General features: G+C 53.6%; 1 protein-coding gene across 1 annotated transcript; it reads left to right on the plus strand.

Moving 5' to 3' along the window:
- Positions 1-9,381: 9,381 nt before the first annotated feature.
- Positions 9,382-47,349, plus strand: SLC7A5 (solute carrier family 7 member 5). Its single transcript, XM_036345077.1, has 10 exons — positions 9,382-10,016; positions 25,442-25,567; positions 36,283-36,388; positions 37,155-37,199; positions 37,646-37,769; positions 38,772-38,875; positions 39,512-39,608; positions 40,876-41,025; positions 43,053-43,230; positions 44,663-47,349. The coding sequence occupies exons 1-10, from the start codon at positions 9,464-9,466 to the stop codon at positions 44,716-44,718; spliced, it is 1,539 nt and encodes a 512-aa protein (XP_036200970.1). The 5' UTR covers positions 9,382-9,463; the 3' UTR covers positions 44,719-47,349.
- Positions 47,350-70,270: the final 22,921 nt, after the last annotated feature.

Below are 70,270 nucleotides of genomic sequence, written 5' to 3' on the forward strand. Positions count from 1 at the left end.
GACGTTGCAGAGTGGCACTGAACTCTTGTTTCGTTACCATGCCGAGACTGAAGATTGCTTTTTCCTATCCGTAATCTCCAAAGCGTGGGAAGAAGAACTGGATGCTGGAAAGAACTCGGAGCTGTGAGTGTGTCTCTGAAAGGCTTTTGCAAAATGTCCAACAGGTGCTTTTGGACGTTCTCCTGATTCAACTTGTACCAACGCACTTTAGGAGGAAAGCCCTCCGTCATCACTCCTAGAAACCCTTGGATGTCAGTTTCTCATGGAACCGTTTCATGCTCATTTGCAGGAGGGCCTGGCAGAGGGTCTGGCCATCTGTTTCCCCTCTGAGGGGTGTTCTCCAGTGGTCCTCTGGCCTGTCTGATAATTATTGTGTAATCATGGGCTGCAAGTACCCCCCTTAGCAGCCAATCGAGACCCCTGTCGTGGCCTTATGAGTAGCTATTAATCTTTCTAATTCCTCTCTGAATTTTGTCAGATCTTCTGAGAGAGAAGTTAAGAGGATTTAAAAGATGGGCTGCCATCGAGGGCACATGTCTTCTTGGTGGTGGGGGCGGGGGTGCAGGATACATCCTCAAGGGACATTGCATATGAATAGCTGAAGCTGGTAAAGCCTGTTTATGAAGTCCTGGGAAACAGGAGAAATCAGAGGGGACAGCAGAGTGAGCCCTCTGCCCTTCCTGACTTTCAGCAATTATACAAATTACCAGGCCACCCATCAGCCTGGAGGTCAGGCCCGAGTGCCCTTTGTAAGTCTTGTAAAGAAAGGGAAGATAAAACAGGCAACTGGGCACTTAAGGGGTCTCATGGGGAAGGTAGGGGCTATTTAGGATGGAAGGACTGGGGAGCTGGAGTAAGGTGTGGAGGCGCATTTAGGCCAGAAGATCTTCTGGACCGCCAGGGACAAGGAGTTGTGGATAAAGGGGAGTACAGGAGGGAGGAAGAGAATGCACATGAGATTTGGTTTTTAATTTTTGCGCTGAATCTAACTTCTGCTCTTTTATTAAGGGACCTTTTAAGCCAGGTGTCATGCTTCTGTGTGTTCTCCTGTCACTCTGACTTTCCCGGAAGTACCAGCAAGGCAGCTGCTGGTTATGAGAATTTTCTGAAATTTGTTTTAAATATAGAAGTTTCTCCAATTCAAAATCTGCCCATTGATGAATAGGATCCTCATCAGTATATTTATTCCAATAGCGACTCATTTCAATAATCTTGTAATAGAAAGGCCCAGGGTTAACTTCCCAGGCTTAGGGTAAGTTTTATCAGGGACACTAAAGGCGCCCCGGAGTGGCTCATAGTGTAGCCTCCATGATCCGAAAATTCACTCCCAAAGAAAGTCAGAGAGAGCACAGGCCTTCGTTACATAGGCGGCAAGGGTGTGTAGTGGATAAGGTATCTCGGGTCACCCACAAAATGTGAGAAGCCTCTGGCCACAAACTGCTAATTTGTGGCACTGGGCAGGCTCTACTAAAATGAGATTTTTCCAGCACTAACAATTAACAAAGGTTTAGACAACACAGGCCCCTATGGCCTGGGATCCCTTATGACAAACTCCCCTGAGAGCTGGCACAGCTGGACAAAGAGACCTAGTCCACAGCCACCAGGTGCACCCTGTAAGTAGACCTTCTGGATGGTGAGACCAGAGAAAATATATTCACTGGTCACTAAGCCAAGGTCTTAGGACATAGAACAAAATGAAAGGAAAATCTCATTGGTTTTTATATTGGGACCCACAGCAAAGGTTGTCTGAAAGGCACCTGTCTGGAGAGAACTGCTTAACGCCCCGGCCTGCGAGGCCGGCTCGAACGACAGCTGACAGGGAGTCTCTGCCTGTGTTCTATTCCCATCGTAGTTCCTTCTGATGCCAAACAACCCAGACCCAGGGGAGACCATCTCTCGGAGTAAAGAATCAATAAAGAAAACCTTCATAAATATTTCCTGCCAATCTAAGTTTAGAAGAGAGAAAAAGGACTCTCCCCACTTCTAACTTCTATGGAACCCTGCAGAAAAAGACCAGAGGGGGTGACCAGGCAAACGAAAGCGACGCTCCCCTCCGCGGCAGACTTCCATGACCGCTCAGGATCAGCAGGCCCCGGAGCCAGCCAGGCTCGGCCCATTGCCGCGGCTGAGGAAACGTTCCTTTAGTTCTGCTGGCTGGTTGAATGAGTCAAACAACATACAGCAGATTAACAGGAGAAAATCAAGTTTTAATACGTGCACACAGGGAATTCACATAAGCATGAAAATTCCAAAGACAGTGAGGCAACATTGGGCATATACGAAATTTTGGACAATGGAGAAAAGGGAGGAAAGTGGTCTTAGATTTTAAGAGTGAGAATGGGCAGTTGACAGCTACTTGAGGAAGAGCTGAACACACATGGCAGGTAAACTTTCGCTAGGCAACTTGGAACCTTGGAGGTTTCCTGACTAACGCTAGGGTGAAAACGCCTAGGGCGACTGACTAGGTTCCCCTCCCGAAGCAGGTTTTCCTATCTGAATGGCTTTAAGAAAAGGGGGAGGTAAAAAACATTCTGCTTCAGTGTGTTGGGCTTTAACTGCTTTCAGTTTGAAATAATTCGCATGCCACGGTGGCACATTCTGGGAACACTTGCTCCCGACCCTCAACTATGCACCAACATCTGCTGGGAAACAGAACCTAATTTAGGATATTGCTAAGGGCGGTCCCACCTTTTCAAGCATGCAGACAGGAAAAACGAACAGCTGAGCACAATAAAAGCATGGCTTTTAAAAACAAATTTCCAGAAGAAAAAAAAGACACTTGCTACGTGAAAGGAACACAAACATTTCTCCCACATGGCTGAGAACAAACCTAGCAGGGCAGCCACACAATGGGGACAAGGGGGACAGGCTTCCACTTCAATGATTTATCAGGTACATACTTTCTGGGGAAAAGAATGAGTTCAAAGACCTAATAGGGCTATAAATACTCAGGCCATCACTCTTGAATTCTGCAGGGGGGTTAAAACCACAACCTTGAGCATCAAGAAAACTAATTCTGCAACAGCAAAGAATTGTCTACTCTCCTCCCTTTTCAACTCTCTACCACCTTGCTGCTCTATTGTGGGTGCTTACAAGGAGACAGAACAATGACACAGGTTAACCCAGTCGGAGAGGGCAAGCTGTGAACCTCTCTGTTCTGGTGCTCTGTGAGGTACTGTATCAGCCTTATCTCATTTAAACCTCAAGCAAGTACTATTACTTCCCATTGCACAGATGTGGAAGCTGAAGCACAGGTTGACACACCATCCACTGCTCAAGCTTCCTTCTAAAGCCAGGCCACTCGCCGTTCTGCACGCATTTAAGTAAGTGCAATTCTGAGTTAGCTGCAAAAGCAGGGTTACTGAGGAGTATGTGAAAGAAAATAAAGAAAAACCTCACTGCAAGCGGAGACCCCTGAACGGGGAGCTCTTACACAGGTACCACCCATCGCAACTAACTTTACAAACTGGGACAAGAAGCTTACTTCACATAAACAGGCTGGAGGAAGGAAGATTTTCTTCTTGCCCAGCAACAGCCCAGCCAATGAGAAACCACCGTACTCAGCTAATGAGAAGCAACCACCACCACCCTGAACTCTTGGTTTTCTCCAATGGACTTTTGCTCATACTCACCCCATCCAACTTCCTCCTTTTCCTCTATTAAAAAATGTTCCCCTTCTTTGTTCGGTGGGCTTGCCTGTGTTTTGCCATAGTTCGCATGTCCTGAATTGCATTCGTTATTCCCGAGTAAACTTGTTTTTGCTGGTAAAATAACTAGCTATTTTATTTTCAAGGTTGACCAGTGTAACATGGGGTGGGAGGCAAGGCTTTTAGTCTGTGTGAGAAAAAGTGATCCCACTGTCTATCAGAGCAAAGGGTCTGGCTGCAAGGCAGAAAATCACTCTAAACGTGTTTTGTAACTTTTATTTACCTACAGAAACAACGGGCTTGCTTTCAGTGAAACACACCTGGAGATGGCTTTTGTTTGGAATATTTGTGAAACTCAATCCACTTCTGCTGATTAAAGATTTCTAGGACTATTCAGCATCCCTTGGGCAAGGGGGCCAAACTTTTTTCTTTCCCAAGGCCAAAAACATCAGAGTTTGCCCCCACCCCCAAATAGCAGGCAGAGACGAAGCCAGATGACCAGGAGGGAGATTTTCCGTGGAGTCCTACTCTCCCTAAGGAAGAGTTGCAGACCAACGTGGAAATAATGTGCAGCTCGAATGGAAGGGGAGACAGACCATGAGGCTGCTCTTGTGTTCTGTGGGTAAATTTCCTTTCAGATTAACAATGTAAAGGGCGTATATACTCATAGAAATTTTATAAACAATAGGGAACTGTAAAAAGAAAAACATCTTACAATTAAGTCCTCACTTATCATCATCGTCAAAAGGTTCTGTGACTTGAAGCAAACCCAGTTTTATCTGAGGCTAGTTGATATAAACAAGACTTAAGTTCCTTAACTCATCAGTGCTATAAGGAAACAAAGTTATTGGAGGACCAGCTGTACGTAACCTCCCCTCCACCTGAAGATGGCTGCTGTTACCATTTTGATACATATTTAATCAATTCTGTATCCATTTTATAGACACTACTAGAGGCCAGGTGCACAAATTCATGGTCTGGTGGGGTCCGGCCAGCCCACCCTGATGGGGGCTGATGGGGGCTGATCCAGGCCAGGCCGGCCAGGGGGAGGGGCTGTGGGAGGTTGGCTGGCCGGCCCCACCCCCGATCAGGTGGGTTGGCCGGCCACAGTGCGCGTCACTGTGACTGGTTGTTCCGGTTGTTCCCGTTGCTTGGCTTTTATATATATAGATTACTACCACTAGTGGCTACTATTCATTGAGTTCTTTTGTGACACATGCTGTTCTAACTGCTTTCACATACTAGTTCATTTATAGTAGGTGCTACTATTCCCATTCAAAACAAGCAAACCAGGGCCCAAAGACGGGTAGGATTTGCCCAAGTTCCTTCAGCTGGTGTGCAGTGGGACCCAGGTGAGAGCTCAGAAAACCTCTCTCCAAGCCCATGGTTTATACTGCTGCCATAAAACCCCTCCCCATTTCCTCTCCTCCCAGTTTTATTGAGATATAATTGACATATAAAATTGTATTCGTTTAGCCCAGCCAGTGTGGCTCAGCAGTTGAGCTTCGACCCAGGAACCAAGAGGTTGAAGGTTTGATTCCTGGTCAGGGCACATGCCCAGTTTGTGGGCTTGATCCCCAGGAGGAATGCGTGCAGGAGGCAGCTGATTGATGATGTTCCTTTCTCATCAATGTTTCTGTCTCTCTATCCCTTTCCTTTCCTCTCTCTCTCAAAACCAATAAAAACATTTTTAAAACATGGTATTAGTTTAAGGTGTACAACCTAATGATTTCATATTTGTTTATATTGCAAAATGATCATCACAATAAGTGTAGTTACCATCTATCACTTCACAGTTACCTTTTTTTTCTTGTAATGAGAACTTTTTTTTTAAAATATATTTTGATTTTTCACAGAGAGTAAGGGAAAGGGATAGAGAGTTAGAACATCGATGAGAGAGAGAAACATCGATCAGCTGCCTCCTGCACACTCCCTCCTGGGGATGTGCCCGCAACCAAGGTACATGCCCTCGACCGGAATCGAACCCGGGACCCTTCAGTCTGCAGGCCAACTCTCTATCCATTGAGCCAAACCAGTCAGGGCTTGTAATGAGAAATTTTAAGATATGAGAATTTTTAAGATATACCCTCTTTGCCGAAACCGGTTTGGCTCAGTGGATAGAGCGTCGGCCTGCGGACTGAAAGGTCCCAGGTTCGATTCCGGTCGAGGGCATGTACCTTGGTTGCGGGCACATCCCCAACAGGAGGTATGCAGGAGGCAGCTGATCGATGTTTCTCTCTCATCAATGTTTCTGGCTCTCTATCCCTCTTCCTTCCTCTCTGTAAAAAATCAATAAAATATATATTTTAAAAAAAAATGATATACCCTCTTAGCAACTTTCAACATACACTACAGTATTGCCAACAGTACAGTCACCACGCTGTACATTATATCCCAGCGCTTATTTATCTTGTAACTGGGAGTTTGTACCTTTTGACCACCTTCACCATTTTCCCCACTCCCCATTTTCTATAGCCCACGTTTTGCCATCAGGAAACTGAAGTTCCCTGAAGGTTTGGAGATAACAGTTGAGAGTTCAGCTCTAGCTGGTTTGGCTCAGTAGATAGAGCGTCGGCCTACCGACTGAAGGGTCATGGGTTCGATTCTGATTAAGGGCATGTACCTCGGTTGCAGGCTCAATCTGATCCCCAGCCCTGGTCGGGGCTCATGTGCGAGGCAACCAATCCATCTGTCTCTCTCACATCACTGTTTCTCTTTCTCTGTCTCTTCCTCTCCCTTCCACTGTCTCTAAAAATCAATGGAAAAATATGCCGGGGTGGAAATTGACAAAACAAACAAACAAATATATCAAATGATTTATTTTTAATAAATTTTTAAAAATTAAAAAAAAAAAGAGTTCAGAAAGTGGGCAGAAAAAGCTTGCAGGGCAGCTACTACATTGGCCTAACCTCCAACCTGTCTCCTGGCAAGTGGAGGGCCTGTGACAGGTTCTTTTCTCCTCAGGCGGCCCCAAAGCCTCTAAGACTCCAAACGGAGAGAGGCTTCCTCAGGGGGTTATAACCTACAGCAGATGCAGGTCTGCCTGACCGAGTGCCATGACGTTTTCCTCCAGGGCAGTTCAGCTTCTCCAAAACCAATCCTTCCTGTTCCAAGAGGAAACGTTCCTCCCCAGAAGGCCAAGTCACACCTGAGAAAGAGGAACGGCTTGCTCCTACAAAACGGCAGCTTCCCAGATCTCAGAAATGCACTGGGGGCCCCAGCTCAGCCAGAGCACCAAGTGGGGCCTTGGAGAGTTACACCCCATTGTTTCATTCATGATCTATCACGAACATAGTTTTCCAGCAAAGATGATTTTTAATGATCATACTGTATCTCACCATGCGGATATAGCAACACTTACCAAACCAAATCCGTTTGGCTTATATCCATTATTGACTATTTTAAAGTTGTAATAAGCAACCATGTGCATAGCCAAAACACAGAACACCCTTTATTTCCTTAGAGAAATTCCTAAAAGTGAAATTACTGGCTAGACAGGATACACGATTTTAAGGCTTTTGATGGAAACTCTCAAACTTCCCCCTACAGAGATGTTCAAGATATTTTCCCCTTTAGCCTCGGTGAGAATGAATGACATGATTTTCAATAAATTACTGACTAGTGTATGAACAAAAAGCTCCTCAATGATTCGTCCAGTAGATGGCACTTGTTGCTAAGATTTTAAGTCTCGGATTTCAGGCAAGGCTCTCAGTACTAGATTCAATTTGCATCAGTAAAATCAGATACATATTAAAGCAAATTTGCAGAAGGAAATCTAGGATGTTATATAAAAACCAATCAACAGTGGGATCTTGGGGTCCTGTGAGACCTTAAAAACACTCTGGAATGTTGTCACTCTTCCAGCTATTAAAATCTCCTGCAACTTCCCAAGAACCCCGCAGGGACCAACATTTAAGGTGCACATGCATTCTCTCCACTTTCCCTGTTAATTTTTACTCCAGGAAAGCAGGATTGGGCCATCCTGGTTCCTTCTGACCGGCTTTCTGGGCCCTTAGCTTACCACTTCCATGTGTGATTACTGATTGCTTCTCTCTGTTGCTGGAGGTGGCATTCACTGGAGCCCAGTGCAGTGGCCCCTGCAGGTGTCAGCCGCATGAAGCCAGGCAGAGGTCTTGGGACCTGGCCTTAGAGCTTTGCCAAATGGTGCCCTTCCTTTTGAAACCAAAATCCATCCTGAGATTTTCAAATCTTAGCTGCTATAAATGACAAAAATTTAACAATAGTCTGGAGGTGAATAAGTCACAGGAAGAAAGAAGGGTGGCAGAATGACTAAAAGTACACATAGAAGGATGGAGTTCCAGCTCACTTACTGGTCAAAATTAAATCACTCCACTAAGTCTGTTTCCTCATCTACAAAATAGCTGTAATGATAGCACCTACTCTATTAAGCAAGAATTTGCATTCCAAGGGCTCAGCACAGTGCCTGGTACCCAATAAGGACTCTAAGTTTGCTTGGCCATTGCAACCTCGCCTCCTGCCAAGCAGCACCCTCTGAAGGAACAGTGGAAAGAACAAGAATGAAGAGATTGTTTTTTTTATTATCCCAAGCCACCCATTTAGACAACATCTTGCAAGTTAATATTTGTGTTGTGTGACCCCCCCCCCCTCAATAGTTCACTCGGCTCTAACACTGCAGATGAATAACTGGCATGCTGGGGGGGGGGGGGGGCGGGGAAGGTCCAGAATGACATGCCTTGGCTAAACTCCCCCAGAAGGGACTCAAGTTCTTTTCCAGTTCACAGTCAATTTAATCAGCAAGTACTTCGTTTTTGCTCCCAGGCCTGGAGTGACCAGTCATCCTGCACTCCCTCTGACTTCTGACCTTGCTCTGGCTATCGGCAGCCCTTCTTACCTAAGATGCCTCTTGCGTTCTTCAAGAATAGCAGGATAAAGCCCCTTCACCTGCAGTCCGCCTTTAACTTCGTTGAATTTCCAACCGAGATTTGGGGTACAGTTTTCAGGGTGCTTCTTCGGGAATCCCCCATTTTGTTCATTTAACTGAGCTTATGCAAATATCAGGTTTCCCAAAACTTGTGTCACTGCTTTTCAAAATTGTATGCCCTGAACACTGTTCTTTGGCACGGAGATTCCTGTTGGGACAAAATGGGAATTTCTTCTGCTCACTCGGCCCAGTGATTCAGTACCCAGAAGCCCAGCTGGACCATGAGCTTCTCCCAGGAGGGGCCGTTTCGATCCTCTTCATACCCGGATGAGCAGACTGCGGGGACTCTATTTCCGCAGCCCATCGGGGACAGAAACCCGCGCCCCACCGGGCCTGGACGCTCTGCGGGAGCAGGCAGGCCTCCTCTGAGCCCCAGTGTCCCCCTAAAGCCCACCCTTCCTAGCTTTGGCCTCAGGCCCGCCCGACGACACCGCCTGCTTCCAGCCTGGGGCAAAGGTGGGTCGCCCGACCACCGAGTCGCGTTTGGGCCACGTGGGCGGCGGGGTCCAGGCCCGGACAAAGCGGGAACTCCCCCGGAGGGCGAGGGGCGGGGCCGGGCGAGGCGGACGGGACGGGAAGTGGTCGGCCGATTGCACCTGGGCGGAGGGGAAGGCGGGGCCTGGTGTGCGGGCTGCGGTGCTAGCGGCGCGGGGCGGTGCCGGCTTAAGGCAGGTATTAGAGGCGGTGCGGGCGGGGAGGGGGGCCGGAGGTGGGGCGGGGACGGTGGCGGGGCCAGGAGGCGGAGACAGGGCGGGGCCTGGCTTAGAAAGAGCGGCGGCGGAGGAGGAGGGCGGCTCTTCTCCGGTCCGCAGCGCGCACCTCGTGTCTGCCCGACCCGCGGCGCGGCAGCAGCATGGCGGGCGCGGGCCCCAAGCGGCGCTCGTCGTCGGCCCGTGCGGCGGCCGCCGAGGAGGAGGAGCTGCAGGCTCGCGAGCGGATGCTGGCGGCGAAGCGCGCGGAGGGCGCGGGGGGCGAGGGGGGCGACGGGGGCGAGGGTGTGGCCCTGCAGCGCAACATCACGCTGCTCAACGGCGTGGCCATCATCGTGGGCACCATCATCGGCTCGGGCATCTTCGTGACACCCACTGGTGTGCTCAAGGAGGCGGGCTCGCCCGGGCTGGCGCTGGTGATCTGGGCCGTTTGCGGCGTCTTCTCTATCGTGGGCGCGCTCTGTTACGCCGAACTGGGCACCACCATCTCCAAGTCGGGCGGGGACTATGCCTATATGCTCGAGGTCTACGGCTCGCTGCCCGCCTTCCTCAAGCTCTGGATCGAGCTGCTCATCATCCGACCCTCCTCGCAGTACATCGTGGCGCTGGTCTTCGCCACCTACCTTCTCAAACCGCTCTTCCCTACCTGCCCGGTGCCCGATGAGGCCGCCAAGCTCGTGGCCTGCCTCTGCGTGCGTGAGTATCACCGCGGGACCCGCCTGGGTGGGGTGGGGGGACCCCGGGCCATTTGGAATCCCCAGGCCATCGCTGCGGTTCTAGGCTAAGGTCTGGAACCCACGTGCGTCTCATTCATTCGTTTACACATCACCTTGGGAATTCCGCAGTGACAGACAGCGTGGTTCTTGCACCCTGCCGCTTGTGGGCGGCCCGCTTCCCCACCTGGTCCATTCAGATCCGGTGGAGCTGAGCAATATCCCCTTTCTCTGGGGAGGCACCCACGTGGAGGGAAACGAGAATTTCCTGCTTGCTGTTTGAGCTCCCCAGTGCTGTTTATGGAGACAAATTGTGGTTTAAAAAAAATTCACTCGTAGCTCCTTCCCAGACCAGCTTATTAGGAATCAGCAGAGGCTAACTCATACAAAAAACATAGTGATAAAATTCTGTGTAGGCAGCAGTGTCTGAATCCCCTGAAGATTACCATAAGTAGTACAAGAAGGGTGCTTGGCTGAAAATTAAATTTGGGTGCGGGGACTCCAAGTTGTGCTGACAGTCAATGGCCATAGTCCTAAGTTGGTGGGCACTTGGTGCTAGTATATTGGTAGACCTGGTCCTAGTATGTTGGGGGACACACTGTTAGTATATTGGTGAGCAAGGGCCAGGAGTGTCGGTTTTAAATTTGTTATACAAAATTTCCTGGGGACCAGAGACCAAAGAAAGGCTGACAACATCATTACATTGAGAACGTACATAGGAGGCACATCTTGGGCGTTGGCAAGACGACATAGCTATCATCTCCGCCATGTGGCAGGTGCTAAAGAATTACATAGGACAGGGCAGGGTGGAAAGGGGTACTGGGGTATGACCTGCCCTGATAAGGGGGAAACACCTTATTACATACTTGCCCAGGGCAGAGCAAGGGCCGGTTCCAGGAACCAGCACATTTGGAACATAGGGAAGGGATCCGAGGGTCTATGAGGGGATTTATTGGGAAGTAATCTCTGTTCTCCCCAGATCTAGCTGGATCTAGCATGAAGGTCCGGCATCAGTCAGGCCACGGTCCCCTTCATGGAATAGTCTCTCTTCCACACTATAGTGTTAGTATGTTGATGGGTATAGTCCTGGTAGGTTGGGAGGCATGTTCCTGGTATGTTCTTCACCTAAGAGTAAACCAGGCTGGAGAAAATTACTGCTTTACAAAAAACAGTTTTCTTACGGGATTTCCAAAAAAATTAATTTATACCAAATGTAATGTGATTTTTCTTAAAGGCCATTGGCAGTTTTTCCGCCTACCTATTGGCCAACCTCTAGGGAGGCTTGCAAATGGAAGTGTCCTGCTTTCAGAGTTGCCACCTTGAGCATTTGCCCAAATCTCAGTCGTGCATATAAGTACAGAGATGGCAGGGTACATTCCTGGTTTCAGATCCGAGCCGTGAAACTCAGGGACTGTGCTGTTACTTGAAGTGGCTTCTGCCTGGCCATGCCTGCTGGTCTTACTGGGCTTGTAGCGCCTGTGGACCGAGTTTCCTGCCGGTGTCACTGTGTCACGGGGGCAGGTATTTTAGAACTCTGAGACATGCTCCGGAACGTGGCGAGTCCTGAAGGCAGAGCTCAGTGCAGCTCTGTTTGGCTGCTGGGATCACCTGCTTTCCTGAGAACCTGAACAGGCAGGCAGTCACATGGAGGCGAAGGGACAGTATTTGCCTTATTAATGTAAAAAAAACCATTGAAACCTGTAAAGAATTTTGTGAGTTTATTTGAGCCAAACTGTCAACATATGCCAGGAAGCAGAACCTCAACGAATTGAGATAATGCTCTGGAGAATGGCGGGTTATATCTGTATTTACACATTGCAATCAAAGGAAAGGGATGTAGGTGGGTTACATGAAATTCATTGGTGATAGATTAAGGAGGTGGGATAAAGCAAAGCGGGGAAACCTCTGGGGTAGGGTCAAAAGTGAAAAGACGGACATGTGCTTCTTTTACACAGATGGATACAGGATAGTTTTACATAATTAACAGCTGACAATTAACTTGATACCAATAACAATGAGGGCATGTCCTGTGCCCTGAGGGGTCCGGAAAAAAGGGAAGTTACAAGCTACCAGTATGTTTCGAAGATATGTTATCTTAGAGGCAAAAAGACAAATGGGCTCAGTAAAGATCTAAGTTGATCTTTGTCAGGGAAAATACTGGCCTAGGACATGACAGCCCACTACAACCTGTTTGTAGTTAAATATTTAATTTTCAGACCATCTTTTGTGGTTACTTTAGGTCTCTGAGTTTGCAAGACTGCCATGCAGGCCTCCCCTGAGCTTGTCAGGTTACAGGGGTGGGCAAACTTTTTGACTCGAGGGCCACAATGGGTTCTTAAACTGGACCGGAGGGCCGGAACAAAAGCAAAGCATGGATGGAGTGTTTGTTTGAACTAATATAAATTCAAAGTAAACATCATTACATAAAAGGGTACGGTCTTTTTTTCCAATAGTTTTATTCATTTCAAATGGGCCGGATCCGGCCCGCGGGCCGTAGTTTGCCCATGGCTGGGTTAGCATGTGGCCCCTTTTGTTCACAGTCTTTTAGGAGCAGGGGGTCTCAATGATATGAATCTCAGCTTTAAAAACTTTGGTCTAAATCTAGGAATAGTCAGCAATAGTCTATGTGCCTGAGAACAGGAAAGCCTCTGGCTTCTGGTGGACTTTGAGATGAGGGTTTTATGGGGTGATGCATTGGACTGGCTAAGGAAAAGCCCCTCTAAAGCAGTGGTTCTCAACCTTCCTAATGCTGCAACCCTTTAATACAGTTCCTCATGTTGTGGTAACCCCCCAACCATAAAATTATTTTCGTTGCTACTTCATAACTGTAATTTTGCTACTGTTATGAATCGGAATGTAAATATCTGATATGCAGGATGTATTTTCATTGTTACAAATTGAACATAATTAAAGCATAGTGATTAATCACAAAAACAATATATAATTATATATGTGTTTTCCGATGGTCTTAGGCGACCCCTGTGAAAGGGTCGTTCGACCCCCAAAGGGGTCACGACCCACAGGTTAAGAACCGCTGCTCTAAAGGCAAGATAAGCCCTAGCTGGTTTGGCTCAGTGGAGAGTGTCATGGCCTATGGACTGAAGGGCCCGGGGTTTGATTCCCTTCAAGGGCTCGTGCCCGGATTGTGGGCTCGATCCCCAGTAGGGGGCGTGCAGGAGGCAGCCAATCAATGATTCTCTCTCATCGATGTTTCTATCTCTCTCTCCCTTCCTCTCAAATCAATAAAAATATATTGAAGGCAGGATGCCTTTGTTGGGTTGTTTGGTCATTAGGAGAAGTTTAATTGTCCAATTTTCATTGCTAGATACGATATGTTTGGGCCCAGGATGTACATAATGAAATAGATGGTATCGTTAAAGGGCCCCCTTTCTAGTCTTTAAAAATGGATCCCTTACTTTCTTAAACTTTTGGGTTTACATAGGTAAATCCTCAGATTCTAGTGGGCTGCCGTGGATACGCTCTGGCCAGTGCTCCAGCTCCCTTCTGTTCTGGCATTGCGGGCCTAGTGGAGTAGGTCGTGCCAGTAGCACCCCTTCCCCTAAGAGTGAGGGTGACCTTTCCATGTATTGATCAGCTTTCGTAGCCCTTTTTTTTGGAACCTCCTGTATGAATGTGATACGTGTGTGTGTGTGTGTGTGTGTGTGTGTGGCTTTTTCTGATGCAAAGAGGAGTTTCAGTGTCACAGAGGGATGTACTGCCTGCAAGAGCAAGGGCTAGTCTAGAGCCTTACTTGGCGGGGATAGGAACATGGCTTGTCCAAGGCTGACAGCCTACTGACGGGCCTGGCTGTTCTCACCTAGGACAGTTAAACAGCAGTTCCGGGACATCTCTGATCTGGAACAATGCTGTCACAGAAAGAATGTCTCCATTTTAGAAAAAGACTTCAGTTCTCAACCCAATGACCCTTTCGTGCTGATGTCAGCATAACAAAAAGTGTCTCTCAGGCCACAAATAAAGGAGGGGGGGCGAGTCTGTGCTGTGAATATTTTCTCCTTTTTTTTGTTGCTGGTAAAATGGATGTTTAGCACAATTTTAAAACATACAGAGGCCATCAAGTGTGCTGATGTTGCTAAGGGTGTGAAAGTGCTCATAAAACACCGATCACAGGAATTGAAGAGGTAGAAAAACTGTTGTTGGTTTGGATAAAGGAAAAGCAGTCAGCCAGTGGTGACCGCATTTCCGAGGCAGTGATAAGGGAAAAAGCAAGGATGCTGCACCCCTGGAATGAATGCTGGAAGTGATTAGTTCAAGGCTAGAAGGGTGTGGTCGATAAATTTAAGAAGTGTTTGTTTACAGATTAAACAGCACATTAGACATGTACTGTATATAAGAAAGGTTAAAACAGGGAATCATGGGTCTGGAACGAATTAACTCAATTTACATTATTTCTAATGGAAAGAAATGGTTCGGTTTTCGAACAAATTGCTTCTCAAACAGCCTTCCGGAGCGCATTAAGTTTGAGAACCGAGGTTCCACTATACAGTGAAAGGTCATGGTTGTTCAAGAAGGGGACTTCTGAGAAGGCAGTGAAAGTTCCCACAGGAAAGCCACAGAGTTCCTGAGTGCTCTTTAATTATTGCAGAAAAACTGGGTTCTAACTCTTTCTTGGTGACCATGTGGAATTTGATATAAGACTGGGTTTACGTGGGTTATTTACTGCTTAATGAAAACTTGTTAGTGGCTGCTGAAATCAGATGAGTCTGGGTTCTGTGTGTGTGACGGAGTCACTCAGGCTGGAGCTGAGTTCTTGCCAGCTGGGTTTGCTTGGGCAGTTTATCCTCCCTTCCTGGGCCACTGTCTTGTAAAACGTCTGGAGCGGCCTGGCTGGGGGCTCACGAGGGCCGGCCAAGGACAAGGACAGGGTCTTGTATGTGAGAGCAGCTGTGGTTCAGAGACACAGTGGTGGCCTCATTGGTCCTTTATCTCAGGGGAGGTGCTCTCAGAAGAAGGGATCTGAACAGGTCCCCTTCTTCGTATGCTGAATTATGAAAGAGACTTGGAGCCTATCTGAGTCTGGTCACTCCTACCCAGGACGTGTAGCTGTCAGGGACGTGGCCGCAGCAGACCACTGGTTGCCTACCCTCCTCTCTCCCTCTCCTAGTTGGGTGAGGGTAGGACCGTGCCCACTGGGACAGCCCCCACACTTGGACTTGCTGGTTACTTGCGGGACTTAGATTGGTCTACTGGTGGCTGAGAATGGGACTCTGGGTCACTGGGTCCCCTTCCTGCATGGTGGCCACTCTTGAGGTCTGAAGAGCACGTTCTGCCTTCTCATGGAGACAGACAATTGGCCAGGGCTCCCCTAGACTGAGTTAGGCCCCCACCATGACCCTGACTTGGGCAGACACACATGTGGGGGTGGGGCATGCTCAGCTGTGGGTCCTCTGGGACCTCTGGCCTGCAATATTTTCCACCTGGTGTCAGATAAAGAGCCTATGCTGTGCGTGTGGACAGACCTGGGTTCTGTTTTGAGGAATTCCCTGGGAACGCCAAGCCTCAATTTGCACATATGTGAAGTAGGGATTTGTCACAGCTCTGCCTGGGTGTTTTTGAGGACTCTAGGCCATGGTGTATTTAACGATGGCACATGGGGACCGGGTTACACTGTGGCTGTGACTTACTCTCCACACTGCCCTCTGTCACCTATAACATCTTGGACTGCCCTAGAACTTGCTCTTCTCTGGTTTAGGGAAAAGAAGGAAGAGAGAGGATGGCCCGGCTGGTGTGGTTCAGCGGTTGAGCGTCGACCTATGAACCAGGAGGTTACAGGCTCAATTCCTGGTCAGGGCACATGTCAGGATTTCAGGCTCAATTCCCAGTAGGGGGCATGCAAGAGGCAGCCAAGGAATAATTCTCTCTCGTCATTGATGTTTTTATCTCTCCCTCTCCCTCTCCCTCTGCAATCAATAAAAATATATTTTAAAAAAAGAAGAAGAAGAAGAGAAGGAGAGGGTGGAGAGAAGGAAAAAGCCCAGAGCTTGGCGGCAGCGGCGGCGGCGGTGGCGGCGGTGGTGGTGTCGGTGGTAAATGCTAACCTGCTGTCAGCTCCTCCAGGTCGGGGTGAAGGGCAAAGATGAAGTGTAGGTTTGGTATCTGTGGGGTGAGCCATGGCCAGCTGACTTGCAGGTAAGTTGGTCAGTTGGCGTGATGACCAGAGTGGGGAGGGCAGACCATAACAGCACCTTCCATCCCCCAGTCTTCTGGCTGCCTGGCTCGTTTCCATCAGTGCCTGCCGGACAGTGACCCTGCTTCTGGGGGTGTGGGAACCCCTACAATGTGTCTAATACTGTGTCCCTAGGACTCCAGCCAGGCCTGTCACAGTGAGGCCTGGTTCAGGGTGACTGGCCGCCTGCCAGTTGCCAGGGTTAAGCTCCTTGATGTGTGAAGCAAAGGCTTCTGGGTGTTTCAAAGGAGCTGGTGATCCTAGAATCGCAAGCTGTGAGCTCAGTGCAGACGACAGCCTAGTAATTAGCCCTGAAATCCGACCAGCCCGCCAGACATGAAAGTGGTCTGGCCACGGGAGCTAGTCTGGTCCAGTCAGGACTGGGGCCAAATTCTGTGTGGTCCTTCACAGAAGCATTGACCCCAGGGAGGTGGGAGATGCCAGCGAATATTTCTCACCCTTTTCCCTGGGTCACAGCCCCTTTGATAATCCCATGGAATGCGCAGGCTCTGCACAGAAATCGGTACCAGGCATGTTCACTGCAAACTGCGTGGCCCTAGGGCCGTGGTCGGCAAACTGCGGCTCGCGAGCCACATGTGGCTCTTTGGCCCCTTAAGTGTGGCTCTTCCACAAAATACCGACTTCTGCACATGGGCCACGAAGTTTCAATCACACTGTACATGCGCTCCCGCACGTGGTATTTTGTGGAAGAGCCACACTCAAGGGGCCAAAGAGCCGCATGTGGCTCGCGAGCTGCGGTTTGCCGACCACAGCCTTAGGGTGTTCAGGTCCCCTAAGGCCCTGGCCCAGGTTGGAAGCCACCCCTACCCCCGAGAGGGGCCCTGATCAGGGCAGAAACAGATCCGACATTTTCTAGCTGGTGCCCTTGGATTCCCTCTTCCCATATGCTCTGCACCTCAGCCTGTGTAATCAGTGTTGTCATTCCCATTTTTATGGCTGGGGAAACTGAGGCAGGGGTGGGCTGGGAATGCTGTGCACCCTCCTTCACATTGAACTGCCTTTTGTTCTCAGTGTGGGTGGTCACATGACTGAGTCTATGGCAGTGAGGGTGGCAGGCACCAGGGATCAGGAATGCTGTAAGATCCCACATCCAGGTATCTGGTTGGCCGGGGCAAGGACATGCGGATCTGAGGTTCCTTATATCCTGGATTCCTGGGAAGTGCTTTCTCCCCTGTCTATGGGGCACCACACATCTTAAATACTTCTCATCTTTCTATCAAAATCACCTTGTAAACGAGCTTCTAGGGCAGGGTGGGCCAATAGCCACCCTGTGGGTACCAGCTGCCCAGCAGCCATAAGTCCTGTCCTGTGGCCACAGATTGGCCTCCAGTTCCTGTCCCCTCCTTCCATGATTCACAGCACATGCTGGGGACTGTTGGGGTGGGGCATGTGATTCTACACCCCTAGTCGGTGTCACCTTCCAGGCTCTTGTCTGGATTATGGTCAGGGGAGTTGCCCAGAATGCACCTGTTCCCACCCCGGACTTTGCTTCATCCTGTCCCCACCAACAGGACTGCTGCCCAGTCCAGCAGCTTTTTGGCTCTGATGGTTGGGGTCCCATCTACGTCATGGCAGGAGGACCCCACCCAGCTCTGTTCTCCATCCAGGCAGGATGCTGGATTCTTGCTCTGGCTCTGGAGAGTGAGCTATGCCATGCAGGACATTTCTGGAGGTCGAGCCCGCCCCTCTCCCCAGTGGATTTTGCCCGCTATGTGAAGAATTAGCACTGACTTCCCATTTGGGCTCTGGGAGCATGATACACGCAACTTGATCTGTGCTCTGAGTCGCTCTGACCTTGGTTGCTGGCTGACATCTGTCGCTGCTGAGACCTGATCATCTGTAAGTCACTCAGAGTAGCCGATACCGAACTGAGGCCACTCCTCAGCAGACGTGAGCCCCGTGGCCCACTGTGACCCTGTGGCCAGCCCAGCCCTTTGTCCCCTCCATGTGAGTTGCCCAAGACCAGCACAGGATTCAGCCCCCAGCACTCACATGGGTGCGGGGCTGTCTTCATCTGCTTCCCTTCTGGGGCACCCTGTCAGCCTGATCAGCTGGAAGGCCAGGGCCTCTGCAGAAGGCCTAAATGGGGTCCTGGCTTTGTCCTCGAGGTAAATGGGAGCATTGTGAGTGTCCTGCAGTGGTTGAGGGAGGGGCTTCTCTGCAGTGAGCCCGACCCAGAACACGAGGGAGGCGGCTCTCGGTCTTCACTGTTATCTAGGATGTCAGTGCTCAGGAAGTCCAGTGCTGTCAGCTCCATATGAAGACCCTGTACTGGGGTGTTGGGCCGAGGTCTATGGAGCAGAATAGGGACTGGGCCCTGTCCTGGAGTGGCCTAGCCCAGTAAGAGGGAGACACATGGAAGCACATGTTCTATAGCTCATTCAGGCCCTGTATCTAAAAGGGCGTGCAGAGGGTGGGGGCTGGCCTGCAGCCCAGGATGCTTGGGGCAGGCACTCATGGGCACTTCTCTCTGCAAGTCCCACATAAACCCTCGGCCCAGAGAGCAGCAGACAGCTGTCCAAGGCCCTGTTCCCTAACAATAGCCTGGTTCAGACCTGTGGGACAGAGTTCCCCATCCACCCATCCCTTCCCCTTTGAGGGTGCCCAGTAGATGTGCATCTCAGGCATGCTCACTTTGGTTGGGGCCTGATGGGGGTGGCCTGCACCTTGGAATCACCTGATCAGGACTGATGCCCAGTCCCTCTGAGACCTAGTAGTGAAGCACAGCACAGGTCAGGGAGCTGTGCTGGAGCCTGTCAGGGGCAGCCAGGGTTGAAGATCCTGGGTGAGTGGCATAGCACAGGAGTGGGACTTAGGAGACCTGGGCGTACTCACCCTGCTCTGTGTCTGCTGTGTGACTTTCAACATGTTAAACAGCCTCTCTGAGCTCTCTACCCCAACTATCCCATGGGGGTTGAGTACTGCACATGTCGTCTCACCCCTCAAGTACAGTGCCTACAGAAGGTTTTCCCTCCTTTTTCTTTATTAGCACAACTGCTGGAGGAACCATTTGGGGAGGGTGGGATTCCCATCCACAGATGTATGCATGTATCTCTGCATTTAGCCAGTGGTGGAGATTTCTAACCACTGAGACCCCTGCACATACACGTTTGGCTATTCTCAGCAGATCTTTGCACTCAGCCATGACTAATCAAATTAACGCTAATTTTTGATGGGGTGCCAGACATCATGTTTGCATAGTTTACCCACAAAGCAGGCAGCAGGATGAGGATGAGGAACCAGGCTCAGACATGCTAAGTAACCTGCCCAGGGTCACACAGCATGGTCAGAACTCCCTCAGATTTTAGTTTCGGGGGCCCTTTGGGAACCTCCCTGTTCTCCAGGACTCTTGCTTCCAAAGAACCCAGTAAAGAGAGAAGTTGCTATTTGTGGGGTTTCCTGCTTAGCCCAGGACTCAGGGTGTCGGCAGATTCTAGAGGTGAGTAATCTGCCTTTTTGGTGTGTTTTGAGATGAATGTGTCAGCCTTTTCCAGATGCTCGCTGACACCTCCACCCTGGGCTGGGGTGAACTCTGTGGTTGGGCATAACCCAGCCCTAGTCAAAAATGGAAAAAATATGGAAACACGTGTTCTTGAGCTGGTCACAGGCAATTTGAAAATGTGATGCTGGCCTATTAGGAATATGTTTTTGCAGAAATTAGTGAGTAGAGCAGGGGAGGGGCTTGAGGACCAGTGTGCCCCCTGGGACTCCAGATTTCATGTCCTGCCTCTCCCTCAGGTGGCAGCCTCTTGAATTGGAGCACTTCCCTTTGCTCCTAGAGAGACTGGGTGTCCCTGCTCCTGCGAATGGCTTCATTTCCCCTCAGCGGCCAGCAGTAGGGATGAGGTCTGGAGCCACTACCAACCTGAGCTGCTCAGAATTGTAGTGCATCCTGGGAGTGAGGGCACATGGTTTGGGTTGTCTGGTCACGCACATTTGTTTTCTTGGGGCCCAGTAAAGGTGATTCATGCTCGGGAAGTTACCCCCTGGTTCTCTAACTGGGGTCCCCAGACAAGAGCCTTAGCATCCTTGGGCCAGAAAGGCAGATTCTCAGGCTCCCGGGGGACTGACACACCCTGGAGGGGAGACCCCCGTCTGTCATTAGGAGGGATGAGAGCGTTAAGGCAAGAAATGAAGACTAGGAGGGGGAGGAGGGGCCACCTGTGGGCAGGGGCTTGCACGGAGCAGAGGACATCTGGACTTCAAGGGTCTGGAGAGGAGGATTGATGACAAGCTACACGTCCAGTGAGCATCTGCCAAACCCTGGGTCTCTGTGTGTGCCAGGTAGATTTGGATGAATAATGCCAAGGCAGGACAGGAACCCACAGAGGGACTGGACACCACTTTAGTGGTCAGCCCTGTTGGTGGCAGCTCTCCCAATCACCTGGGTCACACTATCCCCTGTGCAGTCACTGTCATCCTAGGAGCCAGCCCAACTCTAGCCAGGGCTTAGGGTCCAGATGCCCAGTGAGTTCTGAGATGTCTGACAGGTCGGGGGCGGGGGGGGGGGCTGGCTCTAAGTTAGCAGGCTGGCTGTCGGCCTGAGCTCAGGTCTCAGACCAGCCTCAGCCACAGTGGTCAGCGGGCACTGCTCTCTGGCCTGGTGCCAGCTGCTGCCCTGGGTAAGCCCAGGAGACCAGGCTGGACCAGCTTCCTGGAACTGGCACAGCCTGCTGGCCACTTCCTTTTTATCTCAGGGCCCATGGGAGAGCTCTGGGTCAAATGATACTTGTTGGCCTGGCAACTCAGCCCCTCCCGGGCAGTTTCCGACAGCCGGACCCCACCTGTGTGAGGCAGCACTGCTCACAGGTCTCAGACTGCCTTTGCCCCAAGAATTGGCCCTTTTTATCAAGGACCCTAGAACCTGTGTAGAAAGCACCACCCAGATGGGGAAGCAGAGAGAGTGGAGTATCTCAAGTCAGACTGGTGGGTGGAGGCCCCCCAGAATACATCCTGCTCAGGGTCAGGGAGGGTTCCAGAGGCGTTCCCCAACAGTGTCCCGAGAACTAACAGATCGAGGGGAGGAGCCCCTGTGTCATCGAGCTTGTGCCCAGCCAGTGTCCTCGGCTCTTGTGGTCCTTGGGGGATGTGCTGCCCTGAGGTCTGCAGATGACTGATCAGAACCGAGCCACCCAAATAGGCCAGCACTGGAGTTGGACCTCGCCACTGAGGCCAGGGGGTGAGAGCAGGAGGCCCAGCCGAGGGGTCTTCCTTCACTGGGCAGCACTTCCAGTCTTTGAGGCATCCCCGACATGAGGATGGGGTAGGAGCAGAGCCACCACAGGAGGAGGAGGGCAGGAGCCCCTCAGCAGAGGGATGGTGACTACAGCACAGCCCTAGGATTCCGGCCCTTTGCTGAGCTGGAGCTGGGTGCCCCTGTGGCCCGCCAGGTGGGTTATGTTACAGCAGGACAGGAAGGGGCAAACCGGAGGAGGATTGGAATGAGCCAGCGCATACAGCCCAGAGCTGTCTTCTCGCCAAGGGGCCTTGGGCTTTATCTCCTTTGCCCCAGCTGTCAGGAGCCAGCCATGCTTATCTGGGGGTGCTGGCTCAGAGAGCCCTGGAGAGGGCTGGCTTCTAGCCAGAGTGCCCTCCTGATAGCCACCCACCTTTACTAGAATCGGGGGTTGGTGGCCTGTGCCCTGGTGTATCCTATTCTCTCCCTCACTGCAGCACAAGTACTTTCTCCTAATCCCCCTTCCTGGAGGGGCTGTGAGTTAGTATTCATGGTGACAACAGCAGCAAACCCTTCTTGCCGCTCTGCACACCCGGAACCTTCCAGTGTGCCCATGAGCCCCCATCCTGCAGGTGTGGAAACTAAGGCTCAGAGGAGTGAGGCATCTTGTCCAGGTGGTGGAGTTTAAAGCAGGGAAGCTGGGCTGCAATCCAGCCATCAACTCCTCCGGGGGCTACTTTTGTTAAAGACACTGAGTCCTGGTAGATTCGCCTATTTACCTAAGATTATATTTCATTTAGGAAATTTCACAAAGGAACACTATGAGAACAATAAAGTACTTGTTTACTCATCAGCCAAAGTCAATGAAAAGTAAAATTTCATCATGTGTTTTGGTTCTTTTTACAAAGAAACAAATATTATAAAGTTCCCTTTGTTCCGTGATCCGGTCCCTTCCCCTCCCAGACCGTGGTCGCCTGCTCACAATCTGGACATTTTTAATGTCCTGAGCTGGTACTGCATTTGTGGGGAGAGCCTCAGTGCAGAGGGGCTCTGACACCTGCTGGGCGGGGCTCAGCACATTTTGGCCGGGAACAGCTGGGTTGGATCTTGGAGTGGACTGGTGTGTGCCCTTTGGTACCAATGGAGGGGCTTTGGGGTGTCAGAGGAGGGACCTCTGTCCCACCCTAGTGACAACTAAGGCCCCCTCAGTGTCAGTGACCACCACAGTAGAACAGCCCACGGGCTGGGGGCTCAGGGGTAGCTTCAGAGTCCTCATCTGTGAAATGCAGAGCTGCCCCTGCTCACCACCGAGTGGAGAGACCCCAAATGGGGTGAGTCGAGCAGAGGTGACAGCCCAGCTGGCTGCACTTGGTGTGGCAGTGCTGCTCTGGTTTCTGGAACCAGGTCCAAGCGCCCGCTGGGAAGAGAGGAAGAGAGGACCAGCTTGTCTGAGGGCAGGCGGCAGCGGAAGAGCCACCTCAGGATGCAGAGGGCTTGGCCACACCTTCCCGGTCAGCCCCCGCTTCCTGCTTCCCTCAGCGTGAGTGGAAGAGTGATGCAATCTGCCAGCCTCTTGCTGCAGCCAGCGGGAAGGCTGTGTCCGCTTTGGGAGGGAGGAGCCTGAGGCACTTAGCACTTAGTTCAGGATTGTCTCTCACATAAGGAAATGGCAGGCTGTCTCAGGAAAGCCTTGCTCCGGGGGCAAGAAGGAACAGATTAGAACCTGGGCTTGCCCTCCAAGGCCCCTCCATCCTGGATCCCAGCCGCGGGGCAGGTTGGACCAGAGAGCACTAGACTGGAAGCCCAGAAAAAGGGAATTACCCTCCTCTCCCCACCCACACTGTCAGTCCTGTGGGCCCCAGAGACCCGGGTCTCAGTCCTGGGTCTCCCCATACCACCTTGGACAGGGGGGTTTCTATGAGCCTGTTTTCTCTTCTGTGCTTGGAATGGCAGTGCTGACATGCATGCTTAACACAGGACAGCTCTCTCCCCATTGGTCCTGAGGGCCAGGACTGAGCATGTGTCCACCCCAGAGCCACACAGTAAAGGCCACGGGTGCTGTTTGCCTCACGTACGCATCGGCCCTCTCCTCTGAGCCTTTCAGCTCCTGCTGCAAGAGGGGGCTTCGGCACTGTGTCATAGACACTTTGTCACGAGCCCCACATTGTCATGGCCTTATTTAAACTCCCACCACCCCAAGGCAGCTGATCGTACTATGAGCCTGACAGGTGGGGAACCACAACCCCGGAGCCAGGGGGCCCCACCAGGGTCCCCACCAGTAACGCCACACTGGGTCCAGGTGTCACAACTCTCGCTGTCATAATACCCGGTACAGGGGGACTTCTGAGTATTTCAGATTAGGAATAGCAGCCTAAAGCAAATACTTTTCAAAACATTTTTAGACTAAACATAACATACAGTCTCTGTCAGCCATTGCATCAGCCAGGGTTTAGAGCAGGGAAGGAAAAACAAGGGGGAGGGGTTGCTATTAAGCTCAGTTAATTTCCTAGAGAAAAGGCAGGCAGAGCAGTGAGGCCTTAATCCTATCCAGAGCACACTGGGAAGATGGCCTGTTTTCCTTCTACCTGAACTGGTGGGTCCCATCCAGTTAATTAGCGTGGATTTATCTCTTTGGGGCCTAATCCTCAAATAGTAAAGCGACCTGTAATTACTCTAGCTGGGGAAAGATGCCACCTGGGGTCCCCCGCCCCGGGTTAGTTCTGTCTGGAAAAGACAGGATGAGCAAAAGGCCTTTCAGCCTGTCTTACCTTACCGAAGCCTTCCGAGGAGGTGACGGCTATGCGGGGGAACGGGGGAGAGAGGCTCTTCCCATAGGCCCTGGCCACGCTGGTTAATGTTTAATGACCAGCCCTCCAAGGAGAAAAGGCCCCCGTCTGTGCCCCTGCCAGTGCCTAGTGTAGATGCTCCCCAGGTGGCTGGTTTCTAGCACTTGTGTGCGGGGACCTGGGATGAGAGCGTGACACGCTCACCTGAGAGTGTGGCACCTCAGCAGCATAGAGAGCGAAGAGCGTAGATGCGTTAGAAATGGGAAGGGATCCGTCTTGAGTGTTGTTTCCTTTGTTTTAAATTTGATAATTTTGATTCATTGTAAGTTTACGAAGTGGCTGTGCTAACAGCCAGCTCTCAAGATCCCTAAACACTTAGTGTCGGCTCCTGAGCTTGTGTATCATCTCAGCCTCCACCTCTCCTGCGGCCCAGGGCCGGGGTCTTACAGGCGCCCAGGCAGCCCCTGCTTCGGGCACAGTTCTTGAGCCTGGCTTAGCTGCTGCCCTGTCTCCTCTCTGCCCCCATCGAGGTCAGGGGAAGCCACCTGTGACTGGTGGCTTCCCCCCGACTTTCAGTTTCAAGGTACTCTGTTAAAACCACAGTAGAGCTGAAGCTCCTGTGTTGTTTCCTGTACTGGCTAGGCTGCTTGCTGACCCCAGGGCTGTGGCACCCCCATTTCAGGTGTCAGAATTGCCCTCATGGTCCACCATTTGGCTTGTCACATGGGATTTGTGTAATAGGATACCTCACCTGTTAACTCTGTGGAATTCTAGAAGATTTTCTCTGAAAAAAAGGGTTTCCCACCTTCAAGAAGTTTAGTAGACTGTGAGTGAACCTGATGAATTATGCTAAATGTTGAGTGGGTGGAGAAAAGTGAATGCAGTCCCCTTCCAAATGGCAGGTTTGCTATTTACCTGCATTCAAGATAGTGCCCAACTCAAGGGCTTGACTCAGGTGTATGGAGGGTGGGGGAGAGGAGGAAAGGTAGTTGCTTTGATTGTCAGTTCCTTAGGACATTGAAATTCATTCATTTTTTAAAATCCTTTGTGATAGCCCAGGGGCACCTGGGACCACAGCTCAAGAGCCTGTGGTTCTCAACCTTTGACCTTGAGCCTGGAGAGCTGTCCATCCAAACAAGTCCCAGAGGGTGAGACCTCACCAAAGGGTCTGGGTTCCTGCTTGGCCTGCCCGTCTCGAGTGCTGACTGTCCATTAGGACTCACTCTGCCCTGTCTCCACAGTGCTGCTCACGGCCGTGAACTGTTACAGCGTGAAGGCTGCCACCCGGGTCCAGGACGTCTTTGCTGCCGCCAAACTCCTGGCACTGGCCTTGATCATCCTGCTGGGCTTTATCCAGATCGGAAAGGGTGAGTGTGGCCTCTGGGCCTCACAGCGGTCCTGCGAGGCTCTGCTGTGCCAGGGTGGAGGGGTCCCCCGCTCTGAGTGCCCCCAGACCCACCAGGTTCTCCGACACATCCCCTGTTCTGCACCCTCACCCTTAATGGCGGCGGCGGAGGGGGGGTTCACTACTCTGAATGCCCCAACCCTCAGGTCTGGCGCATGGCATGAAGGGTATCATTTGAATTGGGCACTGTGAGCTGGGTCACACCATCCCAGGAGGGGCACTGACATTGAGTTAGAGAGACTGAACATAACCCAACAAGTTAAATCTGTCCCAGAGCGGCAGGGAGAAACCGATTCACCCTGTCCTCTGAACCCCACTCCTATCCACAGTCGGGGGCGGGGAGGGTAGGATAGTGTCATGGGTGCCTAGCACATTGTGAGTGTGGCAGAGAGGAGCTACTGCTAGTTTTGTCTCTTGAGGTAGATCTTGCACACAGGAAGCTACACAGACTGCAGGTGCCCTACAGGTAAGCTGTAGCTGCACCCCCGGGGAGGATGTAGAACTGCCCAGTTCCCAATAGGGCCCTCGTGCCCATGGATGCCCCACCCACCAGCATCCACCATGCTGACCTCTCCCCTGTGATCAGCACTTGGTTCCATCACGTGTGGGTCGCCCATGCCGTGGCGTTTGGTGGCAGTGCATCTCTCACTATTGGGCCTCATGCCTCAAAAACGTGCTATGACTTGCTTATCACTCTATGGGCAGGGATGTTTCCTCTCAGGACTATGGAAAGTACTGTCAGGAGCATTCCTGTAGGTGTCTTGGCGAACAGAATTACTTACCGGTTTCTCTGGGGTGGGCAGTGGCTGTCGTCTTGGCATAGCCCATCCTCTCTCACACTTTGGAGCTGGCTAGCTGTGAATTGTGTGACTGGAAAACCCTTAAAGGCCCCATCATCTGTGTTCTCAGGGCTTCTGCCTGTGACACCCAGAAACCCATCCTTGTAGTTCTGGACTTTCCTCCCCCCTACTGGCCACATGGGGCACTGCACGGCAGAGGCATCCGGGGTCCAGATAACCATGTGCAAGTTGCATGCTCATGATTCAGGAGAATCGGGTGCACGTGGAGCTGCAGTGGCTGCCACATTGCCTGCCCTCACTCGTCCTCTCTCGGGGTAGAGAGAAGCTCACAGTTCTAGTATATGCTGACCTAGTAAAGTCGAAGCAAGAATCCAGATCATTCAGGTAGACCATCTTTATTAAATACGTTAATATATGCGAAGCCTTTAGCATGGCACCTGGTACCTAGTAAGAACCAGCTCCCATAGCTAGAATCGTTATCATCCTTGAAGGGAAAATTCCACCTGGTTCGCAGTCACTCTATGGTTTGCAGGTCACTGCTTCAGAAGCCGGACCTCTAGGGAGCATGCGTCTGACCAGTGATGTCCAGCCTCCCAGGAAGTCCTTAGCACGACCTGTGGGTGAGCCCACCAGGCAGAGCTGGGATGAGCCAGAATCTGCTGCTGCTGCTCTGGGCGCTCCCCCTGTGAGAGCCCTCCTGGGGCTTCAGGTTCCGGCATCTTCCTAAAGACATTTCTTACCCTCTAATTTTTGGGGTCTCAAGGACCCTGGCCAGGGCTGAGTAACTCCCCAGCGTCCTGGAGAGTGGTTAGGACTGATGGGTGGAAGAAAAATCCATCCTGCACCCACCACTTTGTCCAGCTAGGAGATGGGTCATTTGATAGAAGCCTTGCTTGTGAAGGCATTTACTTGGCTGGTATGATTAAATACAGACAGAGGAGGAATGTGTGGGGAACCTGACTTTTGTAAAAACAAATTTCAATAGAGAGAGCAAAGAGCTTTTGTTCAGCCTGAATACATAATGTGTTTATAATTCTGTTGCTGTTGCAAACATCCACCCCGCCACCACACGCCCGAAGCAGTTCCTTTCTGAACTCGGGATACAGTGCAAGGTCTGCAAAATTCCTGTGTCCTGTTTTCCTTGAAGAGATTTACTTTGTTCCCAGAGGAATGCCTTCCTTTCCAGAGGACACATTGTTGAAACTGTTGACCCCTTTCTCCCACAACATTTGTCTGACTCTGTTTCCCCCTCAGGCAGTGACCCGATCCCCGTGCATCCCTGTGGTGATGGGAGGAGGGCTGAATCACTCTGGCAGGGAGGGACTCGGCTCCCTGGGCTCAGATTGGCTGCTGGCCATCCTGCACCTGAAGAGTGCGACCTGTTGTCTGGCCGACTGGCCTAGGCACTCTCTCCTTCACTCCCCTCAGCAATAAAGCAGTCTTCCTCCTTGGCCTGCCTGGCACCCAGATGGGCCCGGAGCTGCAGAAGGGGCTCATGCATGGGGCCCAGCCCACCCAGGTTCAAGTCCAGCTGACTGTTTGGTAGTCTCAGGCCTCTGTTGGCCTTGTTTCCTCATGGCCATAGACCCGTGAGCCATCCTGCCCCCCTTCTTCACCAGAACCTTCTGAGGTTCTGAGTGTGGCTCTGTGCAGAGACCCAATGAGGACACGGCCCTGCCATTCAAAGCTCACTCTGCTCAGGGACATCAGACACACGAGAACAGGAAAGCGGTAGACGGGCTGATGGGGATGGAGAGGAGGCTCTCCGGAGAGTGTGGCGGATGAAGGCACAGGGTATAACAAAGAGACTGCTCTTCGGCCCCGGGGCTGAGATCTTGGATGTGGGAGGAGCTTGGACTACCCCTGTGGCTAGAGTTGGGGCCCCACGGTGCTGGGTAAGCGGGCCTGGGCCTGCGTGCGCCATCTAAGGTGTCTGGATTCACTCCCAGCCTTTTCAGGTGGGCATTTCAGATCCACGGGGCTGGAGCAGCTGGAGCAGGAAGTGTGGGTGGGAGGGGCTTGGAATGGGGAGGCCACAGAGAGAAGCAGGTGGACAGGGTAGGCAGCGGGCACTTTTCAGCTCAGGACATACCTGCCAGCCGCCTCCACCTGCTTTTGCCCTTTTTCTTTTGTCTGTCAGCCTCTTACCTATGACACCCTACAAGGTCCACAGCCCTGAGATCAGGCCATTCCCAAAGCGGAGCAGTTTTTCCAAGGCTGGAGGGTGAGCGTGGAGTGCGGAAGACTCATCCCTCATGCCCAGGTCCCTTCTGAGGACACACAATGGGGCCCTTGTGGGTTTGCTCGGGCTGTGGCATCCGGTGGGAGAACAACTTGTGTCTCCTTGAGCAGTTACACAACAGATTGCATAATTGTGCAGATAAAAGGTTCCACAGAAACACCGCCTTCGCCTCCCACGTTGTGTCTGAGCAGGATGCCCTCCGCTAGGAAGTGACGGGAGGAGACCTGTCCCCTTCACCAGGGCCTGGCCCTCCAGCCTCCCCGGCAGCTCACAGGAGCTCGCCCAGCCACTAGGACATTGTCCCCCAGTGCCGGGAGACCTGGTGTGGTTAGCACCAGGAATGGAGGCACTTAGATCCTGAGTTGATTGTCTCCTGTGTCCAGTACTGCCCTAAAGCAAGGCCGGGGGGCGGGGGGGGCGGGGGGAGGCAGAGGGGGGCAGGCGTGGAGAAAGCACAGGAGATGCTGCTGGCTGGGAGCAGCCTTGCAGTAGGGAAGGCCCAGGCAGGCCTGTGAATGACAGCGTGCTCCCAGGGCTAGAGACTGGTCTTTGGGTCATTTTACAGTTTGCATTTGGATCTTAGGTTATTGGGTCGGGGCTCAGAGAAGCAGTGGCCTGTCCAGTCCCACAGCAGTGTCAGCAACCCCACATGGGAACCGTGTGCAGGGATATGAGCTCCCTCGGGAGAAGGCCCCCTCTGTCCCACCCAAGAGCGCGGTGTGGGGCTTCACAGGGGAGGTGGTGAGAAAGGCCCACGCAAAGAGGCCAGGCTGGGAGGGTCTGGGGACAGCCCCCCGTGGGAAGGTCCCTTTGTTTACTGGAGCCTCCGTTTCTTAATCCGAAATGGCAACACTAGCAACAGCAGCCCCCAGCACACCTGGCGCCATCTCTTGCTGTTATGAAATGTTTCGAGGCACCTCAGTGGCCAGTGAAGGGCTGTCCTCCCTTGCAGGGAGGAGATCGCATAGCAAGTGCTCCCGGGTCCCACCAGTGACAGAATCCATCAGGGATCAAGGTCACTCTGAGACCGTGGACACTGTAACAGCGGTGGGGCGAAGGGCTGGGGTTCTGTTCTCTGCACCAGTCTCTGTGCCCCAGGAGACAGGGATGGTGCCTCAAGGCCCCTCCCCACCATGGGCCAGGCTGCCCCTCTGAAATGCCCACAGTGGAGGTCAGACGGTAGATATGGGAGCCCCACCACCACCTCCTGCCGCCGTGAGAGCACTTGTGGCCGTGAAGCCACGATAGAGGGAGGGTTGGTTGCTTTTCCTGTGGGTGTCCTTTGATAATTTTTAACTGACTCCTTCCATGGGGCCTGCACGGCCCGTGCTAATTTGGCATCCCGAATCATAACAGATTTGCAGTCACATGCTTTGTGTGCCGCCCTCTGGGATGAAATCAAAGGCCTGGAAGTTGGGCTCTTTCCCACTGCCGCCCTCAGCTCACTGCGCCCTCGGCGGTCAGCTGCACGGACAGAGCAGTGAGGGCCAGAGCTGCAGCAAGAATGGGGGTGCAGCCACAAAGCCCTTTGCTGGCACGGTTCTCAGGGGTCTCCAGGACGCTTAGAAGAGGGTTCTTTCCCATTGGGATTTGAGGCTTGAAGATGACCCTGGGGCCAAGCAGCCGGCTCCACCAAGTGTTTAAAAGACTACACCACGGATGGGCGGTGGCCATGGCGAATGAGCTGTCCTCCCCTCGGCCGCCCCAAACCGGACTCACTGCTTGCAGACGTCAGGCAGAGCCAAAGGAGAGCAGGCACTGGACCCAGTCACTCAGCCCAGGGTGGGGAGACGGATGGGAAAACGGGAGCCCCAGTGAGCCGGCCAGGGGGTGTGGCCCCCCGAGGGTGCGGGTATCTGTGCTTTCTCCCTGAGCCTTCTGAGGGCACACAGCTGCCTAATCAGATGGGACTCGGGCGCCTGGTGTGGTCAGCCCACTTTACAGAGCGTGATCCTTAGGCCAAGCACCTGCTTGCTTGGCCTGTGATTGCGAAGCAGAATCCAAGGCCATGGCTGTTCCACCACATCCCGACGGTGACTGTGAGGCACAGCATAGAAACCAGGAGGTCTGACCCGAATGGAGCAAGGCCTGGTTGGTCTCTGCAGAGAGCTTGGCGTTGCTGTAGCAAATGACACAAACCGGGGGCCCCAGACACACATTTCCCTCCCACAGTTCTGGAGGCCAGATGTCTCCGGTGAGGGCCGTGCTCCCTCTGAAACCTGTAGAGGAGGGTCCTTCTTGGTCTCTTCTAGTTTCTGGTGGTTCCTTGGCTTGTGGCATCATCCCTCACCTCTGCCTTCATCCTCACGTGGCCTCTTCCTGTGTCTCCTTTTTTGTGTCTTTTAATGACACTTTCATGGGATTTTGGGCCCACCCTGATCCATGATCTCATCTTGAAATTCTTACCTTAATTACATTTGCACAGAGCCTTTTCCCGATCAGTAACATTCTGGGGTTCTAGGGGCCATGAATTCTGCTCAGCACACTCCATGATGTAAATGCCCATCACATGGGGCCCAGAGGGTAAAAGTGGGACCGAAGGCCGAAGGTTCCAGTGGTGAGTGCTCCCCCAGTTAGGGGAATGACTTCTTCATAGTCGGGGTCCTGAGTCTGGTCCTGGGAGGGTTGCCCATTGGCTGGCTGAGCCCTCACCCTCCTCAGGCTGTCACAGGAGGGGAAGCACTGGGTGGGGGCCGACCTGGTCGGCCCTGAGGCTCTGGACATGCATCCCCAGATCGGAGATGTGAGCGGCCATGTGTGGGTTTCTCAGGCCTGGGGCCCAGGCAGAGCCCTGCCGATCATTTGACCAGGCCTTCCCCAGGGCACAGAGGCCAGGGGAGGCCTCAGGGATGCAGGGACTGTAGGCAACTGTTTGTCCTCTGCTTCGGGAACTGGGTAGTGGAGGAAGGACGGATCCTGGTCCTGTCCCTGCATGCGCATGACGATGGGTGCCCTCCCAGGCTTCTATTGAGGAAGCTTCTCTGAGCGTGGGAGACTTCCTCCCCATTCCTGGGTCAATGATGGTTCCCATGTCTGCGTGACAAAAAACCATGACTGGTTTTCTCTAAAATCAGTTCCCCAGGGCCTTTTGAAAGCTCCCACCCCTATTACTCTGGTTCCCATTACAGTCTGTGACATTGCAGCTTGCCAAAGGGCCCTGTATCTGGCTGTTAGTTTTCTCATTCCTGGTGCGCCCCCCCCCCCCCCCCCCCCCCGGGAGATGCTGTTAATGGCTGCATTTTAGGATGAGGAAGGCAGACTGAGGTGCAAGGGCCTCCAGGGTGGGGAATGCAAATTAGAGGCGGCTTTGAGGTTGCAGAAGAGCCCCCAGAAAAGAGGTGGTGGCACAGGGCACTCTGTAGTGTGACAGGAGCCATCAGCATCATACTGTGGGGTCCTGGGGTTCCCATACCCCTATGCCCCTGGTCCCTGCGGGAGGTCCTCAACTGTTCCTGTCCTGCCTTCCCAGTCAACGGCAGGAGGGGGGCCGTGAGGCTAGAGCTCAAGTGGGGGGACTGTGAGTCATTCATCTGTGTCTGCCTGTGCCTGGAGCTCTGTGTTGAAACAAAGATTGCGCCCCAGTTTGGGGTTCATGAGAAAGAGGACTGGGAACAGTTAGTGGATCTGGCCTGGCTTGGGGAGTGGTGGCATATGGGCTGGGCATCTGCCCAGCATCATCTAGAGCGGGGTCTCAGCATGGCAGAGCCTAATGTCTCCACACGTCACGGCATGTGCCCTGGTTGCTGGGGTGGGTAGGCAGTTGAAAACCGCTGTATAGAGTCCAGAGTCTGCCCTCCCCCTGAGAAGGTGCCATCTCTGGTCTCTCCTGTGGGGGCCACTGGACATAGAGCAGCTGCTAATGTGCATCATTAAATGGAGGTTTGACTGCCTCACTAGCTTCTTGCTCCCCTGGAAACAGGCAGGCAGTCCTCAGGCCCGAAGGCGAGAGCAGGCAGAGCCGCTACTCCTGAGCCATCATCACCCCTGAGCTCCTGGCTGTGCCAGCCCCGTGGGGGCTGGGCCCAGTGCCCAGTGGAGCCAGCAGACCTGGCGCCCTCTCCGTGGCACCCAGTGAGAGGGGCAGCATGCTCAGCCAGCAATTGGTCAGGTGCCTGGTAGAGCTGTGGGTCTCTGGTTTGGGCCAGATCCAGCAGAGACAGGCTGAGCAAACCCGGAGCTCTGCCTCGGGGCAGCAGCTCACTCTCAGATCATTCCCTCCGTCCCTGGTTCTCAGTGCGGTACACTGTGCCCGTGCGAGGTGGGAAACAGCGAGATGACAGGGCAGAGGGCAGCTCCGGAACTTGTAGCAGGTTGTTGGGGTCCCAACTAGCTGAGTCCTTGACTGAGCTTTGCCAGCCCTCCCCCACCCACCCCACCCCATGCCGAGAGAGAAGTGGGAGGTCTGCTGGCCAAGCTCAAGTTGTAGGGACTGGAGGTGCTGGACGTGTGCTTTCCTCCAACGGCTTTGGGAGTGAGGCCGTGGACAACTGAGGGATGTCCTGGCAGGTTACCCCAGCCACACCTGTCCTAGGAATGGAAGCATCATGGGCTGGTTGGGAGAGGATTGGCTGAGGCCCCAGGTACAGCCCAGTAAGCTGCTTCCATCTGCATTGGTCAGAGCAGCTAGGAGTAGTATTTATTTACCTGGGGTTTCGGAGGCTGCAAAATCGCGCTGTAAGTCCTGGGAAATACCATCGCACAGCAGGAAGTCTAGTCCCCAGCATGACTGGCGCAGGGAGATGTCCGCCTTTACCTGTCAGAACTGAGCTGATAATCCCTTGATGAAAACATTGAAGCCACCCAGACCTCGGGGCTGAAAACATTCAATCCATGCCTGAAAGCCCCAGGCTGTATTTCAAGCCTTGAATTTTATCCTTAGCAAGTGTGGCAGCCATGCCCGTGCAGCAGTGTCTACAGCACACGCATTCAGGGTCGTCTTTGAGGCGGGAGCCACCTTTCACAATTGCACCAAAATCTGTATCCCAGAATATGGGAAAAGAAATATCGAATCTGAATAATAAACAGGAGGTATAAAAGTATATCCTAATAGGAAAATGAGGCAGGTAACTGAGAAAATTTTAAACCCAAGGCAAGCTTGCATACTTGTAAGGAACCTTTATCATGAAAGACCTTTAATGGTACAGAAGCAGTTATAAGAGTCTGACACAGAAGCATCCTGTTGGGGAATTGCGGGTGGGACATATAATGTATTGGAGATCTAGGCCAACAGGAGCAGCCCTGGGCAGCTCCTCCAGACGCTAGGGGCACCTGTAGCATCCTGGGGACGTGAGGCCTGTCACCTGGCTGGGCATTCACAGGGACTGTCCTCATGATCCCAGACCAACTGCATGCCAGCAGGTTCCCACACCCCGGGCAGGAGGCCCGACCCCCAGTTTCCCTGACTAGAGGACAGATGCTCACCCCCCCCCCCCCACACACACACACACAGAAGTATGTGGGCAAAGCCCTGGGATAAGCAGGACTCTGCAGGTGCAAAGGAACGCACATTCCAGAGAGAGCACCTGAGGGAGCACAGGGGAGCCCTCCTGAGGTGCTCTTGAAGGGTGCCCTGTCCTGAGCTGGCTCCAAGCACTGCACCACACACCTGGTCTGCTGATCACCTGGGGCCAGGCAGTGCTGGGCCAGGCCTGCTGACCACCCCAGGGCCAGGCCTTCCTGGGGCCAGGCCTGCTGACCACCCTGTGACCAAACAGTCCTGGGACCAGGCCTCCAAGACAGATCATGTGCAGGCAGTTCAGGGGTTGAGGTGCCAACTACCCTGGAGCCTGTTCTGGTCACAAGACCATGGCCTCGTGGGCTGGGTGAGGGGAGCTTGTGGATCCCAGGCTCATCCCCCACGTCAGCGGGAGATTCAAGTCCTGAGCATACCTGCAGAGCTGGGACAAATAAGCTCCGGGACAGAATCAGTGTCCAGGGTAAGATGGACCCTTAGACAGGCCACCACCACCACACCACACACACCCTTTCTCCCCCTGCCCTTCCCCCCCCCCCCCCCCGCAGTGTTTACCACAGGAAATCGGTGGGGCTTTGAAGTGCAGGCTTTAATTAGCTAAATGACAGGTGTTACGGAACCTCCCTTTCACAGGTCCCTTTGCAAAACTCACATGCTGTCACCCTGTCCTGTTTCAGGGTGACTGAGGCTGTCACCCTCATGGAAGGCATAGGCTCCCTTGGAGGCCTTGGGCCCCCATGAGCTCCCTTCACCCCTTTGCCCCACCAGGAACCTGCTGACCACTGGGCAGTGGTGACGTTGAGTCACGTAGCACCCCTGGGGCCTTGGCCCAGTGGGACCTGGGCAGCGAGTGCTTAGCAGGATGGGGACGCAGACACAGACCCTCACAGGTAAAGCCACAGGACTGGATCAGAAACGGTTCCCAAGCTAACATCTGCACCTGACCAAGAGTTCAACTTGCTCCCTCAGCGTCAGTGGGCAGGAGGCAACCTGGTGCCTCCAATCCCATTGGCGCCTTTGCTGTTGTCTGAAGCCCTCCTGGGAGGTGCATGCCTGTGCCGCACCCACCCTCAGAGCCAGGGGAGTCGGGCACTAAAAACCCATTGGCCAGGTGACCCTCATCAGTGGAGAGTGGAGAGCCAGCCACCTGACTCCTGGCATGTGTCTGTCGGCACCGGCTGATGGGCTGGCCCCTCCTCACAGAGTGAGTCTTTCCAGGCCTAAGTGTTCCTGGACCATTTTACAGATGATATAACGGAGACTCAGAAAGGGCCAGAAACTTTCCTAGTAGCCTTTCCTAGAGACCTTTCTGAGGCACCCACATTTCACAGTGCCTACTGTCCTGGGCTGAATGGTGACCCCCAAAAAACATGTCCACTGGAACCTGCGAATGTGCCTTTATTTGGAAAATACTCAGATATAATCAAAGTAAAGGTTAAGATGAGACCATCCTAGATTAGGGCGGGCTCTAAATCCAACGAGTATCCTTATAGGAGATGGAAGTGGATGCACAAGGAGAAGGCCGTGAGAGGAAAAAGGCAGAGCCTGAGTGATGTAGCCACAAGCCAAGGATGCCCGGAGCCCCCGGGAGCTGGAAGAGGCAGGGAGGGTCCACCCTGTCTCTTGTTCAGCTCAGTCCCTGCCATGTTCCAGGGCCTAAGTCGTTTTCGGGTCTTTCTGTGCTCACAGCACCATGAGGAGGTGGCATTCAAGAGTTCCATCGCGCACACGAGAAGCCTGGTTTGGGTTCAGCAGCTCTTGATTCTCTGGGACTAAGGGCTAGAGTGAAGCTCAAACCCAAATCCCCCTGACCTGCACACTCTGAGGTGACCAGGGCTAGTCAGCCCCTCCCTCCTGACATGTCCCTGCATCTGCCTGGGCTGCCGTCCCTTTCGGTGGACTAGGGGCCCTTAAAGACGACATTCCTCCAGGTCACGGCAAGATCGTGCTCACCTGCTGGGGCTCCTGGCCCAGGGCGAGTCAGGAATGTGTGCGTCACTGGCTCAGCAGGTGCATTTAATTTGTTACAGTGGAAAGCTTTCACCCCAGTATTGTTGTTTGTTACTGTAATTTGCTCCAGGAACGTTCTGGAACTTGCGGCATGACCCCTGTGCAGCCCTCTCTAACACAGCATACCTTTCTGTCTGTTTGGCCTTTGCCAGATAATGTGTCCAATCTGGATCCCAAGTTCTCATTTGAAGGCACCAAACTGAACGTGGGGAACATCGTGTTGGCGTTGTACAGCGGCCTCTTTGCCTATGGGGGATGGTACGTTTCAGAATGTCTGGTTCCCTGGGCCTTGGGGCACACGGAGCAGGCCCTGAGGTGCCCAAAAATCTGAATCTCTTGGCCACCCCCCCCCCCCCCCCCCCCCGGGCAGTTTTAGAGAGCAGCAGGAGAGCCTCTCAGAGCTGCTCGAACCCGACGCATCCCGAGAAAGCACAGAGAGGACAGCGCAGCAGCCTGGCTTTTCTCCACTTTTCTTTTTCTCCAGAAGCCCACTTTTGTCTGGGCTTCTGGGAAGGCGGTCCTGTAGATAAGCCTTTGCTGAGGAGAGTGAAGCATTTGAGCTTAAAAGGCTGGGCCTGGTCGTTTTCAGCCTCCCCCTCTCCAGGAGCGGAGTGCCTGCCTACAACTTCGCGCCTCCCCGCTCCCCTCCCCCCCTCCCTTGCCTCCCCCCCACACACACACACAGACACACACACACTTTCCTTCCTGCTGGGTCCCCGCTGGGCCCCACTCCAGCCAGATTATACTGGGCCACAAGAATGGCTGCCGTGTGGTGGGTGGGCAGGTGGTGAAGGTGCTGGCGGGCGGGTCAGAGAGAGGACAGGCCTGCAGGGGTTAGGATTTTCCCAGGGGAGCAGGATTAGGCTCTTGCCCCCAGCTGCTCACTAGCGGGGCCCCAGGTGGTGGGTGAGGGGCCTCCTCCACTGGCCCAGAACAGCCAGCAGGGCTCCCCCTGGAATCCACTCTTTTCCCCCTAAGAACTGTGGGAGGGATGTATACTTAAACTCTGCTCTCTAACGTCTAGGAATTACTTGAATCTTGTCACAGAGGAGATGATCAACCCCTACAGGTGCGTGTGTGAACAGAGACGTTGTTTGTTGTTATTTTAACGTGAGAGAAGGAAGAAGTCGGTTCTGCCTAAGAATTCATCCATGGGGCCCAGCCCGATCTCAGATGAAAGCAGTGCAGGGCCTTTCGGGAGGGGCCCTGGGTTAGGATCAGGCTGGGGTGAGGGCGCACTGTGTGACCTTGAACAAGACTTCCCCTTAGAATAAGCAGGAGTGCCCATCTGACAGATGGGGAACTGAACCAGGGTCGAGTCACTAACCCAGGTTCACATAGCTGCCCAACCCCAGGCGCCAGCTTTCAGTGCCAGGGACCGGAGCTGGCAACAGCCTCTCCGTCACACCTCCCCCAAGCAGTGAGGCTCAGGACCAGACCTGTGTATTAGAGAGCCATCGGGGCTGGTTCCGCCTGGAGCTGCACTTTGATGACGTGCCCTTTCGTTCCTTCCAGAAACCTGCCCCTGGCCATCATCATCTCCCTCCCCATCGTCACCCTGGTGTACGTGCTGACGAACCTGGCATACTTCACCACGCTGTCCACTGAGCAGATGCTGTCGTCAGAGGCTGTGGCCGTGGTAAGATGCCACCTGCCAGTGTTTGCGCAGGTTGCCGAGAGACCAAGGCCCAGCCCTGCCGCCCTGAGCCTGTGATATGGAACAGACCAGGCCCCTGGGCTGCAAACCACTCTCCTGTGTGGAGGGGTTGAGCTGTGCTGCCAAGCCAGAGAGTGCAGGGTGCTGACTCACAACCCTGGCTGCCCGTGAGGATCACAGGGGGCTTTCAAAGTATTGATGCCCAGGCCACACCCTGGGCCAGTTTTAAAAATCAGCCTGTGCTTGTCCGGGCCTTAGTCATTTTAAAAGTCAAGTACAGGGCGGGGAAGGGGGCGGTATTATGGTGATTTGGAAGGTCCAGTCCTTGTAAGTGAGGCCTGAACCCCAGCACTGGGATGAAAAGCCGGGTGGCCTTCTCCCACCCGCTGCCCACATGCATCCTGAGCCACCTCTGCTGGGCGTTCTGGACACGGGTTCAGAGCAGGGAGAGCAGCATCCCCAGGCCCCATGCTGGCAGCAGCAGAGCGCTCATCAGCCTCCAAACCACAGTGGGGCCCCAAGTAGTACGAGCGGGCTTTGGAATGTCCTGGGGACCCCGTAGGCTCACTTCCCATGGTGTCCTCATAGCCACTTCAGCAGGTGAGGGTCCGTGCCCACCCATTCCACCTTCTGAACAAATCCTCACTGAGCCTTGCTCTGGGTCGGGCGATGGGGGCCCAGCCAGAGACAAAGCCGTGTTCCCTAGCAGAGCAGACACAGACGGGAAAGGCTGGGCACCTGGGCAACCTGGTATAATGCCAGGGTGAGAGGTGCCAGTGTGTGGGGATGAGGAACAGCCACCAGTGTTGTTCTAAAGGGGACTCTGTCCCTGGGACAGCCCTCACATCCAGACCCTGGGGGTCACGTGCGCAGAATCCTCATGAGTGTGCGGGACGGGTGCAGACAAGTGGCCTGGGGCTGGGCCAGACTGGGCCGCGTGCTGGGCATCAAGGGGCCCCGGCTCACTATGCGACATCTGTCTAGGACTTTGGGAACTACCACCTGGGCGTCATGTCCTGGATCATCCCCGTCTTTGTGGGCCTGTCCTGCTTCGGCTCCGTCAACGGGTCTCTCTTCACGTCCTCCAGGTGAGCCCCCCAGGACCACGCTCCCCACTCGGCTCTGTGGGAGCCGGGGCAGGACCGGGAGGGAGGCTGAGCTGGGGGCCAGTGCTGCATGCTGCTTTTTAACATGAGCTTTAAAGGTTGTATCTGTTTGTTATATTGAGTAATATGTGGCTGTCAAAACATCCATGTAATATGGAAGTAAAGGAACCAGGGACTCTCCCCTGCCCAGGAGTGACACAACTGCTGTGTCCTAGACCAGTGATGGTGAACCTTTTGAGCTCGGCGTGTCAGCATTTTTGAAAAACCCTAACTTAACTCTGGTGCCGTGTCACATAGAGAAATTTTTTGATATTTGCAACCATAGTAAAACAAAGACTTATATTTTTGATATTTATTTTATATATTTAAATGCCATTTAACAAAGAAAAATCAACCAAAAAAATGAGTTCGCGTGTCACCTCTGACACGCGTGTCATAGGTTCGCCATCACTGTCCTAGACTGTCATGGGTTCATTGTGTGCCCTGCCCAGGGGGAGGGGGGCTGCAGGTGAGCAAGCCTCTGAGCTCCCCATTGCCAGCTGAGTCGGTCAGGGAGACCAAGAGGCCCCTGCCTGGGTGCTCGGTGATGAGGCCGACCACCTGCTTTTCTGTCCACAGGCTGTTCTTTGTGGGGTCCAGGGAGGGCCACCTGCCCTCTGTGCTCTCCATGATTCACCCGCAGCTCCTGACGCCCATGCCCTCCCTCCTGTTCACGGTAAGCTGGCAGCACCATCTGATGCCCTTCTTCCCCGCGAGGATTACAAGTGGCTTAAAGTACAAGATTGGGGTGTTCCTGGGGGGGGAAGGGGAGGCTCCAGGGTCCATCTGCATGACACCCTCCCACCTTTGCCTGGTGTCAACTGGACAGCAGACCATGGCGGAGACCGAGATGCAGATAAGTTAGCCGAGTGTTTCCTTGTATTGTGCCCTTGGCTGCCTGCTCCACTGAACAACAGAGGGCACTGGTTTAAGTTTTTAATTCCAAAAATAATACACGGTAGTTACTAAAAAAACTTCAAACATTCCAGCATCTGTGGAGCAGAAGCTCTGCTCTGTTCTCCCAGGAAGCCACGGGTCACAGGCGGCTTTGCGTGCTCCGTGCCTCTGGACTTCTGTGGCATGTTAACAGACGTGCAATTTCTAGTGAGGTCACATCGTGCACGCTTCTCTTCAGCTTGCCTAACGTCTTATTAGTTCTCTATTGCTCTGTAACAAATCACCCAGAAAACGGAAAGCATTCACTGTCTCTTTGTTTCCGTGAGTCAGGAACTCCGGGCAGCTTAGCTGGGAGGCCCTGGTTCAGGGTCCTTCGTGGGGTGGTAACAAGATGGTGGTCGGGGCTGCGTCCCATCTGAAGGCTCGGCCGGGGATGGAGGAGCCACTTCCAGGATGGCCCCTTACATGGCTATGAGCATGAGGCCTCGGTTCCTCAGGACGGGGGCTTGTCCACAGGGCTGCAAGCCAGGGCGAGGGAGCCAAGAGGAAGAGCCAGGAACCCTGTTTCTATGGCCTAGCCTCCGTGGTCACACTTGTCATTTCTGTCTTGTTTGTTAGGAGTGAGTCAGTATGTATAGCCCAACTCAAGGAGAGAGGGCAAAGCTCCACCTTGCGAAGGGAGAAGTACTAGATGGTTCCGGGACACGTTAGAAACCATGCAGAGCCCGGGCTCAGTTTTGAAACTCCTGTGGGTGCCCAGTGGCTGGGGGTCTGGGAGAGCTCCGTAATGGGCACTTAGTTGGTTCCCAGTCATTGCTTCTACAGGTAACACTGCAGTGAGTACAGGGTTTAGGCCTTCGTTCCCTTCCCGCTCTCAGTGGGGCCTTTGTTTTCTGAGAACACGTGTGTTGCTCAAACTAGGTCTTCCTTTAAAGCACGAGTGCGCAAGTGCTGTCAGCCCTTGCAGACGTGTCCCAGCGCCGGTGGCCTCCATCCTCCAGGCCGTCCTGTTCCTGGCTCACGCTGCCCCCTCTCTCTGCTTGCAGTGCCTCATGACCCTGCTATACGCCTTCTCCAACGACATCTTCTCCGTCATCAACTTCTTCAGCTTCTTCAACTGGCTGTGTGTGGCCCTGGCCATCATCGGGATGCTGTGGCTCCGATACAAGAAGCCTGAGCTGGAGCGGCCCATCAAGGTGAGGGCCCAGCCGCGTGGGCGGCCCAGGCCTGGCGCACCCCCAGCAGCTGGGGGCTCGGTGGGTCATGCGCTGGAGAAACGGGGCCCAGGTGTCCCTGACAGCCTTTGTGAGGAGCCAGCTCTGCACAGCCTCTTGGTTCTGCCCTCCCGGCCTGTGCCTGGGCAAGCCACCACCCCTCTTGGAGTTGCCATTTCCGCTCTAAACCAGGGGTCAGGATGCCTCCTGTAGAGGGTCCTGTTGCGCGAGGCAATAAATAAGAAACCTCCATGCCCGTGGGCAGGTGATGAGCCCTGTGGGGTGGACAGGTGGGCAGGGTGGGGGCCTAACTGGCCAGGGGGCAGCTGACCAGGATGGCGGGTGGTCCTGAGAAGGTGGCATGTGGGCAGAGATGTAGGGGCCATGTGTGTTCAGGGGGTGCTGCCAAGGCTGTGAGGGGGAGGTCATTTGTGGTGGGTGGGAGGTGACATCTGAGCCCGTAGGGTGTAGACCTGGCCAAGACCAGCTCTGCCGCATTGAATGGAGGAGTTTTAGCATTAGACTGCTGAGGTGCCAGCTGGACCTGGCCTAAGGTGAATGCCCCTCTCCTCGGGGGACAGCCGCCCAAGGGTGACCTTGTTTCTCAAAAAACGGGCCAATGAAGCCGCGCTTCTGCTGGAGAAGCCCAGTGAGCACGTCGCTGTGAGCATGTCAGGGAGAGAGAAGGAGGAACTCATGGTGGCCACTGGCTATTGTCCTTTGTTCAGTCCCTAGTGGCATTTGGCCTAGAGACACCTATCCATGGGCCACATCCTTGTCTGCCCCACCCAGCAGGCCCACAGAGGCAGCAGGGCCCGCTTCCCTGCCTTGAAGAGGTTCTTAGGCACCAGAGCAACCTTAGTGCCCTGGCGCACCTTGCTCCCTACTGTGGTGGGCTCCGTCCCCATGCTATCCTGGGCTCATGGCGGTTCTAACCATGTCACCTGTGCCTGTGGTGGGCTCCATCCCCGTGTTATCCTGGGCACATGGTTGGTTCTATCTCCATGTCACCTGTGCCTGTGGTGGGCTCCGTCCCCGTGTTATCCTGGGCACATGGTTGGTTCTATCTCCATGTCACCTGTGCCTGTGGTGGGCTCCGTCCCCATGTTATCCTGGGCACATGGTTGGTTCTATCTCCATGTCACCTGTGCCTGTGGTGGGCTCTGTCCTGTGTTATCCTGGGCACATTGTGGGGCTTTGTTTCACTGTTAACCTGGACTGAGGAGGGGCATGCAGTGTGGGCTGACCAGGTGGGACCCTGGCTTGCCCTTCATCTGCAGTGTGTGGGCAGATGGCCAAGTCTGCGTGTAGATAAGCCCACCCAGATGCAGAAGCAGGACATGGTCTTTGGAGCCGGGCTGGGCCGGGCCAGGGGCGCCTCTGTGGCTGGTCTGCCCGTGCTGTGCAGACTGCAGTCAGCCTCCTCACAAAGGCTCTCTGAGAAGGCCGATGCCCCTCACTTATTAGTGGGTGCCAGGGTCTTCCCAGAAATGCCCCCACCTTGGGTGACATTGGTGAATGGGTGCTGGGCCAGGGTTTCTGCCCTGTGATGTGGGAGCCAGCAAGGTCCACATCCCCTGACCTTGGGAAGCCTCGAGGGTTGTTTGCGTTTTCTGTCGGCACCGTCTGTGCTTTGGGTAATTACTGCCTGGCGCCTTGTGCTGAGGAAACGGAGAACAGGGGAAGGTTTCAGGTCTCCAGAGTCCGCAGCCGGCAGGTCAGACTGGTAAATGCTGAAGAGGGAGACAGGCCCGAGTGACGGCTCCGGGAGGTCGGAGCTGTTCTTGGACCAGGTGGGAGGGATGGGCTTGCAGCAGGAGGCACAGGGTGTGCTCTGGGGGGTCCCATGGGAGCGCCTAAGTGGGCCTGATGCGGAGATGACTCCATCGAGGTCAGGAGGGCGGTGGGGACGCAGCACTTTCCGCGGAGTGGACAGGACTGTGATGACAGGACGTGGGAGGTGTGGGAAGGGAGCAACAGATGCCCATCGCTCCGCCCTCTGTCCCCAGGTGAACCTGGCACTGCCCGTGTTCTTCATCCTGGCCTGCCTGTTCCTGATCGCCGTCTCCTTCTGGAAGACCCCCATTGAGTGTGGCATCGGCTTTGCCATAATCCTCAGCGGCCTCCCGGTCTACTTCCTCGGGGTCCGGTGGCAAAACAAGCCCAAGTGGCTCCTCCAGGGCATTTGTGAGTATCTCCTCAGTGCAGCCTGACAGCTGGGGCCGCTGTCCTCCCTGCCGGCCCGCCAGCGCCCGCCCCAGCACGCTGTCTGCTCTCATCTAATCCCTTAGCTAGGCGTTCAGGCACTTGGCGTGTCTAGCGGTCACGTCTGGCCCATGTATTTCAGGGATAAGACGCTCAGCTTGGCACCAGCTAATCTCAGAACAAGGGATTCCAGAAAGCCAGGCTGCTTTTGCCAAGTAACCAAATCCCAGTGCTGTCGCCAGCCTAAGCACAAGGCTGACCCAGAAAGGCAGAGGCGGAGAAAGCAGGATCTCTGCACTGTGGTCACAGGGCCCACTAACCAGCACGTTTAGGAGCCCGTACTGAGGCCGCTCTTAATATGGCCGGCTCCTGGCACACACGCTGGTGTTTGCAAGCCTGCACCCCAATCACCATGTCCTGGTGGCTCTCCAAATTCTGATTGCTATCTGCCCTGTGACTTTATGTGAAACCTCCTGATCTGAACATGGGAAACACCGTCAGTCATTTTCAGCAGGCCTTAACCTCCAGGCCAGGCTAGACTCCCTACTAATCATCTTGCAGACCACACCAGACCCTAATGCAAGCCCTGTGTCCTGAAATCACACCCCACAGAGTGTTCATCTGGGCCCCTGGCACACACCCGCCTGCTCCACTCCCTCTGTGGACTGCAGGCACGTGGCTGTCATCTGGCAGTGGGGTCAGCCTTGATTCTGGCCCTGGGTGTCTGCCAGGCGGTGGCCCGGGTGTGGACACACGGGAAGAGCCCTCAGCATCGGGACTTATTATCCCACTAGTAGCCCTGCACACTCCTGTAGCTCCTCCCGGGGCCCCCCCCCTGCCCCTCCCCCCCCCCCCCCCCCCACACACACACCCCTTCATAGCTTGCTGCCCTGCCCGCTCCTGTAGCTCTCCACAGCTGGCTTGTACCTCACTGGCCTACCCTCCTGCTCATCCGTGATCTGGTCCTGACTGGTCCTGATGCACTTGGTCGTTACGCCTCAGGACATAACAGCTATTTAACATTCCTCTTTTATTATATAGGATTATTGCTGCCATAACCCCAGGGTTCTGAAACAGGGTGATGGGCAGGGCCAGTGCTCAACCTATTGCCAAGTTCCTTGGCCACACCCCCCGGGTGACTTACAAAGTCACTGGAAGAAGCAGGCGTTCCTCTGTGGCCAACCTGGAGTGAAGTCTGGTGCCCACCAGGAGGGAGCCCCTTGAGCCTGGTGTACATATTTTCAGATCAGGAGGTTTTACATAAAGTTCTGAGTCTCTGGCGTCTCTTGCAACCTTGGGGGTCTGGTGCCATGAGGCCGGGTGACCTGCAGCTCTCGGCACTCCCTGGTGCCCCTGGCCCCCAGGCACATGATAGCACGACCCCCGAGTAACTCTGCTCTCCCCTCCCCTGCAGTCTCCACGACAGTTCTTTGCCAGAAGCTCATGCAAGTGGTCCCCCAGGAGACATAAGAGAGAGGAGCTGGGAAGCTGGCGGATGGAAAATACACAAAGATCATTTTAAAACAACTCACCCACCTAAAAGGCGACCCGTTCCATCATCCAGGCAGCTCAGCTGAGCGCCCCGCACTGTCCCTCCACCAGGTCAGGTGCCAGGGCCACTGTGAAAACTGGTACGAATTTAGTCCCAGAAGACGGACTTCTATCGATACCTCCTCCAGAGTGCGAGGCACGAATGTTGAACTGAGAAGAGGCTGCGCCTTCTGACAGACCGCGGACTTTTTCCATGTTGGGCCCTTGTCCTTTCCCACTTTTGTTTATTTGTGGGTTTTTTCCTCCCCTTTTTTTGTATTATTTTTTAACTTAAATTTTGGGGTCAACTTGACACCACCAAGATGATTATTTTTTAAAGAAACAGGGGGAGGGCAGGTAGGGAGACTCTTGTCCCTTAACACTGCCAGCAGCGTGATGTGCCTCAGGGACCAGGTCCTGTCGTTGGGTGTGACCCCCCAGCACCAGCTTCAGGAGGAGGAGGGATTCTGAGAGCCGAACACTCCAGCTGCCAATAAGCTACCGAGACTCTGCCTCAGATTTGCACTGACAGATGTGTGCTTGGCTTCCTTAGGTGTTTTTTGTTTTTTGTTTTTTTTGGTTAGTAGATGTAGTGACATTGGGAAAACTAACCTTGGGCTTATGTCTCTGCCTTAAAGACCTGAGGTCGATCCCTCCCTCCCTGACCCCTAAAAAGAAGAGAAAGTCTTGCTGAAACGGCCGTCTTTGGAGAGGTTTGTTGGAGAGCAAAGGGCTTGAGAGGAGTCTGATACCAGCCCCAGCTCCACAGAAAGAGCCAGTTCCTGTGCCTGGTGTTTGGGTGGCGCTCCTGGTAGAAGTCATGGGCATCTGGACGATCCTAGAGGTCCTGCCAGGACGAGCAGAGCAGGGCCGGTTTCTGGGCTAGGCCCTTGTCATTCAGGCTGCCATGGGCACCTGACTGTGCTTCCTGCCCTGCATGGCAGCCTGAGCAAAAACACAAAGGCAGGAGGATTGGGCATCTCTGGTGGAGAGGGCCTCCCGCGGATGCTGCCTCCCGCCCTGTGCTGCATCGTTTGGGAGCCAGCTCTAGTTCTCTCAGACAAAGCCCCAGGCGTGAGGCCTGGAAAGAGAGGTGACAGGAAGGCAGATGCCAAGACCCCTGATGGGCTTCTCATTCAGGTCCCCAAGGCAGCCCCTCCCAGGGTCCGCAGAATTGGCCTCCGTGGCTGGATGGCAACCCCTTGGGAGTGTCTGGGGCTGGCTTTCAGGTCCTGGCCAGGGCGTCCTCCTCCCCTCCTGCTACCAACATGGCCTGCTCCAGACTGGATCCCAGTCAGCAGAGGACAGCCGCGCCTTCCTCAGTGCCCCAACTCCACCTGCTCCTGAGGCCGCCCGACTCTAGGGATCTGGCTCGCAGCACAGCACGCCTCCCTCCTCTCCAGAGAGGCTACTAGCAGGCCTTGTCCTTGTGGCTCCTGTGGTGGCTCCCCGCCCCCCAGGAGGCAGCTGAGGCTGGCTTACCTGAGCTGTCACTCTGTCCAGGAAGCCATCCTGGGAAGCACCATCAGCTAGGGTCAGGTCCTCTAGGCCCCGTCGTAGGTGCTGGGGCTCTGCCTTGGCCTCTGACCCCTCACCTCCCAGGGGGAGGTTGAACTGAGCCCTCAGGCATCAGGCCTCATTGCTCAGCTTCGAATGGCCCATCCAGCCTGCTGCCACCCACCTGGGCTCCAGGGGGCCCTTGGGATGCTGTGAGGGTAGATATGGCCTTGCAGGTTATGGGAAACCAGACGGTCCTTGAGTGGCCTCCCTACCGTGATCTGCTTCAGCAGCCTGCAAACGGGTGGGAACCCCCAGTGTGTCATGGGCAACTGAGGCAAGTCACCCCTGCAGGGGTAGACTGGGGCCCCAGGGTTCCCTTTCCATGTGGAGGTGAGGGCTAGAAGAGCCACTGAGAAGTCAAAGGCAGTTCTAGAGTGTGGCTCTCCCCAGCGTCTGGGCTGGGACCTCTGCTGAGGGTGGCTTGGGGGCCCCTTCTGTGATTCCTGGGCCTGTGTCGCCAGGGACCCACCTGGGGAGGCAGGGAGGTCAGGGCTGCATCCTGAGGTGCTTGCCTGCAGATACCCCGGGCCCTGCCGCGTTGGCCTCTGGGAAGGCAGTCTCTCCGCTCTTTCTGACCACTCTACTGACAAGTGTCCCGAGCGTTCACATGTGGGAGGGTTAATTTTTTTATCCAAACCCCGGCGTAACCAGCTAGCGTTTGTTCAGGTGTCCTGCTGTTCAAGTTTGTCCTAAGGCCTCAGTAACGTAAGGATGCTGTCGGCGCCGTGTTTATTTATTTGCAGGTCCAGTTCAGCCTGGCTTCTCCGGCATGTTGTTGCTGTCTTTGTGTCCCTGTCGGTGTCCCTGCCTCGGCAGTGCTGTCACTGTGACATTGTCATTGCCCGGCGACAAACCTCCACCTTGTAATGACGTGCGCGGCTTCAATGTCTTTCTCTTCTCGTGTTAATGGCTAACCTGTAACATTTGCTGGTTAGGGGTAGGGAGTTCTGTTTTTCTTGTGGGGTGGGGCTTTTGTTTGTTTTTAGAGAAAAATGATCAGAATTATAATTACTGCTGGTGGCCTTCCTGTTCTTTCCTTCAGCACCGAATATTGGGAGTAGGAATGTGCCTGGGTGTGACTCCCCTGGAGAGGGTTGATCCATCTCACTCACTGACACAGCCTCCTGGAGGCCAAACAAGGTGGCCAGAGCCCCTGATAACATGCTCACTGGTGACAGCTGGGAGGGAGGCAAGGAGCAGAGGGAGAATCCAGTCTGCCTCTTAGAAGGGACATTGAAGTCGAGGCCAACCCCTGAGGTGGGAAGAGCTTGGCCACTGGCCCACAGGTGACTGGTTGCTGCCAGGACCAGTCCCGGGAGGTCAGGGAAGAGACATGCCAGCTGGGCTGGGAGGAAGGGGCAAGCACATTTCCTCATTTCCAGGACTTTCTTGAGTATCTGGTCTCAAGCTTGACTCGGCTGAGTGCCACACCAGCTCTTCCACAGACGGTTCTCACTTCATACAAGCAAACTCCATTCCGAATGTTGGTGTTTGACCAGGGCCTGAGGACAGGTGGGACCTGGATATGGAAGGGTGTCTTGGGGTGGCACAGCAAGGGTGAGTGGTCCGACCACAGTAACTGTCACGTGAGCCCAGGCCAGGGGCTCCAGCACACGAAGGCTGGACCTGGAGGCCTTGGGTACCCACAAAGGGGCCTTCTACTCCCAGGCATTGGGGCCACCAGATGGGCTTGGGGCAAAAAGTACCATCTAGAGCAGGGGTGGGAAACATCCGGCCCATGGGCCATTACAGCCTGTGAAATCATTTGGTCTGACCCTGCTAAGGCATTAGGGGTGAGTTACTTAAATGTTTGACCAACGATAGCAGGCTAACTTTTAAGTTGGTAATTTTGTATGGCCCAAAAATGATATAAATAGCCAAATGGGCCCTGGCTGGGTTGCTCAGTGGTTAGAGTGTCAACCCACAAACTGAGGGTCTCGGGTTCCATTCTGGTCAAGGACATATGCCTCTCAGTTGCAGGCTCAATCACCGTCCCTGGTCAGGGGGCGTGTGGGAGGCAACCAATCGATGTTTCTCTACCCCTCCCACTCTAAAAATCAATAGGAAAATGTCCTCAGGTGAGGACTGACCATATATGTATCTCCAAATGGCCCTTGGCAGAAAAAAAGGTTCCCCACCTCTGACCTAGAGCCACCCAGGAGGTGCAGAGAGGCCTTGAGGGCCAAGTGCCAGTGCTGCCACCACTTGTGAGAACGCCATGGTACACAGCTCCCAATCACCAGGTACACCCTGCATACTGAACCCCAAAGCCAGCAGTCCCCCAAATGAGTTCATGGGGGTTCTCCCCCTCCCTGCAGGCTGGATGGGGAGTGGAGCTAACAGGTGGGAGATGGGATTGCATAGCCCTAGTGGGCAGGCGGCTGCCTGTGCAGGCCTGATCGAAGCTTGCCTGTGTTGGCTGCACCCACACCCCCAGTCGGTCATGTGCCCACGATGGTTCTCACTCCTGCCCAGGCTGCCTAAGCATCCATTTTCTGCCTGAACTCCAGGAAGCCTGGCTGCACAAAACTTCCAGGGGCAGCTCTGTATGACTCTCAGGTCACAATGCACTGAGAAGTGTATTGAAGTTTTACTTCTGTTGGCATGGAAGTATTTGGAAAACAATGAAAGAGGCGTGAAAGATTGGAAACCTCATCGGGACTGTTCGGCAGACCTGGCTGGACCCAGCAGCCGGCCCTTCCCCCAACTCAGGGCCAAGCTCTCCCTCCACTGCTGCTGCTGAAAAGGGTCTGGACACTTGAAAGGACAGTTCTCGGACCAACCCAAACAAAGGACCCCACACGTGTGGTCAGAGCAGAGCTGTCCACCAGCTCTTTGAGGGGGGTAGAGAGAGAAGATGGGGGTCAGAGAAAGCTTGAGACAGTGGAGAGGAAGGGATTGGGGGTGGGAGGGGGGGGCAAAAATGTCCACGGTGGGGATCCAGGGCACATTCAAGCAACAGCCTGCAATTACTCAACCACTGAGTGGAGAGGAATATGTGTTCGGAGGAGAAGGGAAGGGAGAGCAAGACTGGAATGCTGGCTGCAACAGGACAAGACTTCTCCTCGTGATCCCCAAATTCTTAGAAAGCTCTGCCAGGCTCACCAAGTTTGCCATGTACGCGTGTGGAACTGGTGAAGGGGGGTTGGTGGGGTCAATCCATCAACAGTGAGGCAGGGACATCTGACATTGCTAAACCACCTTGCCCACGGCAATAGCCAGAACCACCATGAGAGTGGGATTGGGCAGGCTGTGGGGGTGGGAGTGGCATCTCAACCAAGAGGGAGAGCTCGGCAACCTGGGAAGTCCCGGGCCTCAGGGAGGAATCGATGCTTCCACCTGGAGGGCTCCTCTGGTCATGCCCCTCCTCTGCATGGGCCCTTCCGTGCATCCTAAACATATGACACTTCTCCAGTCTCTAGAGTTCACAAGTCCTTGTCGATCTCTGCACAACCTCCAGAGAGGGACAGTGGGAGTCCAGGTCATCATCAGTCCATCCCCAGTGGAAGCCGCAGATCCTCACCCCAAGAGCTGCTGTTCGCACGCATGGGGGGGGGGGGGGGGGGTTGTCCGAGGCTAGTGGCATCTCGGGCTACCTAACCATCCACTTTCTGCTGGAACTCCAGGAAGCCTGGCTGAAACTTTCAGCCTCCTGCCAGAAACTTTAAATCCCCCTGAGCACGCCCACACCAAACAGGCTGTGTGTTGCCCGTTCCCTTGGGTCCAGTTTCAGCAAGACTCAGTTGCTTCTCTCACAGCCAAGGGCTGACATAATCCTTCCTGCAAGTAGGAACGCAACTGTGTGATTAAAGTTAAACGCTTAAATCACATAAACCCCCCTGGGTGAACAGTTTCATTGGAGAACAAGTCCTCTGGGTCAAAGAGGGGGCACAGAAGGTTCCAGAAGTTTCCTCTCACTCGCTGACCTCTATGCAGGCTTCTGTGGAATGACACGTGACCCCCACGAGGGCTCTTACCCCTCCAAGTGGGGCTCCAGGACCCAAAGTCAGAGCATGGGTCCTATCTGCTCACCTCATGGTCCCAACCCCTCCAACCTCTGTCAGGCGGTGGTGGCGCCATGCTGGAGGGAGCCCTGAACCTCTCAGAGGCCTCCATCCCTTTGGCAGCTCCCGCCCGACTAGAGGTTGATTAGGGCACGTGGGAGACTCCGGTTGGACTTGGTCTCCCTGCCGAGGTTGCAGGGGGCAGCTCTTCGCCTTGAGGGTGTTTGCACAACCCACAAAGCTGATTCCCCTAGTGCAGTGATGGCGAACCTTTTGAGCTCGGCGTGTCAGCATTTTGAAAAACCCTAACTTAACTCTGGTGCCGTGTCACATAGAGAAATTTTTTGATATTTGCAACTATAGTAAAACAAAGATTTACATTTTTGATATTTATTTTATATATTTAAATGCCATTTAACAAAGAAAAATCAACCAAAAAAATGAGTTCGCGTGTCACCTCTGAGACGTGTGTCATAGGTTCGCCATCACTGGACTAGTGAGTGAGTGTTTTCCTAATGTGTCCAAAGGGCCCCACTCTGTCCTTCTGGGTGTCCCTGAACATGACAGCTGTCCCCACCCCACTCCTCTAGTTGCAGTAACATTTCTCCTGGGACAGCCCTGCCTCCCTCACAGAGCCACGGAGCCGAGGCCTGGAGTTCCCACTTGCTCCATGGAAGCTGCTCCTGTTTTACTGGTATTTCTGGGCTCGGCTTAGTCCCTGAGTCAGGCTGCGAATTCCACAGGGAGGGAATGGTCAAATGTAAACCAAATCCGGACGGAGTAAGGAGAGACTTATTGGAAAGGATTATTGCAGAGGGAATGGGCCATCAACATTGGGAGAACAATGCTCTGACGTGAGATATGCAAGATGTGCAGCATCTCAGGGGCTGGCGAAGGTCTCTCCTCTACGGGCAATGAACAGGATTGGGGGGTGGGTAGGGGTTTTCTCCCAGGCCAGCCTGCTCCAGGAGGGGCTGTCTGCTGGCTCAGGCTGAGGGGACCAAGGTCACGGGTATGGGAAGGAGAGAAGCCAAACCAGAGTTTGTTTTGATAGAGTGGTGGGGACAGGTGGTTGAGCTCATCACTGCTGAGGCGCAGAGGGAAGGTGAGTGTCCTGCAGTGGTAGAGGGAGGGGCTTCTCTGCGGTGAGCTCGACCCAGAACATGAGGGAGGGGCTCTCAGCCTTCACTCTTGTCCAGGATGGCAGGGTGCGGTGAAGTCCAGCACCATCTAATGAATGTGGGTTGTTTGTTCTGCTGTCCCTGGGCACGCTGCCCCCACTCCAGCCACTTGCAATCCCTCCACTGATGAACAGCCTTCATCGGGGCCGTGGATGTGGAGAGCCCGGCCTTGCTTTCCTCTGTCCCCAGGACCTCCTGCTGACCGCAGACCCGGCAGTTAGGTGAGCTGAGCAGGGATCTGAGTACCTGGGGCAGGGAAAGTGTGTTCACCTTGTAACCTTTTGTTCCCTTTGAATTTAAATCAGGTGGGTGATTCACGCATTCAGGAAAAAAACATACTTTTAAAATTGGCTCTTAGATATCAGCAGGCTCTCTGGGATGCTGGCGCTGTCCTGAAATGTGATCTAGGCGGGTGGGAATTCATTGCGCTGTGCACATAAGACTTACGCATTCTTCTACGTGGGTGTCTGAAAGTATGCGCTAGCTGTTTGGCTGCCTGGCCTTTGTCCTGATCTCACTGTGTTTTTCCCAGGTGCCCTGCAGGCACGCCCATCTGAAGATGGGTGTCGCTGTCCCTTCCTCTCCAGCCTTGGGTGTTGGTCTGACTTTGGCCTGGGACCCCTGGCTCATCAGGAGCCATACTGAGAACCGGAGTCCCAGGTGTGGGGAAGGTGGGAGAGGGGCCAGGAACTCTCTGGTGTGGTCAGACTCCCAGGCTGGTGGGGAACTTGGGCCAGCATGGGGGCATTCACAGGCCCTGGGAGTTACCTGCCTCTCTGGCAGTTGGAGCCTCAAGTCCAAGCTGCAAGAGGTTTTGGGGCCCGGATGCCTCTGAGAAACCAGGAAACCCAAATGTGTGAATTCACCAAAGTCCAGACTCATTGATTCTGTGCCTCTGCTCCCATTTTGATGAGGCCTCCCTGGGAGGGAGTGCCAGAGGTCACCCCAGAGGAGAGAGCTCTGGAGCCCCCTCTGGAATGGCCTTCGGGGCTCCACACCCAGGACCCCACCTCGCTGCCCTGGGCTCCCGCTGAGTGACTGGCCGGCCCTGACTGCACTGCTCCTGGAGGCTCACTCACAGATTCCACATGACTGCCAGAGGGCAAGGTGTGTCTCCAGGCAACCATGAGTTAGAATCTCAAACTGGGATCACATGGCTGCACCAGGATCATCAGGGCCAGACCTTTGTTGTATAGATGGAGAAAATGAGGCCCAGAGAGAGGGACAGAAAGGTTCTCAGTCCCAGGCAAGACTGTGAGCAGCGGATGAGATAAAAAGAGTGCAAAGCCTGAACTCCTGTTCAAATTTTGCCTTCTTTATCAAAGAGAATGACCTCATTGTTTTCATTAAGTACATATTTTAGAATAGATCATGATACGCCCCCTGCTCCCTGCCCCGGTTCCCAGCTCTCTTCACAGAGTCCCTGGTCCTAGGCCTGTTCAGAAGGGTGCAGAGCACTGGGGGACAATAATGAAGTGCCTGTATGAGCTTAAGCACTGGGCTTGGACAAGTTACATTCTAGGGGACAGAAAGAACTAGAAATTCCACTCCCTATGGAAGGCAGGAGGCCCCGGACAGGAGCCTCTGTAGCTGCTCTTTGCGAAGGGAAGGACGAGATCATGTGCCGCGCCACCCGGGGTGTTTCTGGCCAGGGAAGCAACCAGAATGGATTCATGGTAGGACCATGTGTGAGTTTACAAAAGGAGGCAATGATCCCCAGTGGCCCTCTAGAAATACCTGTCAGGCTGGCCTGGATTTTCTTTGGGGAGTGGGGGTTGTGGGATTTGTTCCATGGGCAGATCCAGAAAATTGCAGCCCACATGTGGGTTGTATGTAGAAAGGTAAGGTTTCACAACTCCTTATTCCCAAAAGACAGAAAGGCTGGCGGCGATGGGAAGGCACATTCAGGCTGGTAGGTGAGCCACTGGGTCACTGGAAGGTCACCCACAGAGGCCAATGAACGAATTGCTGTTTGTCTGTCCTCAGCCCTGTTTGTCCACCGTTTCTAGGCTGGACTTGAAAAAACACGAACAAGGTGCCAGGAGCAAACGTTTGAAGGACATAACGCAATGGCTGTTGCTTTTAAGGCAAAGATCCACCTCCTTAAATGTTCCCAGGACTTTGCATGTTTGCTTCCAGCTGCTGTACCAGCCCTCACTCAGCCACCCTCTTCTTCCTTTTGCCTTCTTTTAGATGTTAGAACATTCCATGCCTGGGACACACCCGCAGGCCCTTTGCACATGCTGTTTCTTCACTGGCCACTCTTTCTCTGTTCCCTCTGCAGTAGGCACTGTGCCTGCTCTGGGCTGCAGAGCCCCCCTCTCTCTGGGCACGGGGAGCACGGGACTCCTCCGCCCCCTCGAGGTTTATAGAATGCTGTGAGTCACCTATTGGCTTTTCTGTGTGAAATCTCAGCCCACCACCCTCCAGCCATGAGAATGTGAGCAAGTTGCTCCCTGTCTAAGCCTCAGTTCTCCCACCCATGAAGTGAGTATGGCAGGAGGACCCATCCATCTTCCAGGTGGGTAAGGGTGCAGGGAAGTCACTCCACACCAAGCACACCCATCTTCACTCCAGAATCCATCTTTCTCTCGAAACCCTGGGCCCATTGCCTGCTGCGAGGGTGGAGATTGGCTCACAGGCAAATGCACGCCTCTTTGCAGCTCTGCTTTATCAGCTGCAGGTACAAGGCTCAGTGAGCCCTGAGGAACATTTGCTGAGCCCTGGGGGAAGCTCCTGGAAGAGATGTGTTCTTTCAGCGTGAGGCCTGATACCACTATACTGCCCTGGCTGCAGCTGACAAAAAGGCTGACACACAAGGCTCAGAGCCCAGGACAGCCCGGGGAGAGGTCAACGGAAGTACTCTGACCTTCTGGATCTTCAGCTGCAGAGATTACTCGAGCTCCTTCAGCCCACCTGCCCTGCTGGAGGCCAGGGGGTGAAGGAAAGAGTTGTCATGCACCAAGATTCCCAGCGTGGCTTTGAGTATGACATCTGTGCCTAGGACACTGAGATAAGTGTCATCATCATGGCTGAGAAAGCTCATGTCCCCTCCAGGAGCTGCTCAAGATGACAGGTGGAGCCCCTGGCTCTGTCCAGGCCACTGGAATGAGCCCTGTTAGGTGCAGCCCAGCTGCCCCATCAGGACTGGGTCTGGCCAGCCCGGTGGCCCTCCCGGACTTCCCCTTGCCCATAGCTAACCCCCTTTCTGGGGGGTGCCAGCATCTAATGATGACTGGTGTGTGGAGGCCTCTTCACCCCACTTTAGGACAATTCTTGGAGCCCTCACCCCAGAGCTCCTGGGGGTGGGGTTGCCTGAAGCCTCAGTTGTGACCACATGCAGCCGAAGGTCTCCTCTGCCCAGTGCCACCTCCCTCACAGCTATGGTCCCTCAGGGCCACCCCAGGAAGCCCCCATCACATCTCTGCCTCAGAATCTGCTTCCTGACAGCCTCCCCGCCCCCGCCCCCCCCCCCCCCCCCCCCGCAAGAGAGGCCATGCAGGCACCTCTCCAGGCCTCCAGAGAAAGGGGGTGGGTCTCTCTCCTCTCTGTCCTCACTAGAACCCCTGTACAGAGGTCACATCAGAAGTTGGAGGAAACCTGGGAACATGGGGCTGGTAAAACAGGGTGTCCAATCCCGGCCCCCATGGGCCGCAGTTCCCGATGCTGGGCTGGCACCCGGCCTCCTGTCGCCAGTGGTCCACTCCTGCTTCCTCTCTGTGTCTCCTCAAGGAACACATATCTCTCATCACAATGAGGTGCTCAGGGCCACCATGAAGAACCTCACAGATAACAGAGCTTGTTTCTGCCAAAGCCCCGAAGCCCGCAAGTCAGGGTGTGGTGGGCAATCATTATTCTTCTAGGAGAAAAGAAATAAACTCTTTCATCTCCACAACCTGGACCGGTTTAACCCAGCTCCGTGCATATTTTTCAGAACCTTGCAAGTGGCAAAACTCCATTCGGATAAATCTCCCCTGGGTCACTCAGTTTCTCAATCCCCTGCCCTCTCTCATCCCAGTCTCTCTAATTGTGCTCGGTTTATGGCCAAGAGAACATGAGGTGTCCAATAGTGAGAGTTCTGAGTTTTCAGAGTTCAACCATTAGCTTAGGTACCTAGTTGCCGGAAGCCGGTCCATCCTTGCTGCTTGACACAGTCGCTGCAGGAAAGAAACATCTGCACAGCATATGTTTCAAGGGACCTGGCGTATATAGCATACTGTTCTTAATATGTTTGCTCCCCTTAGCGCTGTGTGTTTTAACCAAGGTCACCTCTCCGAGAAAGGTTGTTTCCCCAGGTAGGAATTTTTCCCTGAAGTCAGGGAGGGGATGCCTCTCCTAGAAAGGTTGTTTCCCCAGGTAGGAATTTTTCCCTGAAGTCAGGAAGGGGATGAAACTCCTTAACTAAGTGCCAGGCGGGTAGTTAATCACTACAAACAATCATGCTTAAGCTACATAATCTTTACTCCCTGGAATGGAGATAAGAAACACCCTAACCTTTGTAATAGAAATTGACAGGATTAAAATCAACTGGGATAAATACGGATGTAACAAGACAATAAACAGCAGAACTTCGCTGGAGATCCAGACCAGAACTTGGCTGGAGATCCTGGCTAGAGATCCTGGCTAGGCTGCTGATCAACTGAACGCTGTCTCTGTGTCATTCCTTCTTCGCCGACTCCATCCACACCTTTGGGGACCCCTGGACCTGCTGGGGTTGGACTCCGGCACCTAGTTAGAATTAATAAAGGAAGGGAGCAAATGTAATTAGACATTAAGCCTAACCTACGAGGGAGCTGAATCGAACACTCAGACAGATTCACTAGGAAGTTGCAGCATCGCGGGCTCCCTGAGAACTGCTGCATCCTCTGCTGAGGGACGCTATCCCCGAGAAGAGCAGGCAGGGAGAATCGTTTCCTGTCTTCCTATCTCCCGGGGACACCTGCCTGGTAGTAGGGATAACATAGGGAGGGATAAAACAGTGGGGGAAATTCCTTTGTAAGCACATGCACAATAGAAACCAAGATGGAGGGAGGTGACTGCATGCCCAGTAGAAACCACCTGATGAGGCAAAATTTTGAGGCATGCACGCAGTAGGAGCCAAGATGGTGACCTTAAAGGTGCCTAGCCTGTGAAAAGGATCACATTGGATAAGGGACCCCAAAAGCCAGAAGATACAGAAAAGGGATTGGTTACGGGGAGGGCCCAGCACAAGCCCTCCAAGAGCCAGGAAAGAGATTGGTGAGTTTGAAAGAAAGCTTGTCCCTTCCCAAGCCCAAGGAGATGCACTCAAAGCTAAACAAAAAGGTTCCTTTGCCCGCCCGTCCCTCCGTTGTTCGTTCACACGCTCAGTAGCTGCATCTGGGCCCAAGCGCAGACCTTGGCGATGGATGTGCAGGTGGGGAAATGAGACACAGAGAGGGTCCTGGCCCTCCTGGGCCTGATGAGCACGTGTGTGGGCTTGTGGCCCCAGAGGCTGGACTTCTACAGCAGGACAGAGCTGAGCCACCTGGCCTGGATGTGACACTGGGCACCTGGGGGCAGTCCTCTGTCTTTGCTCCGTAGATCCTGACCACAATTGCTCATGTCCTCCTATGCGTGGGTCCCTGAAAGCTTTTCTCAAAATGTCACAGGAAACTATGACTCCATGGAAGAATCCTATTTCCACGGCTACATAACCCCTTTGGAAACGGTCAGGCAGCATTTATTAGATCCAGTGAGTGGACTCAGCAATTCCACTTTGGGGTTGGAGCCAACTGAAATATATGTGCGCCCACATCCCAGAACACTGAGAATATGCACAGTCATGCTTCTCACAACAGTCCAAGTCAGGAGCTACCCAGACGTTCATAAGTTGTAGAAAGGAGAAACTGCACCATGGTCACATGCCGGGATAGTGATCAGTGATGAGAATGACGAGGCTACGCACGCACGGCCATGTGGAGGAGTGCCACAGACCTCGCGTTGGCTGAGAGAAGCCTGTACAAGGGCTGCCTGCTGTATGACCTTCCCAGAAAGCAGAAACACTGGGGACACCTGTGGAGTGACACAGCAGGTGGTAGTGGGGCTGCTGTAACAATTTAGCACAAATTGGGTCTTTTTTTTTTCTTCTAAATCTCACCCGAGGATATTTTTCCATTGATTTTTTAGAGAGAGTGGAAGAGAGAGGGAAAGACAGAGAGAAACATCAATGAGAGAGAAACACATCAACTGGTTGCCTCTTGCACCCGCCCTGACCAGGGCCCGGGCTTGGGAGGAGCCTGTAACCTAAGTATGTGACCTTGACTGAAATTGAACCAGGGACCCTTTGGTCCTCAGGCCAACACTCTATCCACTGAGCCAACCGGGCTAGGACCAAATTGAGTCTTGAACAACAGACATTTATCCCCTCACAGTTCAGAGACCAGAAGTTTGAGATCAAGGCTTGGGCAGGCCTGGATGCCTCCTGAGGCTCTCGGGGAGGAGCCTTCCTGCCTCTACCAGTTTCTGCGGCTCTATGCAAACCTTGGCTTGTGGCTGCATCGTTCTGGTCTCAGCCTCTGTCCTCACATGGCCTTTCCTCTGTGTGTCTGTGTCCAAGTCTCCCTGCCCTTAGGAGGACATAGTCATTGGATTTAGGGCCCACCCTACTCCATCACAACCTCATCTCTTCTTGGTTACATCCGCAAAGACCCCATTACCAAATAAGGTGACATTCTGAAGTTCCAGGGCATGTGAATTTGGGGGTGTGCCCTTCAATCCAATATACACTTGAAGAGGAGTTCTGACTGAGGTGAGTTCCCAAGGGGCCTTCTGCGTCATGCTGATTGTGTTCTGGTTCCCTGGCAGTGGCCACTATGACATTCCATCAAGCTGTGGACACTCAGGATATGTCCCCGACCGCTGGGGGGTCTTGGGGTGGGGATATATGGTGCTTGCTTGGATTGAAATGGTGGTGACACAGTGGGTTTTAAGAACTGGGATGCAGGAGTTTGGTTGGATGATTGCAGACCAGATTCAAGCGTTCCCTTCAGCCACAACTATTGGTTAGATGATTATACGGTTCTGCAGCCTGGAGTCTAGGATTGGTGCAAAAGAGAAGAGGGTTGGGCCCTAACTGGTTTAGCTCAGTGGATAGAGCATCGACCTGCGGACTGAGAGGTCCCAGGTTCGATTCTGGTCAAGGGCATGTACCGTGGTTGTAGGCACATCCCCAGTAGGAGGTGTGCAGGAGGCAGCTGATTGATGTTTCTCTCTCATCGATGTTTCTAACTCTCTATCCCTCTCCCTTCCTCTCTGTAAAAAAATCAATAAATATATTTAATTAAAAAAAAGAGAGAGAAGAGGGTTGGGTGCTATTCAAGGTCTCAAATTATAGAAAACTCTCTAGCCCCATAACTTTCACACCAAGATGGCTCAAGTCTGAGGTTTCATCATGGAATCAATGTTTGTGCCCTGACAGGCCTGGCAGCCACCCCCAGGGCCAGACAGAGATACGCAAGAGAAGGATCCCTGGCAAAGGGACACTCCCAGCACCAGAGGCACAAAACGTGATTTTCTCCTGGATTCATCATCCTTTTCCCTGTGTTTCCTCAACTCATTCATCACCTGGTTCTGCTGCCTCTTGCTCCTGTGAAATGTCAGCGGCTAATCCACCACTTCTCATCCCTGGAGGCCTCCTCACGGGCGGATTAGTCAGCACTTGGTCTTGCTGCCCAACAGGCCTGTGTGTGGGGAGAAGGGGGAGCTGGGGGAGGGCGGAGAGGAGGACAGAGAGCTGCCTTCCCATGGGAACTTACTGGACATTTGCTTGGTCCCCCGTGTGGGGGACACTCAGGGGATGATGTCAATGCATGGACATTGGGGCTGATGAAAGCTATAAGTTTGGATTCAAGCTATTGCAAAATGTTTAAGTTTCCTAAGAGAAGATGCGAAAATATTGCCATATTTTATGTACAGCAAGAACATTCAGGACTATGTTGCTTATAAACACCCTCTTTATTGCAATGGGACCTTGGCTACATCTTGAACCAGGATGTCCGGGGCCTCCCCCTCGCGTGGCTGTGGGTGGAGTTGGCCTAATGGAAATGCTGCCGAATGAATTCATTATAGGCGGACCCTTTGCTTGAGGGGAGCCTGAGGGGGTGGCATTTTCCCTGGGTGTGGCGGGCCCTCCAGGAGGAAGCTCTGGAGGCAACCCTTGCCCAGAAGAGTCTGCTCCTCTCGGGGGCCGCTCTCAGGGTTTCTTAAGCGATGAGGCCACGTCACTGTGACCATCTTAAGATTTGTGTGTTTTTTACTCTCAGTGAAAACAGCATATACGTTCTAAAGGTTTCCGTGTCAGTGTCCTGCGCTGCTGTAACAAAGGACCACAGACAGTGGGGCTTAACAGCAGATGTCTATCCCCTCACAGTTCTGGAGGCAGAAGTCTGGGCTCAAGGTGTGGACAGGGCTGCGCTCGCTCTGGAGGCTCCAGGGGAGGCTCTTTCAGCTCCTGGGGGCTCCCGGGCCCCTTGGCTCGAGGCCACATCACTCCAGTTTCTGTCTGTGTCTTCACAAGGCCTCTCCCCTTGTCTGTGCGTGTTTCCCCTTCTCTTCTCTTAAAGGACACTCGCTGGATTTAGGGCCCATCCTCATCCAGGATGCCCTCCTCTTGATCCTTACCTTAATTATATCTGCAAGGTCCCTACTTCTGAATAAGGTCGCGTTCTGAGGTTCAGGGGGGGATATGAGTTATTTTTTGCTGGGGAGGACACCATTAGACCCACTAGAGACTCCATGGCACTCCTTGCTGGCATCGACCTCTCCTCTCTCCCAGTGTGAACATTTCCAAGGCAGAAATCCTGGCATTTTGTAAAATACCCACCAGCAAGAGGGTCCCACGCAGAAACTCGAACCAAACCATGTGCTTGTGCGTTGGGGGGGTGAAGATGGGACATCAGGAACCTACAAGGGCCTCCATCTAAACCAGAGTCTTTAAACTTTGGAGCCAAATGACCCCCCCTGCAAACAACAGCTCATGTGAAGCGGTGAGTAAAGCAGACAGGTCCAGTGGGGCCCTGGGGATCCTGATGTGGGGGCCTCCCTTCTCGGCTCCCCACCCCCACATCCAGAGAAGCATCCCAAGGAGAGAGGGAGGAGACTGAGGAGGGGCACTGAGCCGGGCTAATCATGGGCTCTCAGCCCCGACATTGAGCCTCTGAGCCTCTGTGTCCTCCCAACATGAGGGTGACCTCATGGGGCCACCACATGGATGAAGAGTAACAGAAACTTTGAGGCACCTGGCTTGCCTTTGCATCCAAATAATATTCCAGCAGCTTCCATTTCTGGATTAGTACCAATTAGGTCACTTAATTACAGAACCGCACACCCAGACAGAACTCGTGGTCTAGGTCACCCTGAGGTGGGCCTGGGCCATCCTGAACCATCTCCCATGGTCAGAGGGTGTCGGGCCCCACAGCTGGGGGTACTGTTCCTCACTCCGCTCTAGGACCAGGTGCAGCCACTCACACTGTGCTGCTTTCTGTCGTACTAGAGCCACTCCCTCAGGCTCCAGGTCCTGCTTCCCATCCTGCGAGCTCCCAGTGGTGTGGGCAGAGCAGGCTCAGGTGGGAATTTTGCTTTGCCCCAAGTCTCCCTTCACCTGCCACCTCTCAGCCACTTGGGGTTGGCCACAGATCAGGTGTGCAGTTAGGCCACCCCAAACCTTTCTCTGATCCCACTGAAGCATCCGCACATCTTTCATCACAAACATATCTAGTCCAGGTCTTTCCTGTTTCATCTCCAGGATAAATACAAGGATGGGCCGGGTGTTAGAGGAGAGAGCTGGTTCATGGTGGCTCCAGAGGGGGTTGGTGTGAGGGTGTTGCCCCTTCCCTTCATTGCCCTCTCAAAAGCTGTCCTACAGCTCCGGGGGGGGGGGGGGGGGACAGGGGGGAGGCTCCAAAGGAGGAAGAGAAAGGGGGTGGAGTCCATACTCCACTGCTCTGCCCCCAGCTTTCGGGTGGCCATGCTCCTCACTGCTGTCATGAGCTGAACTGTGTCCTCCAAAAATACAGCCTCGTCCCCCCTGGCTGCTGTGGCTCAGTTGGTTGAGCATTGTCCTATGCACCAAGAGGTTGCTGGTTTGATTCCTCAGTCCAGACACATGCCTGCATTATGGGGCTTGATCCCCAGTGAGGGGTGTGCAGGAGGCAGCTGATTGCTGTTTCTCTCACTCATTCTCTCCCTTCCTCTCTCTAAAATAAAAAACACACACACATATTAAAGAAAAAAAAACCCAACATTTAAATTAATTAATTAAAAATATGGCCTCGTCCTAATCCCTGGTACCTATAGATGTGACCTTATCTAATGTCATCAAGTTAAGATGAGGTCATACGCACGTAGGTGGGCTCTAAATCCAATGTCAAATGTCCTTATAAGATGAGGGGGACTCACCCGCTGGTGTGGCTCAGTGGTTGAGTGTTGACCCATGAACCAAGAGGTCACTGGTTCAATTCCCTGTCAGGGTACATGCCCAGGTTTTGGGCTCCATCCCCAGTAGGTAGGGGTGTGCAGGAAGCAGCCGATGGATGTTTCCATCTATCTTTCTCCCTTCCTCACTCTCTAAAATCAATAAACCATATTTTTTAAAAAAAAGAAAAGGGGGATTTGAGACATAGACACATGGATGCTATGTGATGACAGAGGCAGAGATTGGAGTGATGTGGCCACAAGCCCAGGAATGCCTGAGGCTCTGGGAGCTGGAGGAGGGAGGGAGGATCCTCCCCTAGAGCCTTGGAAAGTGGCACAGCCCTGATGACACCTTGACCTTGGACTTCTGGCCTCCAGAACTGGGACGGTGGTAATGCCTGTTATTTAAAGTCACCCCATCTGTGGCACGTTGTTATGGCAGCCCCAGGACACTCCTATAGCAGTCCTCCTCACTAGGTTCTGGAAAACTCACTCCCCCTGGCCCTGGCGCCCCTTCGTGTTGGAGGGTGCCTTCCCGCACCTTCCTGGTCCTCTGAATCCTGTCCATGCTCTCACTGCTCAGTGTGGACATGGGCAGTTAGGCCACTTCGGACCTTTCTCTGATCCCCCTGAAGCAGGTGGGCCTGGCCATCCTGCATTTTCTGTGAGGGGCTGTGCTCAGACGGGCCTGCCCTCAGCCTTTCCCCAGTACTGAGAGTCCCCGTCACAGCTGTGCAGTCTTGGGCAAGCTTAAGGGCCAGGCTGTGGCCACTATAGGCAGGGGAAACACCTGGTGTTCCCATGGGGATGTGAGAGATGGGCTGGAGGAAGCTGTGGTGAACCTGGAGCAGTTCTCAGCATCAGCCAAAAGGCCTATGAAAGATGCCACAGCCTGAGGACGCCGTGTATCCACAGACAGGTCTGGGGGCAGGAGTGCATTCGTGTCCACGCCCCGGGGCTTAGAGCAACAGAAATGTTCAGGAGTCTGAAGTCAAGGTGTCACCGGGCCATGTTCCTCCCGAAGGTTCTAGGGGAGGGTCCTTTGCCTCTTGCGGCTCCTGCGTGCTTCCGGCGTTCCTCAGCTTGTGGCCACCTTACTCCAACCCCTGCTTCAGTCCTCACACAGCCTTCTCTCTCAAATATGAGGACACCAGTCACTGAATTTAGGGACTCCCTAATCCAGAAAGACCTCATCTAAACCTAACTAATTACATCTGCAAACATTCCATGTCCACATAAGGTCTGAGTTTCTGGGTGGAAGTAAGTTTGTCAGGGACACTGGTCTTCCCACAGCAGAGGACTATCCCTCCTGTTTGTCACCAGCTCCCTGCATGTCTGTTCTCCTGTCCACTCGCTGAGGAGCCCTAGGTCAGTCTTGAGCCCTGAAAAGCCCTGCTGAATCCAACCTTGGCCAGGGCAGCCCCAGACCCTGTGGGGCCTGGGCCTCCTCCTTGTTTCATCTGTTCCATGTGGGTGACTATTTCCAATTGGGTAATATCCGGACCGGCAAGAGGATTAAGTGAGCTCTGATATTCAGATGATGCAGCAGATGGCTGTCACTTCACTGATAGCAGGCGGGTTTTGCAGGCGTCTGTGAGTCTTCTGGACGATGATTTCAGACACATCATTGTGGTTGGAGACTCGCTGACCTCTGCCCACTGTTTCTTCACTACGTGGGCCACAGAGCTGGAGTGACGCTGCTGGTCAGACAAGGAAAGGCTGGGAAGTGGCAAAAAGTCCTGGTCCCCGGGCTCTCATCCACATCCTCGGGGCTGGGGGCCGGGGTCAGGGCAAGAGGGGACACAGGAGGGGTTTTCTCCACCAAGTGCAGTGCCCTGCACCTCAGGGCCCCTCTGTTTCCTGACTGTGTCCACATCCCATGTCCCCAGACCAGTGCACTTTGTCAAGCACAGACAGTTTTCATCTGAAAAAGGGATTTCAGTACCTGTTGCTCAGAGATCCACCTTCTCATCGCTCAGTTTTCTGAGCTCAGCTTCAGGCATTACACCATCTTGGTCCCTTCTCTTCAAGAGTTCCTTTTAAAAAGCATTTTTATTTTTAAAAATATTTTAAATTGAGACGTAATTCATGTAACACATCATAAACCATTTTAAAGTGTGCAAGTCAGTGGCACCTAGAGCATTCATGATGTTGTGCAACCACCACTTCTATTTAACCAGGACATTTCATCACCCAGAAAGGAAATCTCATAGCCATTAGCAGTCCAGCCCCTTCCAGCCCCTTGCAAATACTCATCTCCTTTCTGTCTCTATGGATTTGCCTATTCTGGGCATTTTACAGACATGGAATCAACGCGCTGTGGTCCTTTGTGTCTGGCTTCTTTCACTCAGCATAATGTTTTCAGGTTCATCCATGTGTGTGTCAGAGCTTCATTCCTTTTGTGGCTGAGTCATATGCCATTGTATGCATACGCCGAGCTTTGCTCATCCATCATCAGTAGATGGACATTTGAGTTGTCGCCACTTTGGCCATTACAAATAGTGTTGATTTGAACAGCCATTTATATTTCTTTGGGGAAGGTACCTGGGAGTGAAATCTCTGAGTCGCCTGACTTTCCTTTGGTCTGACCACACTTTCATTGCTACCGGCCCCATCTGCCTCCCCGAGACTCCTCACCGCCTCTCTCGGAGAGAAAGCGAGCCTCGTCCACCCTCCAGCCGGGTGAGCCACGTGGTGGGTGCAGGCATCCTCCCCAAAGCATGGGCAGAGGCGATCCCCAGCGGTGACTTGGATCTGAGGACCCTGCGTGTAAAAACACTGAATCATGTAGTGAGAACCCTCCGTCCTCATCAACCCCTTCTCAGCCCGTCGGTGGTCTCGAGAAAGTCCCAGTTAGCGGCCGATGGGCCAGGAATGCCTCTCTCATGTGATTTTCCCTGCCAGCTGACCTGGAGTCCCTATCCGTTCACAGATCGCCAAAGCCTGCTGGAATGTAATATGTGTTTATGTTGTACTTGTTTTTACACTTACTTTCTAATAATGGCTGGTTTTCCCTTTAAGTAAGTAAACTGAGTCAATTTGAAGAAAAACAAAGTAAGAGTACAATAGTGAGAAGAGGTAAATGGCTGATTGAGTCATGGATTGCCCTGGGTTTGAGAAATCCCTAGGAAATCAGTCATAATGGACCGGAAGCAGGAGTCTCAGGCCCCACTTGTGTTTTAAAACTGTTTTACGGTTTTCTCTTCTCTCTCTCCCTACCCCCTTTCCTCCTTTCTCTCTTTTTTTCTTTCTTTCCCTGTCCCCTTTCCTCCTCCTCCTCCTCCTCCTCCTCCTCCTCCTCCTCCTCCTCCTCCTCCTCTCCTCCTCCTCCTCTCTCTCTCTCTCTCTCTCTCTCTCCCTCCCTCCCTCCCTCCCTCCCTCCCTCCCTCCTTCCCTTCCTCCCTTCTTTCCTTCCTTCCTTCCTTCCTTCCTTCCTTCCTTTCCTTTCCTTTCCTTTTTCTTTCTTTTTGTAAAATTGCACACGACAAAGTTCATCGTCTGTAGTGCATCACTCAATGAGTTTGGACAAACACATATACTTAGTAACCCAAACCCCATCAAGATATAGAGCATTACTAAAAAACTGCTAAAACAAACAAACAAACAAACAAAAAACCAGGTTCCTGGTCAAACCTGCACAATTCTGGTCTGGCAGATCTTGGGCGGAGACTGGGGGTCCATAGTTTAAGGCAGGGGTCCTCAAACTACGGCCTGCGGGCCACATGCAAATACAAATATTGTATTTGTTCCCGTTTTGTTGTTTTACTTCAAAATAAGATACGTGCAGTGTGCATAGGAAATTGTTCATAGTTTTTTTTAAAACTATAATCCGGCCCTTCAACGGTCTGAGGGACAGTGAACTGGCCCCCTGTTTAAAAAGTTTGAGGACCCCTGGTTTAAGGGATTCCTGGAAGGGTGCCTTAGGGAAGCCAGTTGGGAGGTGCCTGTCTGGGTCATGGTCCAAAAGCCCAGCATGGACTCCTTCCAGGGTCTCGCCCCTCCCTCCCTGCACGCCACGCTCTCTCCTGCCCCAGCCCCTCACGTGTCCTCTGGCAGATGCTGGTAGAACCCACCACAGTCTAGGGACTGGAGCACCTGAGGGTTGCTATCATTCGAGCAGGACACAGTCACAGTCACTTATGGAGCCAGGAACTTCTAGCAAGATGCAGAGGCTGCACAAGGGACAGCTGGGAGCCAGTGTGCCCCCACAGGCTCCTCCCCCCACCCCTCCCCTGCCCACACACAGGATTTTCAAATAATTCGCATTAACATTTAGAATGTGGAAATTTTCACATTTAAAAGTAAACAACTTTCTGACTTTTTCTTTCTGGCAATGTAAGGCGCTCAGTCTGCAGAGACTGGAGGTGCCTCCACCATCGCCTCCACCTGCCCCCTCAGCTCGCTCCTCTTCTGGGCTGGCCAGTGGAGGCACGTGAGATTCCAGCTCCTGGCCATATAAACACCATTCCCAAGAAAACATCAATCCAAATAAGACCGCCATCTTGCAGGAACCCCGTGGTTGCACTACGTGTGGCCCAAGGGCAAACACCTTCTCCTTAACCTGGGGCCCTCCCGGAGCTAGCGGGGCGGAGACTACAGAGTCAGTGAGGGAGGTGAAGGGACTAATTGTTTTCATTTGCGGGGGGCAGGGGGGTAAGGGGGGTCTGGCATCAAGACCATGGGATCGCCACTTCCCACCCCCGTGCCAATGGCAGACGAGCAATGGGTGATGGCACTCTCTCTAAACCAGGGTTCTCAGTCTTGGCTTTGGACATTTGGGGCTGGAAAATTCTTCGTGTGGGGTGGGGTGGGGTGGGGTGGGGCTGGGAGGGCTGTCCTGTGTATGGTAGAACGGTGAGCGGCCTCCCTGACCTGGAACTACTCGCTGTCAGTAGCAGCCCGTTCCCAAGCTGTGACAACCAGAAGTGTCTTCACACACTGCCAAGCACCCGCTGCTAGAAAACAAGCCCAGAGTTGATTAGAGCTGGCCCGGTGCAGCCTCTTTGTCATTCCTGGCGGCACAGTGTGTCCTGGTTTGTATATCCTTATTTTAGCACTGTGACCCCTTCCAGAACCTCTGTTGCATCATAGCAACAGGCAGAGAGCCACACTCGGCTCCCAGTGCCCCTGCTCACGGCTCTTTCTTCAGGAGCAGTAACTCACAGGCCTAGGTGAGGGTGGGTACCTGTCAGAGCAGCTCCAAGGTGCCTCTGGCCCCACCATCGTCTCCACCTGCACAAGGGACAGCCTTGCATGAAGGTGAGGCATGTTCTCTTGAGAAAGAGGCCCCGGGGCACATGTTCATTTCTGTGCTCAGTGAACCCAGAGCCAGGTGGTGGCTCCAATGGCCTCCCTGTCTCCACCCCCCACCATCAGGCTGGTGGCTGATGCAAGAGGCTCCAGGATTGCTTCCTTCCCTGGAACCCAATTCGAGAGGGAAGTGCGAGCAAAACCCCTGCCACCGCACGCCACCTGCCCTGCCCTCCGGTGGAGGAAGGCGGAAGACGATGCATCTGCACCTCAGCGGCCAGCGTGGCTCAGCAGTTAGGCGAGGGGGGCGGTGCTGGAGCTCTGCAGAAGGGGGACGGAAAGTGACCCACAAGCACCGGGCCCTCCCACTCCTGGAGCCCTTACAATTGCTTTGGACACGGAAGGGAGAAAGGGGAACAGAGTGACCGTGCAGGCTTCTGCCCACAATGACCTAGTTGGGGGAGGGCAAGAGGGACAGTCTCCACTCCTCAGCAGGGCTGAGCAGTAGGGATTTGATCTGGGGCTCTGGGCAAGGCTCTGAGGCCTGGAGTGCAGTGGGGACTTTCTAGAGGAGAGAGATGGGTAGCAACCTGGCTGCAGACAGGGGGCCTGGGTGGCTGGGAAGTTGGCCTTGCAGCTGTGTTCACCTGCACGCCTGTGACTTTCTTAAATGTATGTTCAAGGGGGGCTTTAGGGGCCTGGTGCTTGTGAGCGATCCTTGGTGTCACCACTGCTTGAATGAAAAGAAAGTGATGGGCAGGAGTCAGGAAGCTGCGCCCTTTGTCCCAGGGTTTCACATCCACCACACAGATGACATTTAGGGCCAGGTGGTGGGGGCGGTCTTCTATGTTGTAGGAAGTTGAGCAGCATCCCTGGTCTCTACCCACTAGATGCCATGGTACACCCCCCGCCCCCACCTCCTGTACTGACAACCAAAAATGTCACCAAACATTTCCAAGTGTCCCCCGGGGGAGGCACAATCTGCCCAATTGAGAGCTGAGCACTGGGCCCAGGGTCCTGAGCTGAGCAAATCCCCTGAGCTGTCCTTCCTCCCCACCCAGGTGACTGTCCTGCTCCTCCATCCCCGGCTCTGACATCCGGCCTGACATATCCACCGTGCCTGCCAGGCCAACCCCTCCTTGTCCCTGGAGCCTTCTCAGCCTCCTTGGAAGCTGGCTGCCCCCACTGTTGCCCTCCTTTGTTCTGGGCTCCTGCCAAAGTGTCCCCAGGAGCTGGGAAGCCCCACCTCACCTGTCCTGTGAAGACAGACTCTAGACTCGGGAAGCCAGGGAGTTCGCCTTGTTCTCCTCAGGTGAGAGCCAGACTGAGAGGCCAGGACCAGGAGAGCAGCATCTTCTTGCGTCCAGACCATGGAGGCCTCTCCCTCAAAAGTCAGGAGGTTCACCCACCCGAGAAGGGAGGCGAGGACACCCTGCTTCCCCTGTCCTTGTCGGGCACTGTGCTGGGGCCGCCACTCTCCCACTTCATTCCCACCCGAGTGAAGGATGGCCGTTAGAGAACAAATTATTCCTCACACTTGTTACAGATGGCGAGGCCGACGTCATTCAGGGCTGTCACATGGGCGCAGGGGCACAGCAGTCGGATTTTGCAAGAGGGGGAGAGAGATGGGGCTCAACTCCGAAAACAGCGTGGGCCCGTGGACATTGACAGTCAAGGAGCAGGTGGGGGTCGGTGGTGGGAAATGACTAAGAGGAAACCTCACCGGGGAGGGGGACTCTGGCTAAACTGATGTGACAGGGCTCCTGCTGAGGGCAGGCCGGGTGATTGGGCTCACCTGGGGGAGGGGGTGGGATGAGGGACCCAAATCCATATGGAGGGTGACCAGGGAGTGAATGCAAAGGGTCCTGCTAGACTGATTGGTCAGGGTTCTTGCTGAAATTGGGTTCTTTAGGACAAGGCCCAAGGGGAGGCCTCTCGAAAAAGTGCCCAGAGGAACCTGGCTGTAGTTTAGTCAACGAGAGACTTGATGTCATGGTGCAGTGGCATTGTGTTAGTACTTTATTGTTATTATTACTATGGCCCAGTGCACGAATTCATGCACATTGAAAGGGAATTAGTTAGAAGAAATATTTTATTATCACTATTTGCCAAGTCCTGGGTTTGGGTATCTGGCTCCCTCCTCCCTCCTATCAGAGTCTGTGATGGCGCCCATGGGAACACAGCGTCAAAGCAGGCGCCCCGTGGGGCTGTGGGACTCCCCCGATGCACCTCCTGGTCAACTCCCCTCCAGCACCCTCGTGCATACAGCATCAAGCTCAGCCCTGCCCACCTGCGTGCACCCACTGTGTGGGCAGCCATCTTGTGATGGCATAAGGGCATCACAGCGTGACGGTGTGAGGACCACCTAGGCCAGTGATGGCGAACCTTTTGAGCTCGGTGTGTCAGCATTTTGAAAAACCCTAACTTAACTCTGGTGCCGTGTCACATATAGAAATTTTTGATATTTGCAACCATAGTAAAACAAAGACTTATATTTTTAATATTTATTTTATATATTTAAATGCCATTTAACAAAGAAAAATCAACCAAAAAAATGAGTTTGCATGTCACCTCTGACATGCGTGTCATAGGTTCACCATCACTGCCCTAGGCTTTTATTATTAAGATTATTATTGCCAAAACCGGTTTGGCTCAGTGGATAGAGCATCGGCCTGCAGACTGAAAGTTCCCGGGTTCGATTCCGGTCAAGGGCATGTACCTGGGTTGTGGGCACTTCCCCAGTGGGGGATGTGCAGGAGGCAGCTGATCGATGTTTCTCTCTCATCGATGTTTCTGGCTCTCTATCTCTCTCCCTTCCTCTCTGTAAAAAATCAATAAAATATATTTAAAAAAAAAAAGATTATTATTATTATTATTATTGCACAGGAGGACGTGGGGATTTGAAGAGGTATGGTCGTCTTCCCAAGGCCCCTCAATACTGCGGCCAGGCAGGAATTTGTGGCCAGCATGCTGGGCCCAAATGTGTCATCACAAATCATTGGCGTCTGGTGAGGGAGGCAGAGGGGCCAGGTCTCTCCTCTCTGATGCACATGCTGCCTCTCCCCA

This window comes from Myotis myotis, unplaced genomic scaffold, assembly GCF_014108235.1.
Source record: "Myotis myotis isolate mMyoMyo1 unplaced genomic scaffold, mMyoMyo1.p scaffold_m19_p_19, whole genome shotgun sequence".
Lineage (NCBI taxonomy): Eukaryota > Metazoa > Chordata > Mammalia > Chiroptera > Vespertilionidae > Myotis > Myotis myotis.

Coding starts and splice junctions, on each gene's coding strand:
- SLC7A5 (XM_036345077.1), top strand. CDS start 9,464: ATGGCGGGCGCGGGCCCCAAGCGGCGCTCGTCGTCGGCCCGTGCGGCG. Junction 38,876..39,511: donor TCTCTCTTCACGTCCTCCAG/GTGAGCCCCCCA, acceptor TTCTGTCCACAG/GCTGTTCTTTGTGGGGTCCA. Junction 39,609..40,875: donor TGCCCTCCCTCCTGTTCACG/GTAAGCTGGCAG, acceptor CTCTGCTTGCAG/TGCCTCATGACCCTGCTATA.